This window comes from Mastigoproctus giganteus, chromosome 5 (assembly GCF_048544385.1).
Source record: "Mastigoproctus giganteus isolate SK-2022 chromosome 5, ASM4854438v1, whole genome shotgun sequence".
NCBI classification, from domain to species: domain Eukaryota; kingdom Metazoa; phylum Arthropoda; class Arachnida; order Uropygi; family Thelyphonidae; genus Mastigoproctus; species Mastigoproctus giganteus.
Genome location: NC_143579.1, coordinates 234,301,980 through 234,374,068, shown reverse-complemented (window position 1 = coordinate 234,374,068; position 72,089 = coordinate 234,301,980). Strand labels below are relative to the sequence as shown.

Sequence of the window (72,089 nt, the reverse complement as noted above, 5' to 3'; positions counted from 1 at the left end):
CTTAATTGCTCTCTGGAAGCCTGAATCTGAACCCATTAGATTATAAATTACTTCACCAGTTAAATTCCACCCACAGTTTATCAGAACCCATTAGATAAAAAACCGTGGGTGGAATATATAACCTTCCACCGCTAGCAAAGAGCATTTGAAAAGTTTGTGGCTTAAGTGTGTAGAGTTTATTTGAAGATCTGGTAACGTTATTTTTCAGCACAGTCCCCTTTAAAGTCAACACACTTGCCACTGATGCTATATGTTGATTCCAGTTGCAAAGAACGTTTTCTCTTGGGTCCCCAAGAATGCATCCACTACAGCAACATCATCACTGTCAGTGTGAAAATGGATGCCAACCAGATTTTTTTCAAATTAGGAAATAGGTGAAAGTCCAATATTTCACAGCCTTGACAGACTTGAACAGGCACATTGTCCTGGTGGAACAAGATTGCATTGTTCTTTGTAGTTTTCATGCAAATGCCTTGCAAGGTCTGCATAATATGCCCCTGTGACTGCCATCCTTTCTGCAAATAATCCACTGGCAACACTCTAGCTTTCTTGCATCACATGCCACTACTACTACTACTCAATCAGCATCCCAAAAAACTGTTGCCATTACCTTACTATCAGAAGCAATCAACTTGGCTTTCTTTGAGGGAAAGAAGAGTCATGTTTTGATGGTATGGACTGCTTCTTTGTCTCTGGCTGAAAGTGGCAAAGGTTTCCTTGCAAGGTTTGTAGACATGCATGGACCCATGTCTCTTCTGTGGTCACAAACATTGCAAGGAAATTTGCTGGATATGCTTGAAAACGATGCAATTGTTCACTTGACAACTCTTGTGCTTATCTGATCTGCTATCAACAACATTGGGACTTATCATGCTAATAACCTTTTTCATAGCAAGAACTTCTGTGGGTTCAAATGAGATGCCCAAGGCACTGGCAGCATACTGAACTGTCATTTGTTGGTCACTTATTACCAAATCACACACACTGTCAACAACTTCTACAGTTGACTTTGCAGGTCTGCCACAGCATGGTTCACCTTCTAAACTCTCCCTCCCTCATTTAAATTCTGCTGCCTATATCTTAATCATGGAATAGGAAGGAGCATCCTCCCCCAATGTTGTAACTATATCCTCACGAAATGCCCTTTTTTCCCAAATAATGGATGACTGCACAGTGACTAATTTTGTCCATCTTTCCTTATTCACACAACTTTGTTGACTTCAGGACTAGTAATTAAAAAAATACATTACTGAAATTGCATGAAACTTGGTGGTTTACTATTTGAAGTATTATATACGAGACATTAAATTTTTGTTTGGTGTTCAAGAGATGTCAGAGGCAGGGGCGGATCCAGGTTTTGTGGGGCCTAAAGCTTATACAATTTTTGGGTCCCTCTTTAAGAAAAATACAAAATTTCTTTGTATTCTTTTTTTTAAAGTTGGTGGCCACTCCAACACCAACCGGCACAAGGGGGAAGTCAGAGTGGAAAGAGACAGTGGTCTTAACCAATTTTAGTTAAATATCTTACTTTTGAAAATTTTACAAAAACATGTGACCATATTGCTACTGCCCCTCCCATGCAAATGAGGGAGCCTAAAGCTTAAGCTTCATGGTAAATCCATCTCTAGAGTTTTGGTTCCACTAACTAAACATGAACAGCTGACAAAAATAGAGATGGTCATGTTGCATCTCCTAGATGTCATGAACATTTATGATTTGATCTGAGAGATGAGTAACTTTGAAAATTCTAAAAAAACATGATAAAATTTTTTATTATTTTACTGGTTTCTCTTTATTTTCATTCAGTGTTTTTTTAATCAAGTTTTAGCAGATTGTAATTAATAGATCACCACTTTTCAATTCAATAAAAAAAGCTAAAAATTAAGATTTTATAATTAAAACAAAATGGAGTGTCTCACAGACACCTTGCTAGCATCTTGATTAAATTGAGAGCACGAGTGAAGAAAGGTTGATAAAGGCTTTTTTAAGGCTGATGTCAAATAAGTCAGGCTTATTTAGTGCTAGCTTTAAAAAAAAAATCTTTCTGTCACCTACTTTAAGCCATCTACTTTAAGGGCTGCCATTTTTTCAAAATTCCTGATCCAAAGATTATTTGTTGGTAGAAAGGGGAGAAATCCTAAAATTTTTTTTATAAAATGGGAATTTTTTAAAGGTTACTTTTGTATCTAAAAATCAATTTGTTAAATGTTATTTATTAGAAAAATACATATCATAATATTGTAAAATATATATTTTTTGAGATTACTTTCTAAAACAAAAATTTATTTATTAAGAAAAAAATTACTACAAGAGTTTCTGTATTTACTTGCACAGATTTATAATTCCCATTTAGAATCTTTTCAGAGTCACTGTTTAAAACAATGTGGTACATGATACAAATATTAAATAATTGTCTAAATTACATTCTAACAAAAGCAGATAATAAACAGTAATGTCATTTGTCTTAAAATGGAAATTCTATTTTTTCTCCACCATTTTGTAATCCAGAGAAATGATGACAAATCTGAACATGTTATGCTTAAATCCGAACACTGGGAGAAGTGGCAACTCTAATTTGGCTTCCCTTAAATATTTACATAAATTCTTTAGTTCTACAACAATTAATTTTTTTGACTAAAAGAAAATTTGATTGTATACACAGGGTAGTCCAAAAGTCTTGTTACTCACAATTTTCTTTCAAAAGGGTACATTTAAGCATCTTTAATCAGAAGTGTGGACAATAAAAAAATTCTCTTTTGCTTCAGATGGCAGGCATAAGCTCTTGTGATGGAGGAATGGATCATTTTGAATGGATGGACACATGAACATCTGCAGACTGGGAAAACCATGAAAGATGTGCAATGCGATTTTTCTGAAATATTTAAGAAAGGAAGCTTCTCCTAAAATGACAATGCTACAATGAAGAATATAATGGATAAATTCTTGATAAAAAAAAAAAAAAAAATACTAAAGCCGCACAACATGCAACAGTGGTAGTATGTGCTCAAATTTCCCAAAGTTCATTAAAACTTGGTTTCCAAAAACCACAGTGCTAATAATATATTTTATTATTATTGTTAGTATTGTGACAATAACAGCTGAAGATTAGGAGAAACACGACATGTTCTTCAATTGGAATCCTTCAGGCCAGCATTTGTCAATGAGTTAAATACATGCATCACGTTACAAAATCTCTTCAGGATTTTGCGATGCTCCCATGACACAAGGTTTTTCTCCTCAGATGAATATGCAGTTTATTGAAGCACTTCTAGCAGGAACATTTTACTTCTAGAACAGAAGAGGAGTCAGAGCACAATCCACCACATTTCACAACCTAGGCCACAGTACCCAGTATAAGTATTTGATGTCCCTATTTAGATGGTCCCATCAATTAATATTTAAACCTAGCCATGTTGAGGAACTGATTGTTCTAAGCTCCAAAGAGAATCTTCTAGTAGATTGCTGATTCCAAGAGGATGGAATGTTCCTGCCCATCAGGGAATTCTTATGTGACTTGTTTAGGGATAGGTGAAGGGTCAGCACATTTGGAAATATTAAGGACCGAGTATCCAGGGAAACATACCAGACAGCAGAACAGTTGAAGGAGGTTGTGAGTATTATATATGATACAAACTGATAATGCTATGCAGCATAAAATATCTTGTAGGACAGTATCATCTTATGTCACAAAAATGATGGTTGTTATATTAACAGAGTTTCTCTTCCTCTTTAAGTTCTCTTCAGAGTTCCTCTTTAAGGTTTTCTTCCTTAGAGGCTGCATCCCTGACTGATATATAATAAAGCACATGTATATATGATTTGTACATCCTTCCTGAAATGAAGTCTCTAAACATATACAGTGCTCAAGATAGCTTAACCAATGCTTTACATAATGGAACAATTACCTTCATCTTTACTAGCAAAATTCCTGAAAAATCAACGAGCTTTGATAGATTTTGGCTCTTCCATACTTTTAATAAAAGTCAGACATCTCTCCTGTTTGACATTTCTTAGGATAATAATTACTTGGCCGATGCCATGCAGCAGCATGGGAAAACTGGGCACTTGCCCCAACATGTTACTGCTAGGGGCATGGGTGAGTCAGGCACTATTCCTGTGCACATTAATCTACAGATGCAAAACAAAATAAATGAAGTAAATTTTAAGTTGTAGGAAGCACAGTATGAACTGTTTTCCTTCTGCTAGATGTTAAAAATTTAAATAAAAAGCTGTACAGGGCACATTATGAACTGTTTACCCCAGGCACTTAATTAGCTAGGCAGCTGAAAGTTTACTATTGTATTAATGTGCACTTACTGCAGTAGCTTGTAATAGATGCTCTGTTCACTTTGTTGTGTATGTAGCATGTTAAGTTGATATGCAATTATGTGCCTCTATTTTTCTGATTGCTTATATTATAATATTACTTAGCTCTGAGTCGAGCATTTGGAGGTTAGTGAGACCCTCCAGACAATATTTTAGACTGTTGAAAGGTTACGGCTGGCTCATATCTACTGGTTTATTTATCTTGCCAGGCATTTTGGCTTTTGTGTCATTGGAATATACTGCATTTCCATACATCACAATTAAATGTAATAAATTTACATTTAAGTACATCTGTTTGTTACCCAGAATTGTTTGTATTTGAAGTAATTCAATGGCACCTCACTTTTTTTTTCACGCAAAATAACAATTTGTAAGGCATTACCCAACAAAGAACATGTTGAATGAAAAATAACTTTTTCAACAAATGAAAATAATTTTTTATTGCTGAATGGATGTCTGACACTTAGTACATCTGGAGAAAACACTACTCACAGAAAATAATTGAATCCTTAAATAAGCCAGACATTCCCAATATTTGTTTTCAAGAGCAATTACTGCATATTACAGAGCACATGATCCTAATAGAGTACACATTTGTTTTGTTTTTATTCCAAATCAAGTAATGCTCTGAGGCAACTGAACACGTGCCATTGTTAATACAAAATACGAACAGAACTGCAGCCACTTAACAGTAGATTTGAGTCTATACCAATAGTAATCTGTATATACACTATAATGGATATTGCTCTAAATAACTATTACGTAACTGTTGACAGCAATGCTTTAGAGTATTTTTTTTGTCTGAGTAGCTCAAGGTGGCGAAGGAGCTTGGGGATGATTGCTAAATTGTGAAAATTTAATGCCCAGTTGGGTAGTAGTTCTTGTAAGTGTATTCTTGCTACCTATTAATGGTTGAGTGTTTTCTCTTTTTGGTACATAATTAGAATTTCCTGCAGAGGATGGCTAGGTTTGCATTTGATTTTGGCTGCACAGTTTAAAAGTAATGTTTGTCTTCTGATGTGTAATGGCTGTTTGTATATTTCTGCATATAGACTTTGTACTGGTGACATGAGGTATGCTCCGAGAGCTATGTGGAGTACACTACACTGTACTGGATATAGCCATCTTAGAGTGCTTGGTTTGCAGAGTATATACAGGTGCTCTATAATCAAGATCTCATTTAAGTTCTGTACAAATGCAAGAGGGCATATCTCTATGCTAAGCAGTAACAGATATAACCCTCATGGCATTCAGTTTTTTTCAGTCAGTCTGTTCTTAGTTGTTTCATCCTAAGATTAATCAATGAATCTTTTGCTTGCCATTATTGGGATTATCTGTTCTGGATTTGGGTGTAATTCACATTTTATACAGAAATGAATCCCTACCAATTTTTGTGAGATTTGAAAACTAATATTGTGCCCATATGGCTACTTTATTTACTCTTCCTTGTAACTCTACCGTGTGCATATTCTGGGAATGACAGGAAATGCTGAAGTCATCTGCATACAGTGCGCCATATCTACTGTTTTGGGTATTTCTGTTTTACTATTAGATTGATTTTTATTGCAAATAAGGTGGTAGTGAGTACCAGTTCTTGTGGTATTCCTTCCCCTCCTGAGGGGAAATGCTTGATTGCTATTTGGTGTGGATCTTGGAAAATTCTGTCTTGTAAAAAAAAACTAGATAAAAAATTGGTGGCTGTCCTCTTATTTAAACATAGATGTTTCTGAGGACACAACAGTGCCAAAATGTTTTTTTTTTTTTTTTTTTGATTTGGTAGTTGTTGGCGCATCGGCTTCTGTGGCCATATTGCACCTCCCAAGGTTTTTGCAGTACTTTGATCCAAGCCCGAGGCGGGAATCAAACCCGCGACCTTTGGGTTGCCGGGCAGGTACTTTACCCGCTCGGCTAGCCCGGTCGGCGTGCCAAAATGTATCATATGACTTTTTTACATCAAAGCAGATTATTATTTATTAGTTCTTACCAAATATAGTAACATTTTCTGGTTTGATCATAATTTCCAGGGTGGATCTTTTCTTAAACTGCACTGATCTTGGATAAGCCGGTTGTTTGTTTCTGAAAACCACATCAAAAGTGTGCTTTATCATTTACTGTAAAACTTTTCTCATATAGCTGGTTAGTGTTCTCGGGAAGTAATGGTTTGGGTTATTCTTTTTTTTTTTCTTTTTTTAACGAAACCCTCAAACACAAAAGGTATTAGAACCTACCTATAGTACTTAGTACTGCACATAGGTTGATGGTTTGGAAGATGAGATAAAGTACTTAAGAGAAGATAAAAAAAAAAAAAATTACAGATAAAAAATTAGTGGCTGTCCTCTTATTTACTGTTAGGTTAATTTTTATTGCAAATAAGGTGGCAGTGAGTACTAGTCCTTGTTGACATTAGATTTGAATTTCTGAAGATTATAATTTTGAGGAAATATGTGTGAAGGGAGGTTGTTCCAGAAAACTGAAGTTGAAGAAATAAATGATGAAAAAAAGTTGGTTCTCTGAGTTAAAAGTTGGACAGAAAAATGGATGCTGACTGATTGAGGCAAGTTTCAGGCTGGTATAGAGAAAAAAATAAAACAACCAAAACATACAAATACTTATGCTCAAGTCATACACAACAAGAAAACAATAGAAACTCAAACAGATTTCAGAAATGCACCACAAAGAATCCATTTCAAATTGGACACACTTGCTGCTCATGGCCCAAAAACAGGAAAACCCAGAAGAGACAATAAACATGCCTTTATCAATTCCACCAGATTCAGGTTTCAGCAAACAAAGTATAATGCAAGACAGACAAGCAAAAAACACCATCACATATCAGAAAACACTGAAGAAAAGAACCAAACAGATGACCCCATTTTAGAAATCATGGAAGACCACATTTTCCTAGAAAGGAGAAGCAGAAAACAAAAGATGGCAAACCAGAAAAACAGAGTAAAACAAACCCAAAATAGTCGCCAACTTTTAAAAGTGGAACCGTTAAAAGGTGGCAACTATGTTAGAGGCTTCTGAAGAAACTTAAAAACAATATAAGAGACCTTTTACCTCAACATAGTCTGATATGTTCTATAAGTGTTTTATATTTATATAATATCGGTGTAGATACACCATAGATAACTCTTAAGAAACTACGATGGTAGTTAGTGTGGGAGGCATCATTTGCTCTATCTCATATTGTGCTCTTCCTTCACAAAGTTGCCATGGTATTGCACTACCTCAAATAAGTAACGCTTCACTAATAGAGAAGACTATTGTTACATTATCTTCACAACTGTGTTGTCATATCTGCAATACCAGGGTACCTGCCCACCCACCGATGATAGGCCAATAGCTTTGAAACGGTGCCGTCTGGGTGGTGGTACTCAGTGAGAATAAGTAACAATACCATGGCAACTCGTTGTGAAGGAAGAGCACAATATGAGATTGAGCAAATGATGCCTCCCACACTAACTACCATTGTAGTTTCTTAAGAGTTATCTATGGTGTATCTACATCGATATTATATAGATATTAAACTCTTACTCTTAATGTATTATGTCTTGTGCATTTAGTTACCTTTAAAAGTTCTATAAGCTGTACTAAAATTCACAGAGGAGTAACAATTCTAATAAACTCACATATACAGACAAAGCAGAACCCACTGCAAACTAACTTAGAAACAGGAAACCAAAACCAAGAAAAGATCACACAATTGAACAAACTGATCGATGATCACCGATGTGGATTGTGTCAATGTTTTGGTGAAATTCAAGCATTTACTCTTGACATTTCAAAGGCTTTTGAAATGTGTTTTAGCTAAATAAGCTTGCATCTTATGGTTTTACACCAGTTAAATGCTTATTTACAGGTAATTCTCTAGAGGAGCAAAGATAACTTGGTTAATTTCAATCTTTCTAAAACTCAGTCCTGTCTCATATCTTGTACTGAAATTCTTAAGAGCAGAAGAATGGATCCTTCTGCTCTTAAGCTTATCTTTGATGACACTCAAATTTCTAGACAAGGTCACATCTTTACTAGGGGTTTACACTGACTTTGAATCTCTCTTGGCACAAGCACATCACAAATATTGCTTCCTATGCATCTAAAAAATAGGTTTTTTTCTATTTTTTACAATACTATTTTTGTTTCTGTTTTCCACTGCTTGAAAAAATGGTGTTTCTCTTTGCATTTGGATATACTCCAGCTATTTTGGAGTTTAGATACCCAGCTTTTTACAGCTGTTGGAGGTTTTGGTGTTGAAAATCAGGATAATGTTTCTCAAGGTAATTACTCCATCCCTTCTGACTGTGACTGTTTTCACTTGAATAACACTTAGTTTTCCATTTCTTGTTGAATTTCTTCAGGGAAGTCAAGGAATCCCACTCTATAATAACCCCTTTTCAGGTGTTTAAACTAAAATGGCATGTAACAGTCCTTAGTGTTTCTCCAAATAGTTTTGTTCTTTGTAGTTTTTCTGATTTTATTTGTTTCATTTTAGACAGCACAATGCTTTATATCGGGGTTCAGAGATAAAAAGAAATACCACCTTGGTTTGAAAAACTGGTTTAGGTAGCAGGCTTAAGAATGGAAAGCTCCTGTTTAGGACCTTATGCTTTCTGAGACATTGTATTGTGTAAAAATGTATACCATACAAAGGTGAAACAACTAATTTTATATTTACAATACAATTTTCTAAAAAAAAAAAAAAAAAAGCACAAGTTTAAAATATCATATACATATGATACAATAATACTGTACATGACATACACAAATAACAGGACTTTCTGTTAGTGTTTCAGAAATCCATGGGGATGTTTTCAAACATTAAACCTACCTCTGTTTTAGCTGATATGCAATCATCATATGGAAAGTTCCAGTCTAACTTAACCTATGGAGGTTGAGTTAGACTGGTTGGAGCTTTCTGTATGATGCAACTCAAAAAATGTAATACAACATAAATCCATACTAAGAATCGATATCATTTTCCAGAAAACGATTGATTTGATTTTTTATGGCAGAGTGGCAACTTTGGCCATGATGCACCAAACTGCTTATGGCAGTTCTATTCAAACTACAAGCTTCCCACTGGCTCACGACCAGCCCAGGAAGCAAAGCTTATACAGAATCAGCCAAAAAAAAAAAAAAAAAAAACCCTGCGTGTACCCTGTACGCATGAAAGATATTTTATGTGAAAACACCTTTGATGAAAATGCGAAATGACGTCAATGCTGTCACTAACATTGATTCAGTAGAAGGTGTGGCTCGCCCACTACTTACCGGTGGAAGGTCAAAGATGTCACCAGTCCCGGCCTGTTTGAACTTGTTCCTCATCATCCTTTTAGGAAGGCATCATTTCCATATCTTATTATGAACTTACGCTACCGAATCAACTACTTACTCTACCGAATCAATGTCAGTGATTGAGTTAGCATCGTTAGCACCATTTAGGAAGTGATGTCAATTGAGTAATTTCTGTAAAAAATTTTGTTACCAATCAATTGCATCATTTCTGTAAAAAATTTTGTTACCAATCAATTTCTGTAAAAAAGTTCATTACCAATTGGTTTTGGTGAAATTCAAGCATTTACTCTTGACATTTCAAAGGCCATAGATGTTTTCACATAAAATCACTACTACCAACCTCATCTGTCCATCTCATTTAACAGTATGTCTAATTCTTCCTTAGACTTATTCAAACTACCATGACACCAGATGGTAGTTTTTTTCCAACTCTCTGGCTGAAAGCAAATTTCTGCACATCTATCCTGTAGCAGTTCTTTTTTCAATTTTGGTTGTCTACTTGTGTGCATTATTTGTGAGAGAGAGTTAGAATACCATCATCAAATTTACTCAATCCATTTAATGCCTTAAACACTTCAATCACACTCCTTGCAAGTGCTGCAATTTGCAGAACTGGTGTTTTTGACTAATCTGGTTGCTGTTCTCTGCATCTATTCCAAGAGATCCACATCTTTCTTAAAACGAGCTAGACTTCCAAACCTGAATTCAGTACTCAAGATGTAGCTTAAGCACCTCTTTTTATAATGGGATAATGGGCAAAGTTCCTTAAAACCATCGACAAAACCCCACAAGCCGTTCTAGAAGCCTATCTACACCGATCAAAGAACTTTATGTCAGACTACAAATACCCATATGTCTCTTTAGTTTTCCATCATCTTGAGTGTGGTACAACCTAATTGGTATGTTCTTCTGGGATTACTGCTGCCCATATGCAATGCCTTGCATTTACCAATATTAACCCTCAATTACCATTTCTGAGCCCCTATGCCTAATTTATCTATGCCATGCTACAGTACTATGCCTTGCTTCCAGTCATTAACCACCTTACCAATCTTTGTATCATCTCCAAACTTAGACAATAAGCTTGATGTGCCTTCATCAATGTTGTTTAATATACAGTATATCGTAAACAGTAAGGAGCTCAGCAGTCAACCCTAAGAGACTCCACTAGTAACATTAGTCCAAGAAGAGCAGTGTCCATTTATATAAACACCCTCTGTCTTCTGCCACTCGACCATCCCTTTATCTATAGCAGTAATTTTCCATTAATGCCACATTGTTCCAATTTGTACAGCAGTCTTTCATGTGGAACAGTGTCAAAAGCTTTACTCAAATCTAAATATATGATATCAAAGTTATTATTTGCATCCGGTTACTTTGTTACTGCAGCTTAGTAGCTAATCAGTTTGGTTAGACCCAATTCCCCCTCACTTAACATACTTGTGTTGTGATTTCTGTATAATTCCATTACTGTTAAGATGATTCTGCAATACTTATTTAACCACTGATTCCATTATTTTCCCTGGAACAGAAGTCAAACTCACAGGTCTACAATTGTTTACTTCACCTCTGATTCCCCTTTGTGAATTAGGAGACACATTTGCACGTTTTCAATCTGCAAGGACAAGGATGATTTCATATGGCCAAGGATTTGCTTACCTCTTTATGAATAGTTCCTATCAGCCCCAAGTGCCTCATTTACTTCCAGCTTTGGCAATTTCTCTTCCACTTTCTTTTCAGTTATAACAAAATCATTTAACTCCCAGTTATAGCCCAGCATTCTTCAAATTGCAGCCAAAAACATGCTTTCCACTGGCCCATGACCACCAAAGAAAGTTTTAATGTGGACAAAAAAATAAAATAAAATAATATATAAATAATAATAATTTCAATTCTATATTAATAAATCATGTTCTCATCATTTTTATGTACTTGCATTTTTAAATATAACTGAATTTATTCTTCCATTGTTCAGTTTCTTTTTCTAACCCCATTCTAATGAAACTAGCCTTACACATTTAATACCTTTTAATATTTAAATTAAAAGATATATATTTGTAGTGGCCCACCAGATCTTTGAACCTCTCCAAAGTAGCTCATTCAATGTACAAACTGAAAAGACCCATTCAATTACAGTCACATTCACAATGGCTCATAATCACAGGAGAGTACTTATCAACAATGACTGAACCACTATGAATATGAGTGATCATAATTACTTCTGTACATCAGTTTTTATTTTTCATAAAAACCAGAGGCAACTTGCCAAAAAGGTGAAGTTTGTTTTACTGTGAGATATGATACGTGTGTTTGGTTTTACTTCAAGGTTGCATTAACCCCCCCCCAATCAAGACACCAATGCACAGCTTCTGTGGATGGACTTCTGAAGGAACTGCCTGGGGGACAAAAGTAAAGGACTTTCAAATAGGAGAGACACTGCTAAGAAATTTTTTTTTTGTATGGTACTTTTTATATATGGTTTGCATTTTAGCATTGCTTGCACACAATTATAAATTCCATATTAAAGATGATGCAACAAAGCTAACAGCATTATTATACCACATATAAGAATTGCTGCTAATTGCAGCAATGTGGTATAATAATACATTGACAGGTACTACCTTGGGTGCATCCATCCTCCTTTTTTTGGCTAAGGTCCAACTGGTGAAGGTAACGCACCATATAGGTTCTTGTGAACAGCAGAACAGTTCCTTACCACTAATTACACATTGTTCGAAATGAAATTTAATTTTTGTTATCAACATTTATATTAACAATTTAATATTTCTAAACTGTTAGATTTTCATATTTTTAAATACAAAAATCCAACAATTATTATATGATATCACAACACTGTTCTTATTATATAGTTATATATTGTTCAATACTGAGAAAGATACAGCAATATAGAAACACTGAATTTTACTAAAAATAGATATTTTCAAAAGTCAACATGTGAAACTATATACTTTTGAAATGCTAATTTTAAACTGGGGGGGGAGGGCTTAATAGGACTGCCTACATGGCCACTTAATGTGAAGGAAAGGGTGATCCATGGGTTGGATACCCTGTAATACCTGCAACATGCAAGCAAAAAAAAAAAAAAAAAATACATAACAAAAGAATAAAAGAAAAATACAAATGAAGAAATGAGTGGCCACCAAACACTTTACACATCACAAGTAACTATTGTAGTGCAATAAATTACCCACAACCATTCATCTTTTAAGGGATATCGTCTATAAAGAAAATGTCTCATTTAAGGATATGATAAAAGGAAAATACCAAATTTAACAAGCAGGAGCCTGCCCACTTCTACCCAGGGAGGTAGAGCAGCACTGAATTTTGCAACTGCCAGCTGAAATAATGCAAGGACCGTTCCCCTGAAGTCTACACTATTGTTTCACAGAAACAATAGTGTAGACTTCTGAACAGGGTAATCTGATGGTATAAGGTCCAGTGAACAAGTTTTTTCTCATTCAAGCGCCTTTATTTTGTCACATATGATCCAAGGCATGAAGATGCTTGTTATTGTTTGTTTGTTATTTGATTTTTAGGAGCATTAGCAACTAAGGCCATATTGCTCCGGGATATGCGGTGGTCATCCCCGACCTTTCCGCATCCTCCGTATTTGGTGGTGACGGGCTCGAGCCCCGGTTTAATCAAGAAGCGTGTGCTACGCACTGCTGCTCCTTCCCACCTGGCTACAGAGGCACCCATGAAGATGCACACCCTTGAAACTGGTCACAGAAGAATCTTTCTTTGTAATTCGGCATTCAAACTGGAGCCGCTGGCAGCAGACTTCAGCTGGATGGGTTTTTTAATTGGGCTACAACTGTTTAAAACAACCACACCATGAATCCCAACGATGCATGGTGAAAGGAGTGAAGTCCACTTTTTTGGCTGTTGTATAGATTCTGTGGAACTAATTTGCTGTTGATGTGCTTATCACCAACAGCAAATTTTATGACTCACCCTGCAAGGTTGAGTCTGCTCGTATATGCTTCATGAATGAGTTACATAATAAAAAGATGCAAACATACCTGTTGCACTAATTCTGAGACATAATTAATTAGACTGTTTCATCTAGCATTTCTGGAAGTCAAGATATAACCGGTTATACACTGGGCAGACTGCATACAGACAGATAAGCTATAAGATAAGACAGATAAAAATTCCTCCTATTATCAATGGGATTTGAACTGAGGTCTTTTCCACCCAGTGTGGGGAGTATGGCAATCCTACCAACTGTACTACTCACAAGGGCACAACAGGCCCAGCACCAAACCCTGGGGGACTCCATTAATAACATTAGTCCACAAAGTAAGCTTTCCTGAAATCCAAGTATAAGATATCAAAATTATTTTTTGCATCCAGATCCTTTGTTACTGCATCATAGTACCAATCAGATTTTAGTCAAACAAGATCGTCACTTAACAAATCCATGTATACTTGCTTTCCTGTCCAGATGGTCCTGCATTACTTCTTTAACCAGTGAATTCATTACTTTCCCTGGAACAGAAGTTAAACTAACAGGTCTGCAAATATTCGTGTCACTTTCTAATCCCCTTTTGTGAATTGTGGATGTATTTGCACATCTCCATTTCATAGGGATCTCCCCTGAGTCAAAAGATGCTTTATTTAGTAATATTATTATAACCATATAATAGTAATGGTGCAATAATTATTAGTATTATGTAATAACTGGTGGATTTTTGTATTTAATTATTAAATGTAAAAAAAAAAAAAAAAAATCAGAAATAGAAACATAGACAACAAAAATTAAATTCTGTTTTGAAAAATGCATAATTAGTAGTAAGGAACTGGTCTTGCAGCCTGCAGCTCATGCAGAAAAATTCAGAATTTTATCTGTTTTGGCTCCTAGCCAAAAAAGGTTGGTCTTCCCTGTTCTAGTTAATTATGAGGTTAATAAAATTTAATATATGTTCAAAACTATAACAGTTATGAATTGAAAGAATCATTCAAATTTAAAATTATCATTATCACATAAAGATGTTATTGCTAAACTTACAGCCTGGAAATGTTACTGATTTCAAAATAATTATAAAGTAATTATTACACTTTATATTAACCAATATTGGATTAATCATGCTTTCCTATATTTTGCATTAATCAAACTAATTGATAAGTCAAAGATGCTCAATAACTTGGGGGTGTGTGGAATTGCAGTAATCAATAAAACAGACCAAGCAAATTATATATCACTACAACACTTTTAATGTATTTTTTGTTTTTTAATGTCAGTACATGACCTACTACAAAACACAACTAATCTATGTTCTAGTCACAGTCCAGGCCAGATGAAAGAGTTAGCATCCAGAAAAATGTCCTTGTGGGGCTTCGGCTCCACCAAAATAATTAACCAAAACTTCATCTGTAACATTCCTACAACTACAATATCAGAGAAAGGCATGAATCGTTATAGTACACTTTAGAAACATATACCACAGTACCACAGAATTAAATGTTGCCTATTAAAGGGAAATTTCTTTAGTACACTTGAAATGATACTCAAGTAGGCTATACTCTTCACCCAAAACTCACTGTGATTTTAAATTTTTAAAATGAACAATACTATAACAAGATGTTTAGATACCATTACCGACACCAAAACTTACTTACATTCAGCAATCTTTTTTTTTTTAGCAAATTATAAAAATGCACAGATAAGAAGTGATAAGAGAAAAAGACAGTGGGAAAACACTAACATCAAAACACTAGAAAAATTTGTTACAGTTGACACATTTAGTCATGATTAGTTATTAAATACAATTTCTAGGTCTATAAATATTTTCACCATGTGTTCTCTTTCACCTACTGAAGTTCAATAATTATAAATGCATATATATATATATATATGTGCAACCTTAACATAAACTGAAAACAAGAGGGCATTTTTCAAGATTTTTTTAAATTTTATATATCAATAGCAGTTGTTTATAAATGAATAAAATTTAGTTGTCACTACTCCTGCTTTGATATTTGTGAAATCGTGACACTTTCATATTCTTAATTTAAAGATAAAGGGGGGGGGGGTATGAGATTAAAATGTGGAACAGTGAAGACACAGAAAAATAAAATTTGCAGAATTTGAGGCAATCAAGATACAAAAAATTTTACAATGAGCATTTCTCTTTGTAATCCACTATAGATCTTACCCTACATGGGGAAAGAGGAAGGATGTTGGCTATAAATTCCTGCACTTGTTCAGATGGGTTGAAGATTGTATTGTGTCTGTACTACAGTATTAATTCATTCCCTCTACTCAAGATCAGTCATTTCAAATCCATAAGAGGAGACCTTTAGACATTCCCCCAGTCAACAACAGGAAATAAATGCAGACTTCTCCAAATGAGTGAGAAGTGGTGAAACCACTATACAGTCATAGAAAACACTATTAGTGTAGCCAAATATTAGCAAAAAAAAAAAAAAAAAAAAAAAAAAAAAATCGCTGGACTTTTTTTTGTCTATATTGCTGTCACCATCAGCAATCTCTGCAGATATCAGTGTTCAGATTGAACATTAATCATATTTTATGAAGAATCATTTCCAGTTCTGACTAATCTTAATGAAAATCAAGGAAGAAAGGTTTAGTGTTGCCACATAATATCCTAAAACAATGTGATATTTGCCAGTGTGATGCAAATCATATGAAACTGTTTCTTCATAGAAGTGAAAATAGCATTACAGAGCTGGGAATTCAGGGGGGGGAGAACCTGGGTGCAATAATTAATGCTGGAGGGATCTAGTCCTTGCTTGGGTTTGGCCCTTTTCAATCGGTGGAGAGCATTACCCCCACTGCACCTCTATCCACAGGGTCCAGCCACAGAATGCTACTACATATTTTGAATAAAATGAGAAACAGAATATTGTAAACCTTTACATGAAGCCAGTCAAAGCTCTATACAAAAGTCTACGTCATTTTTTTAAATATATTATATATACTTACATTTATTATGTAAGTACATAATTAATTTGTTATTAAGTATCAACATCAAAGACAAATTAATGGGAAAATATTAAATTCCCAAAAGGGATAAAGTGCAATATATGAATAACCATGCTAGAATGCATGGCAGATTTATTTCCCTCCCCCAACATTAAACTTGTTTAAATATCTTTCTATATGCCATATATATATGAAAAGAAGTACTAAGCAAATGTCTTTTCCTTTCTTAGGAATGTTTCTTTTCTTGAAACATTATCTACGCATGATTCATCTCTTTGCTAAAGTTGAGTATACGGGAATGAATTCTGAGCAGCAGTTTTCAACATGCAGCATTTATTAATATTCAAGCTGTTGTTACTAATAATGTTCCATTAAGAAAACAAAATCATTTACCACATTATTTTACTATTTGTATTATCTGAAATGATTTTGCATGATTTGAGCCTTATCATCATTATTTCTCAATGACAGAAAACAAGTAATGAAACTTACTGTTATATACTAATGTCAACTGCTGTTGAGTTTACAGTACATTAGTATCATAGGCCATACGTGCCAGTGTATTGTGCCTATACAAGTGTATTCATGGGCAGATGATTTTAAAATGTTGTGCATGCTAAAAAACACAGAAAAATCTCATGGCAGTAACTCCTACTCCCTCCACCCAAAAACTGGCTAACTATGGCTCAGATTGAAGAGGCTTTTAAGAATTCCTCCAGCCTCTGACACAATTCACACCCAGACCTCTCCAAAGGAGTAACAATTCTAATGTAAAGAATTAATCACTGCAAAATATTTAGATATAACTGCAGTAAGATTTGATTGTACTGATTTGCATGGGAAAACATTAAATTCCTGAAAGGGATAAAGTGTAATATATGAATAACCATGGTCAAAATGCAAGATTTAATTCCCCACCTTGGCTCCAAAAATATCCATCAAACTTTTGTTTAAATATCCTTTTATACACCATGTAAACAAAGAGATCCTTCCAGCAAAAACAATCCAAATCCTGCTCACCCACTAAGGCTGCAGCAATTGATTATGTTTTATTTAGTGTATAATTAATTTTGATCATACTGGTTGAGCTGCATTTTATTTAATGCCATAAAATCACAATTACTGATATTAAAGAGATTAAAAAATAAGATGGTGTGAAGTGGCAGTTTTTGACTATAGAGAAAAACAGCTTAATTATAAGCTTGCATCTATTTGATCCAACTATTTAATTATAATATTAAAAAGCTGCTTATTCTCTCTTTTTCATCTGAAGACAATCATATTTAGTGTTTTGAACTGACTTGATAATAGAATCCAAAAGTTGTTTAAGGAACATAATCTGTAAATAAGTAATAGTTTTAGTGTACTAAATGTTCAAAATGTAGGGTTTTTCTTAATTACAGGTCCAATAAACTGCTGTTTTCAAAATGTGGAGCAAGTGCTATTTTATTTGACCTAACACTATTTTGAGATTTATCTCTAAAAAGTTATATTTAAAAAGTTTCAGGGATCGAAATTAGTCATAAACCTGTTTGCAATTAAACAACTTTAATCTGTTGGAACTATCTGTATATTTCATGATTATTATGTATTTCAAATTTTTAATTCTTTAAAGCCATATTTCTTTGAAATGGACTATGTAAGTCTGTTTTAGTACTTTTACGTGTGTTTATAGTTTACAACTATTGATTATGATGTTTAGTATATTTATAATAGTAAATTATGATTTATAATACTGTTATAATAGTCTGCAAATAGGTCCAAGTTTATATAAACTTAGCACGAATTTATATTTAAAATGCACAAATCATTTTTCCATTAAGATATGCTTATATATTCATGAAGAAACATATTTTAGAAAACTTTCTCTTTATTATAGATTTTGCTGAAATGATAACAAGCATCGAAGGGGAAATTAAAACTGGGGCTTCACTGCAATTAGCTGAAATCAGTTTATTTCTATCACTCAAATATCTCAGTGTGTCATGTAATTTTTAAAACCAGGATTTGTTATATTATGCTCAAATTTTTGGCTAATCAATGATTTTAGCCAAGTCAGTGAAAGCATGTGAACCTAAGGTGATGCAAGGCAGTGCAAATTATTACTGCTTTTTCATGTTTACCAACATCAACGTATAATTAGATATTCCAGACAGTATAACTCATGTTTCAGAATAAATAGTCCTTCACCTTTTGATACTGTGATTTTAATACTGTAATATCTTTTTTTGGGGGGGGGGGGGGGGAAGTTAAGTTTCAACCAGTACTAAAGAATATAGCATATTTAAAAAAAAAATTGCCTGAAGCCATTCTTACTACTTTATTACTTTTTGTCAGAATTAAAAAAAAAGCAGTGATTCTCTGTAATTATATTTTCTACATAATTACAGAGAATTACTGCTATATTTCCTGTTGCTATAATAGTTCTATAACAGGTAAAGAAACATGTTCCATTATTATCTCACCATGGAATAATGAGATAATAATGGTCAAAACTTGATTATTGTTGCTTTATTACTTACTTACCAGTGAAATACAAAATCTTGATTCATTTATGGATCTAATTGAAAGCTAGTTCAAGTATCCCATCTACAAAATGGAGCCAGCCCAAGCTTATCATATCAGACATTACACATGTGTGTGGTCTGCATATATAATGTCCTCATCTGCACTATTCAGGTAGAGTAAGCTGAATTCTGCATTCTGTTCAGCTTTTAGGCCTTCTTGTTTCTGCTTCAATAGAATGCTTTGTAGTTACAAAGCATTCTAATTTTGTAAATGATCACATTTACAAAATTTTCATTACATTTACTATTTCTTGAATTACATCTCATTTCATTAGGTTTTAGCCTGTATTCCTCTTTATATAGAAAGATTTTTTGCTGCTTTCCTTTTCTTCTGTTATGTATGTCTCAGAATAACCAAAAAGATGGTTGCTAAACTTGATAAAACAAAATACCTCATTCCTTTCGTCAAACCGAAATGCTCAGATATTTCTGTTTTAGTCTCTCAGTTTTATGCAAATAAAGATTGAAGTGCACAAGGTATCTGAATTAACAGCCTGAATTTCCATAAAGTACTGGGCAGTTGGACAAAGACAAAAAAGTAGTAATGAATGCACGCTAAATATGTAAATTTATGTATGCATCAATCCCACTGTTAATTAAGGCCTAGTTAAGAAATATGAAATTAATAATCTTTTTGCTCAAGCAGTGGCAGAAATTTCACTGCATGCATTCTCACAAATAAGTGGCATTTACTGTAACTTGTACCAGAATGCAAAGATATGCCACAATTATTCTTTTATTAAACCACAGTGCTCCATAAACAGTGGTGCACAATCAATTTTTTTTTGATAAGTGGTCCCTAATGGAAATGATGCTTGTTGCAATCCCCTCTTGAAACTTACTTTTGTTGCAAGATAGAAGCAAAAAATCTGGTAGTCTGATCAAAAGAATCAAACTAACCTTTATAACACTGGTATACTTTTTGACCTTTTATTCTCCTTGATGTATTAAAATTCTATAAAGCCATTTTAATTACTCTGAATTAGCTGTTTACCTGGGAAATAATAAGTTACTTGTGTTAGATATCTATTGATAAGTCAGTTTTGTATTTCTTTATGATTTGTACAATTATCACTCGTCTGACAAGAAATTAAACAATTCTTTTATAAAAATTATTATATAAAAGCATAGCTGTGGGTTTTGCCGAGGGAAATTACAGTGATCGCTTACATCATGAATTATAATTTCCCCAACAGAAGTAGTTTTTGCTAACGTAAGATACCAATGTTTCACTAACTTAGCTGTTAGGATAAGAATGCTTCATCCATCCATCAAAACTAGTCTTAGCCCCATAAGAACTCCTTCACCCATTCCCAACATTATCTACATTCATTTTGCCACACCTGGCTAATTGGTGATAAAACTGAGTTATCCATAAGGTGCCTGAACTGAATAATAGAAAGTGGGCAAACTGCCAAGGTTGGTAGCAGCTGTAAGACTACTGGTGTTGTTAACGGCAACTGTAAAGATAAGAAACGAGGCAGCATTATAACAAAATTATAATGCATGCTAGTTAGAAAAAAAGGATTAAAAAAATAAAATAAAAATGGCAAAATGCTTCTTTTCTATTTATTTATTTTCTTTTGTTTCAGAATAAAGGAATAAACAAAAGATATATGTGAAATATTAAAATCTAAGAAATAAGACTCAAAGTGTTTCTGATGCAATATGATTTCAGAAATCATAATTAAAAACTAACTTTTATATCATTAAATAATTTACATGCCCCTCCCTATCTTTAATTCCTATTCACCTATATCTCTTCAGATCCATCGGAAATAATGTGCAGTGATAGTTTCAAATCTTTTAATCCATGCACCCTCCATCCAGGCAGATATAATGCCAATTTATGGATGAAAACATATACTTTTATATTGTTCTGTGATATTTACCCTTCTTCTTAATTGATTATGTGCAAATTTAAAGCTATTTCTGAAACTGTGATGGAAAAAATCTTGTGAAAAAAATAAGACAATACATATTGAGAATTTCTGTTTAATAAACTGAATCACACATTTTCTATTAAATGCCACTCTGTCCTAAAACCTTTAATTCTATTATAATTTTTAAGATCTGATCTAATTTTTGCATCTAAGTGTTCACTTTCACATCTTTTTTTTTTTTTTTTTTGAAAGCTGCTTAGCGAGTATAGGCCAGGACAGAATAGCAAAGAGGCAACTCAGACTTTACAAGTCACATATCTGGTTATCACATGCATATTGATGGCCCAGTCCATTTGCAGGGTGAAAATTGAAGTTTTCTGGTGGAGTAACCTACAACCTCTGCCTCAAACCAAAACAGTTGAGCACCACTAAGTGTTGCAGTGTCTTTTATTAAATTATGAGTGAATATCGGTATTTTTTTGAAGGGAGTTATTGTAGATTATGAAATAAATTGTGGCATTATTGCATAATCTATCTTTCCTGCCAGACTGCAATATAAATTATATTTATTTTTATTTCTGTGATTATTGAAAGACATCTTTATCTGTAGGTATGAAATGGTGATGAGTATATACACTTCACTGTGTTTTTTTTTTTTTTTTTTTTGGTAGTTGTTGGCGCATCGGCTTCTGTGGCCATAATGCACCTCCCAAGGTTTTTGCAGTACTTTGATCCAAGCCCGAGGCAGGATTCAAACCCGCGACCTTTGGGTTGCCAGGCAGGCACTTTACCTACCCGGCTAGCCCGGTCGGCACTTTACTGTGTGGTTGGTTTTAAGATTCATTCAATGGCTGACTGGTTGTGCCGAATGTAACCCATCTTTACATACATGTAAATTTTAAGTTATTCTGTTTAATTACTATTGAGGAAGATCCCAGAGAGGGGTCATAATGTAAAATTCTATCCTAAATTTATTTTGAATTTATTTGTTATACAGTCAGCCATCAAATGCATCCTAAAACCAACTGCACAGTGCAGTGTTTGTACGTAATAATTGTTTATTGAATATTTTACTATAGAAAAATGATGCATAAAGTAAAAAATGCAGCAACATCTAGTTCTTATCTTTATACTCCAACTATTTCTTAATGATGACCGTATTATAATTTCTGTGCAATGGGCTCTGCCAATTTAGCAAATATGAGCTGATGTTTTAATGCTGGCAATTAATACAAAGAAAGCATTCAGTGCACTAATGCAAACTGCTAGTTCATAAATTTAAAACTGTACACAATTTGCATTTAATTGTTACAAACAGTTTGTGTTTATTTGGTTTTTAGGAGCATTAGCAACTAAGGCTATATTGCTCGGGGATATGCGGTGGTCATTCCCTGACCTTTCCGCATCCTCCGTATTTGGTGGTTACGGGCTCGAACCCCGGTCTAATCAAGAAGCATGTGCTATGCACTGCTGCTCCTGCCCACCTGGCTATGGAGGCACCACAGTTTCTGTAAGAATGAAAATACAGTAACACCAGTATTATTTACTTCAACAAGATGCTGCAATGATATTTCTTACAACATGCATGCCATTATAGAATAAAAAAGTAATGAAGCATATAATTCCACACAATCCAAATCTAAATTGGAATTTCACACCAGCAGCACATTTCCAACCATGCACATACCACCATTTTAGAAATGTCATCAGCAGGATGGCTCAGTTCTTCAGACTTGCAGAGAAGAAGCAAACAGAGCTTGTAGTGGATAACCTGTATTACATGAAATGACTGACCAAAATACAGATCTGTCCCCATCCAATCTTTATTGACATATCAGCTTAGTAGTTGGCATAATAATTTTCATCTGCCACTTGTTTGGTTTTGATGACTGGAGGAGTTTCTAAAAGTCCTCTTCGATCAAGGCTGCAGTTAGTCAATCTCAGGTGGAAGGAGTAGGGTCCCCCACCCATGAGTTATTCTAAATTTTTCAGCCCACACAATATGCAAATCAGCTCGTGAACACACACACTTCTAGAGACAAAATACATTATATGGATATAACAAACTCCAGTGGCATTAAAATAATTTGAATTTGGCTTTGTTGCACTAGTTCTAGATTTGTCTATGATAACATATTTTGCCACTATAATATTCATATATGTTATTATCGTAATATTAAATTCCAAATTAACAGTAGTTTTTCCAATATATATTTAAAAATGAAACTGAACATTTCAATGTTGAGTATTGAATAATATAAATGTGAAAGTTTCATATTTTCATTTGGTTGGCCAGAAAAGTAAAACAGTAAAGGGTACACAATACACAAAAAGAGTAGCATGCTGACTAAACATTTATTACAGTATAGAACCATGTTTTTTGTAATGAATGGCAAATGAAGGATTGTATATTTTTATTTGGTGAATCAAGAATAAAGGCAGTTGTAAAAGAATTGCAAGCTATGTTTAAGGAAACATTTGCATTTTAGAACACAGTACAAAACAGTGTCATCTGTGACAGTATGCGGTTTTTCTGTTCATCCGAAGCTGTGTTCAAATCCTGTCACTGACTGGAGGAATTTCTAAGCCATTTCAAACAGGGCAGAATTAGCCAGAGTAAGACAGTAGGGCTCCCTCCCCATGAGATATTCTGCTTGCACAACACGCAAATTGGCCCTGAACAAATACATACACAACAGATGTATATGTGTAGAGAATGCACAGTCCCAGATCTGATTGATCAGTGTTCACTGTGAGACTTATGACTAATATCTTCCATCACATTATGCATAGGAGGATGATAGTCCTGCAGTGGACCAGAAAAATAATGGCAACAGAACAGCTTTTCTTGACTTTTTCAAATCATGCACCCTAAGCTTTCAGCACGACACATAGAATATGAAAGTTATATCAATTATAGAGTACGAAGAACCTACATCATTTAAGTAAAGATTCAATTAATATTTGCATCTTTTAAAACAAATTTCATAAATTATTAAACAAATATTTTTTTTTATATATATTTTTTTTATATATAAAAGTGTTTTTACTTTCTCGGTGTTGAATACAAAATACATATTTGAAGAACTCTCAATTCAATGCTGTAGTATAGTGGGCAGGCAGGGATGAAGAGAGCTTTTCATATGAAAATATTTTAAGTCACTAAATGGGCTATGTGATGATGTTGGTATTAAGAGATCAGAACTACTGGAAATGCTTCTAAAATGTTAAATTTACTTTTAAAATTTTTACATTTATTATCACCATTCTTAATTGTAAGGTGCGGTTCAAATGAGCAAATTAAACAATCCTGAATTACTTAGCTGTGTATTCGAATTTATTATTAAGTATGAAGAGGAAAAAAAAAAAAAAAAAAAAAAGAGTAAAGCATTGAAACAGAAATCCCTTATAACAAAGATCACTAAGGATGTTTCCAAACATCAACATGGAAACTTGAAACTATTAGGCAGCTGACAGTGGTTAATCAAGTTTCCCCCATTATATCTGTTAGTTAACACAACTTTGCTGAGTTTGTTGCTTGTGCAATCAGTTTTCAATGAATGCTTTTTAAATTGAGCATTAACTAATTTTTAAATGAGCATACTCATTTTACTCCAGCAGAAGGCAGATCATGTAAAGTGCGCTTATGTGAGGATTACCACAAATGAAAAGGGAATGTGTTATAATGAGAGCAAATTTTAAATGCCTGCTAATTTACATCCAGTATACAAATACCTGAATGTAAATGTTATTGCACTGTTTTTCATTTTCATATTTTTCAAAGACAGTCGTTCTAAAAATTTTATTACTATTAAAATTTCTTTTTTAAAAACTGAATTAAACAAATTAGAAATGGATAAACGTGCATCAACTTGGAATAACAGTAATTTAGCAAATGATCCAAATAAAAGCAATGGAGCCAAAAAAAGCAACACTACATCTCTGAACAAAATGTAGGCAGAATATTACATTTAATTAAAACAAAGATGGCCAAAGAGATCCACACCAACATACATTTAGGCTCACAATTTAAATGTCTTTTTTTCTATTTGTCTTAATTCCAAAATTATTCACCTCTCTGACTGCAACATGATACTAATCAATCTCAAAGACCTAGTCAGAAACAAAATAAATCCTCCATTATATTTTGCTTAACCTGAAATAAATGCTTCCACCTCACATTAACAAAAACAATGCTTCCTTCAGTAGCCAAAATTACTTAAACAGGTTCATTCTGCAATGAACTCAATTAAGAGTGATATTTTATTCTATTTACACAATAAAATATTACTGATTCCGGTGCAAGTGTTTATTTCAATTTTATGCAAAACTGCCCATAACCCAAGAGCTGATATTTAAACGCAGAGGTTATGAACAACACAGCTAATTTTTCTGCTCTTACACAAACATGAAATTTAGAGAATATTTAAGTAAGAAAAGTAATTCATAGGTCAGACCAGGTTGCAAATCAAGGCACAGAAATCAGGAATGAATATACTAGAATTCAGTATACACATAAATTTTTGTTTGTGATAAATTGTTTATTGCCCAGTTTATCTGTTACTGGAAAATGTTAAATTCACCACCATCAGAGAAAGAAGGAAAAGAGAGAGAGAAAAAAAAAAAAAAAAAAAAAAAGAGTAGGTATACTATGGACTAAAACACTTTCAAAATTCTCTAAAGTATGATTAAAAAATAGGTCCAAAACCTTACAAACAAGCAATTTATCTGGAAGTTCAGTATTATCAAACAATAAAAATCCATAAAATAAAATTATCAGCAGAAAGCAAAGAAAAATTTATTTGCTTTGACACTTTTTGTTCAAAATAAAACTCATCGTTCTTTTCTAAAGTTATTAGTTTGCAATTTTACTGAAATAAAAGCAGATACACCATGGACTAAAGCACATTCAAAATTCTCCAAAATATGATTAAAAGAGGAACAAAATCTTATAAACAGTTTAGAAGTTCAGCAGCATTATTAATACAGGAAAAAAAAAAAAAAAAAAAAACCCATCAAAATAAAATCATCACCAGAAAACAAAGAAAAACTTACTTGCTTTGCCAATTTTTGTTCAAAATAAAATAGATTTTTTTCTATATGTTATTATTTTCCACATTCACTGAACTGTATCCCACACAACCAACTATATTTTGACCACATGACACAAACATGAACCTATATAAATAGCCCTCAATTAAAATAGCAAAAAGAAATTAAGAAAATATTTCAGGAAGTAGTGTGTAACATGCCACATTAAACCAGCTTATCAGGATACATTCTACGATAATGCAAGTGCTCAAATCATGATATAAATAGTCATTACACAAAAATTCTGTGTAATATAATGACAAATAAATGGATGACAAACAAGCATGAATGTTAGAAGTGCCACAGGGAGAAATAACATTAATGCACTATTTATCAATGTCCATCACTCAAGTATTACATGGATACCATGTTATTATTTTAAGAAAGTAGGAAACAAAGTTGCTCGTGGTCCTTTTAGAATAAATTTAAACACACAATATGTTAAAATGCTATGAACATTATATGGATTAAAAAAAAAAAAAAATTATTTCCAGACTTCTAAAATTCATATGAAGAAAATTATTATAAATTTTATTTTTCAGTGATTTAGAGATATCATTATTCATCTATTTTTATGCTAAAATATATGTTACTGATACCAAAGGATAACTAAATCTAATGATACTGATTAACTTTATCCATTATCAATCTTCATTATCAATTTCCACCAGATCCCTAAATATAAATGGATATTTCATTAAACTTCTTAAAAATACCTACATTTAAAAATGCCTATATTCAAATACAGCTAAAATGTCAAATATATAAGGTGATAAAGCAGAACAAATTCTAAATACCATAAAACATATTCAAATGATAAAAGTAAATGAAATTTTAGAGTAATTACTTTAATTAAATAAGGTCGAATCCATTGAACAAGATGAAGTGAAATAGGAATATGTACTTTCTTAACTTTCTGCCTATATTAAAATGGAGAAACATTTTTATTTTTATGAGAGAGAGAGAGAGAGAGAGAGAAAAATCAATACCTGTTAAGTGATCCACAGCCATTTTCGTACTTCAAATTTCAAATACACACATAAGCTAAAAAAATTCTTTTCCAATAAAAGCAATATGGGAATTAAATTTGATATAGTTCAGCAGAGAGAAAGAAAAAAGTGGAGTAACGGTGGAGAATGGAAAGAAAAAAACCTAGGTGCAGCCACTTTTCCTCAACTTTAGCAATAAGAAGATAAAAAAAAAAAGAAGTTTCTGTAATATTAATCCAAATATGTTAATCAGGTGACAACTTTCATCACAGCAAAACTTGAAAGTCAAATATTCCTACAATCACAATTTCTAAATTCCAACTGCTGCATTACTAATTCAGAACTAAATTACTAGTAGGTTTGGTCAAATTAAATTTTTTTGCAAATTCATGTAAAAATATCTCCAAAGAGAAAATTAACATATATGGGGGCACAGTAGGTATATAATTACTTATTTTTTATTGGTTTAGGCAAGCATGCTTGTTTATCATCAAGCATTCTTCCAGTAACATTATTATTATAAAAATATCATAGTGATTACTGCAAGAATGCTTGATTATAACATGCATTCTAGCATAAACCTATATATATATAAAAAAAGCAACCATATACTTTTGTCCCACCCTGTATAATTTCATGCTACAAATCTTGTATCGATCATTATGCCTGTATATTGCTTATTCCTGGGTATGCATCATACATCTAACGAAGACTACTTAGCGAAAGGCATTGTAATTTTGTTCAATTTATATAAAACAACCAGCGTGTGTTGATTTTTAAATATTCCCATTTATTATATAACTATTAACAACCTGGTTTGTTCGAAAAAGTGAGTCAAATAAATGATTGTAAAACTGAATTTGAATATGTACTTTCAAAATACTCTCCAAAATTATTTACTTAAGTTATTAGCTTTTATTTTTTTATCCAAGCCAAAATTTATCTGAACTTCAAATTTTGCCAAATTGTAGCAGGATGTTAATGTTCCTATTTTGTTGCTGTTGGAAATGCAGAAAAAAATAGGTTATAAATGGATATTTCATTATCTTTGGTGGAATGTGATCTCTAAATTGCAGGTTCTAAGAGAAATATACACTGTCTGTTCTCACTAAATGTTGCCAAGTAAGGCATTTTAATACTAAAGGAAATTTCAGGATCACTACCAAAAAAAAAAAAAAATCCGGCTGATAAAAAAAAAGAAAAACAAGGCTTTGGACACTCCAGTCAGCCAAATGGTACAAATTGCAGTATAAACCGGAGGTCTAAATAAGTGCAAAGTAAGGAGCAGAAAGACATCGTACTTCAACATTCCAAGGAAATCCCAAATATCTCACATTTTCATTATTTCGCCGTGGATACAAATGGCAAAACCACAAACTGATAACCGTACCTTGTCGTTTCTCCAAAAATGTTTATTATCTACACAATAGATGATAATCATGTGCAATTGTGGTAACAGGTAATAAACATGCATAAAATAAAACAAAGCAAATGATATTATTATAATCCTTAAGCTAGACATCCTCTTATAGCTAATATCCCTTGGAAAGGAGGGGGGGGGGTGTCACGAGCACATTACTATAAAGTAAGCCCATTTTCACTAGTTCATCGATTTTTTAACTTCTTTCCAAACAAATGTTTTGAGATTTTTTAAAAAAAAATTTTAACAGTAATTCTTATAAATATAAACTTGATTCCAATGATTCTTATTTTTTTGTGGCTTTAATCTACTTCTTTGATGCCTATCAATTTCAAACCACATGAAAATCAATGCCACCAATAAATAAAAGTTCTCTTTTGGGGAAGAGAGAAAAGCAGGACATACCAATTTAAAAAGAATGGGGCCTTAAAAAAAACACTTAATCTACTTTTATTTAAAATTTCAGTGGCCATTGACAGCTATTAATTTTCTTAATTGTTATGGAAATTTGCAATGATAAAAACATACTAAAGTAAACGAACTTCAACTCTAAAGAGCAGACAGATCTGTCAGCCGTACAATTTGCAATTATTTCTCTCGGTCCTGGTCACAATTATTTAAAATCAAATCCAGGAGAAAAATTAACCTACTGAAAGGATTTAATGGGGTAGGCTAAATGTTTCTATGTTATTTTTGCACGATACTTGCAAAATGCCAATGAGAAATTTAACAGTACCATTAACCTTTTATTTTTTTAAAAGGCCTGATAATACAAACCGGATAATATGCCTTCAGGTTTGAATGTCTACATGTCTACATTCTTTTTTAACATAATGAAAATGAGCCATTTAAAACATTAAGGACTTTTTCCAAGTGTAATATTTCATTTTTACTATAATGAAATATATATACTACTGCAAATTTCTTTATCAAATCAAAAACAAGGAATTAACTGAAGTCAACTTAAAAGAAAAACCCACCACCAGTACTTTTGATGAAAATGTACGCAAAAGAAGAAATGAAAAATATATATATAAATAAAATAACCGTACCTCTTTCCAATTACTTTTTTGTACTTTAAACATGTCACTGTACAGAAACAAGTAGTACAAAACACAGTAAAAATAAATAAATTTTAATTAGATTCATTTCTTTTATAATAAATTATCTGTACAAAATGCCCTGTTGTTTACAGTATATACAAAAAAAAAGGTGTGTATATATATATATATATATATATATATATATAAAAACTATATACATTTTTTACAATTTCAGAAAGCTATTATACTACAGCCAAAAATATGAAATCATATTTGAAGACGTTAACATGTTATTACAAACATTTCAGGTGACACTCCGCACTTTTGCTCACCATTACATACTTTTCAAGATGGCAGTTTACGAATAACAAGATCACAGTCTTGTTCTTGATTGTGCCCTGCATGTACAAATGGCTTATAATTAGGTAAATATTTTCACAAATATAGTAAAAAAAAGGGGGGGGGGAATAAATTTCCTTCATTTTACACTTGAAATATAAAAACAGCTGCATGTATTACTAAAGGGATGGGGGTGGTGAAACAAAGGTAACATTATCATAAAATTCTACTTTTATATTAACGCAGCTTTCATCCCATAACAGTGGCATTAAATATAACACTTGTCTCATGTTTTAAAATTGAAATTCCTGTATAAAAAAAAAGTTATTCTAAAAAATGTCATCTTCAAACTCAATAAAATCTTTAAATTTCCATATAAATTTCCTTAACAAAATCTATTTTTCCCTTGTAAACATTTACGAGTTTGTCTTCATAATTATTTATATTAGATGCTTCAAATTTGTGGAATGTATTACACAAAAATGAGAAAAGGGTGAAGAGTATCAAACCAGCAAATAAAAATGTTACAGTTCTGTGCCCAAGTAAAAGGTGTACGTCACATACAAGAAAAATTGATGACAGAATTATTCAGACTACCAAAATTAGAAAAACACTAGGGGGAGGAAAAAATTGTGCTTTTTTTTTTTTTTTTTTTGTTCAAGCAGGTTTATAGTGTGATTTTTCACCAATTAGAAATGGTAAATGTGTGGTGTGTGTGTGCATTTATATATATGTATATTTTAAAAAATTTATTTATACATATATTTATACCCACACATACACACACAGGCACACAAAGATTACGATTTAAGAATAAGGGAAAGTGAATTCTGCAAAAAAGTAATGTTCAAAACATGACATGTAGCCAGACATGCAACACGATGAGAATTCTAAGCACTAGGGTTCTTTAATGAAAGTAGCCCAACATGTGATTTTCTAAACAATTCTTTACAAAGCACGCACGTAATCAAGTATGTGTGGCATGGCATTTATCGTGCTCTGATCTAACTCTTTCTCTGCATTTACACCTGCCTGCAACACTTATAAAACTTATGAACCTTTTACAACCACCACTACTAAATGATCATCTTTAGACGATTCTCCAGTTAAATTTGGTGCAATGCGTCTCAGTAATTCTAGAGCAAACGAACAAGGAGGGAAAGCATACAGAACGCCTCCTTCCTTTCCGTCTTTTTTTGTGACACCAGGAGGCAATGACACAACACCTGCTGCCTCTTTCTGCTTGAGGTAAGAGACCAAGTTTCTTAGGGGCCGCTGTTGAACAGAGTTACACTGGTCATCTGATGGCTGAGCAGAACCAGGAAAGGTTAATAACATACAATAGCCATGAGTACCAATTGCAGTAATTTTGCGAGAAACATCTTCAAGTTTTGATGGGTCAAGGCGTAAACGCTGTGTTATACGTAACATTGGAACTTCATTACCAATCTCTTTCATTAAATTATCAACTAATGAAGGGTCACCACTACACACATGCATCCGTGTATGAAAAGCACTATTTTTCAGTATTAAACCACCGTGCCATGCCACAGGACAACATTTTGCTAGATCTTGAAGATTTGTCACACTTTCTGCCACAGTAACACCACTTTCTTGCAACATATTTTTCTTCTTGTCTTCGCTTAATGCACCGTCTGATTTTCTCGTCCTGCCAGAAATACCACTTTCATCATCTTTCACATCATCGTGATCAACATTTTTACTAGAATTCCTTGCATCATTTCTCAGTGAAGATTCACTATTTAGAGCACCACTATCTTTGGATGATTTTCTGTTGGCACTATCTTCACCACGACTTCTTCGAGGAGAGGATGCTTCTTTGCCACTTGACGTCCTATCTAGATCACTTCTATCAGGGGTGCGTGAGTGACGTGCATGTTTGTAAGACACACCACCATCATCACCACCACCACCACGTCCTGTCCTAACATCAGGACCATCATCATCTGGAGTTCTTGGCCTTTTGCGTCGTTCACTACCACTATCATTTCTGTTTCCACGAGTATGCTCATCCCACCAAGGCTGATGGTTATGACTCCATCCACGATAATCACCAACACGATCATCATGTTCCAAGGATGGCCACTGATCACGGTTTTGATTCCTTGGTGGGCGGTCATAATGTGAGTCATATGGCTGATTGTTGTGGAAGCTGTTTCTTGGCCACTGGTTGTCAAGACCATAATAGTCTGCTTGTGCTGCAAGATCATTATGAGCAACACTTCTCCTTGAAGGACCATATGGGTCCTCTTCTTGATATCCCAAACCTCTTGATGGGGACTGATAATAACTATAAGGTCCTGGATCAGCAAAATCCACCCTTAATCTTTTATCTTGTCCACCCAGAGGAAAACCCCTCATCTCCTGGCATGCAGCTTGTGCTGCATCAATGCTATCATATTGAATGTAAGCATGGTTTTCGCCTTTTACAAAGTCAATTTTACGGATGGCTCCAAAGCGGTCAAATTCTCTTTCCAGATGAGAAAGGGAAGTCCAAGGACCTAATCCTCCCACCCATATACGCGTAGTAGGAGTGGCTTTACCATAGCCAATTTTGCACTGAAATTTTCCAATATACTGTCCTGACATTTCTACCTTTGCTCTGTGAGCCATATCAAGGTTCAAAAATTTAATAAAGGCATATGCATTACCCTGACCAGGAGGAGGGCGTTTCACATCAATATCCTCCACAACACCATATCTTTCAAAGATTCTACGGAGTTCTGCTTCTGAAATTGTAACCTCTAAATTTCCCACAAAGAGGGTTCGTGTTGCTTTTTCATCTTCTTCAGGAGGCACATGGTGCAAATAATTGGGAAATTTTTCCTTCTTTGATTCCTCCCGACGATGTGGGTGATGATGAAAGTCACAATGCAGATCTCTACGCAATGGTTCACGATGAGGAGGAAATGGAGTAAGATTATTTCTTTCAAGACTATTCTGACGTCCACCCACTGGGCGTCTGCCCATACTACTTGTGCTTGCTGATGAATGAGCAGGTGACACACCTCTAACACCAGCATGTGGAATATAATCGGGGCTCATACTTTTATTTCGACGGCCAGATACACCCCTTTCAAACACAGGTTCAACTTGAGCTGGTTTATCAAATAAAACAAGTCGTGGTTTTGCACGACGAGCATCGCGAGCATCGTCAAAGTTTCGAAAGTAAACATATGCAAGTCGTTCATTTGAATCATGGCACACTTTCACACTCACATCACCAAACCTGCTAAATTCCCTTAACAGAGCATCACGAATTGCTGCATCTGACACTTTATGGTTAAAATTTGTAACACATAAAATCTTGTACGAGTAAGGAGTACCACGATCACATTTCACATTTCTAGAAAAATTATCGTACACATCACGACCCATAACACTGCCACTTCGGCCAACTGTCATACCTCTTTCTGATGAGGGATCTCTTGTGCGCCCACGTCGTTGTTCGCTGGGAGATTTGTTTGACCCTCGCCTGTCCCTTCTATCTGGAGTACCTCTTTCGCGGGGACTGTCATCATAACGAGACACAGAAGAATGAGAGCGTTTACCTTTCACCGGCGAATCTCTATCTTGCTGTCTTTTCATTCTTCAACGATGCTTAATTATAAAAACGGACACTTAAACAACATTCGCAACTACCAGATTACTAGTAAATTAGTAAATATCTTAAATATACAGCACTCGAAAGAAACAAAAATTACCACTGCATTGTACTTCGGCTTCTCCCAGAGTGGGGACGTTTAACCGCATTACATTTATAGAGATGTATTCGCGTGCCTAGCTATAAGGTTAAAATAAAACCAGATGAAAATATAGATATATCGAAGAAAGAGGGATATAAGTATATGTTATTCCTTATTCAGTGATAAGAGAAGTTTTATTATAGTTATTTGCAAAAATATATTTGAACTACTTTTTTCATCGCAAGCGAAAACTTCCCAAACAGTATGGCGTACTAAAGCACACGATAAAGTAGGCATGGCCGCCGCTGCTGGCTGATGTATTTTCAGGTTTTTCGTAGTTGCTCTGAGATTGCTTGAGGTTTCAAATACATAGCTGCATAGCTTGAAAAATTGCCATGTACGATCTTATAACAATTCTTTATAACAGTTATGCATTATTTTTTGCACAAATCCATATGCAACGAGCCTAAAAATTGTTTATTAAGCTGTAAAAAATTTGTTATTCTGAGAAGAATGAAAACACCATCTTTGTCTTGCGCAATTATAAATCTATCTTCGTGTTTATAAACAAATACAGAGCACATTCAAATTTAAAATCACTGTAATCATCTGATAATGTATCATCCTTATTTTATCTTATTAAATTGTAAATTGTATGATTTACGATTAATTTATTATCAAATCATATACTATTAGCGCTGCTATATATAACATTCATAAAGGTTTTTTCATGTTTAGTTTTATTTATTACGAATTTTTATTAAATTCTTAATTCATTTATAATAAGAAATAATAAATTTCTATATTCAAGTATAAATTAAAATAAGTTCCTGTATTCAAACGTTTTTCCATTGTTTTGATAAAAAAAAAAAACTTGTTAAATATGTAATGATCTTCCTGTTCTATGTTTAAAATAATAATAATAAATAATAATAATAAAACAAATATATAAATAAATAAATAAACTCCCACAACAATATTGTCAGTCAAAAAAAAATTTTTAAAAAATAAATAATAAGAAGAAAAATAAAGAAAATTAATAAATAATAATGAATAAATAATACATTATTATTATTATTAGCGATATGGTGTAAGGAAGCCTGAGACTTATGCTGCACCAGCCAAAAAAATTCCCGAGTTACCCTGAGAGAGAGAGAGAGAGAGAAGGGAATCACCACGAAAGAGAAGAATGATGATATCCAGCTCAGGACCCTGGGTGTGCCAAGCCCATACTCACCAGATGTGAGCCCCTGGGGGTACGTAGGGTTAAACAATACAATGCTTTAATTTTATCTAAAATTTATTACATTTCCAAGGATTAGCATATCCTTAAGCCGGCTTCACATGCACAATTTTTTTTTTACACCATTTTGTCTGCACAGTTTAGACGTTGCAAACTGACGTGTCCACGCGGCTCCGTTTTTGTGCAGTCTTTTCACTCATTTTTAACTTGAACTGTGCAAAAGATGGATGAAGTGTTGCCTTTAGCAACTTTTTGATTGTGCCTGGCCAATTATTAGAATTTGAATTTGTGCCTGGCCAGAAGAAACACAATCATGGTATATGCAAAAGGTGGTGTAGGGATTGGTTACTCCAGAGGGTACAACATAATTCCTCCAGACTGGAGGAATTATTTATGTATGGATATAGAAACCTATATGCATTTGTTGTCACTAGTCACTCCAATAATCAAGTAACAAGACACTTGTATGAGGGAAGCAATCACGTCTCATCAGCGATTATGTGTTACTTTGAGATTTCTAGCAACAGGCAGAACTTATAAGGACTTAGAATTCACAACCGCTATCTTAAAACAATCATGTAAGACTATATACACCGTTCTCAAAAAGTAATATTTTAAGGTAAGTAAAAGAAGTGTGCATTTTCGAAAAAAAAAGTTTATTATTTATTTATTATAAGAATACAAAAAACAAACAAGTCTTATGCCTGGTAATTTGGATTTATTACTTGCTGTGGCACTTGTTCCTGCACATGATGATGCCACCCACTATTAGTTCCAAGTTGAAGTAGGGATGTGATTTCCTTGCAGTTGACAATTTTAAAATCCCTTATAAGAGACTCCAGTTCCGCCTAAAATAACACATCGTTAATAAGTTTTGAGCGAAAACAGTTTGTCTAGCCTTAAGAATTCTCAGCTTGTTGGCAACGTATTTACCATAAGTATCAAACGAATCTTCCGGCTTCAGAGATTGTAGTTTTCCCCAACTAGAGTCATCTCTTCTGTTGTTTTGTCATCGTCAAAACGTTGCTTCCTCTTTCGTCTGACAGATTGTGTATTAGAAAAAGATGAAGCTCTGCTAACTGACCTCGAAGTGTCCAGAGATGTTGTAGGAGGCGAGAAAGGAGAGGTCTCTTCTGGATGATATTCATGTTCACATAAGACGTCATCCGAAATGTTCTGTTAAAAGCAAACAAAGAAAAATTGGGATAAGACTTTGTTTGAAAAATATACGCATATTCAAAAATGATTTTTTTTTCCAGTTTCCAAAAAGTGAAGATGACTGGATAGAAATTGCAAAGGAATTCGAAAATAAATGGCAATTGCCTCGGTGCCATAGATGGCAAGCATGTGCGGATCGTACGACCTGCAGGAAGTGGATCACGTTTTTACAACTATAAGAATACTCACAGTATTGAGTACTGCGTATAGGTCTGGAGGCCTCATTTTTCGAAGGATGTAGATTTGCTTGAGCGTGTACACAGAAAGGGCAACAAGATTGGTGAGGGGAATGAAGGGATTCTCTTACCAAGAGAGGCTTAAGTTCTGCAAACTGCAGTGGCTGGAAATTAGGCACCTGCGAGGTGATCTGATTGAGGTGTATAGCTGCTTAACCCTTGAATGGGTTGAGCACGCTGAATTCTGATGTGATTCTTCCACTTGCTCAGATTACGAACATAAGGGGGCATAAATTCAAATTCAGGAAAGGCAGTTGTAGGATAGATGTGCGAAAATTTGCCTTTAGCCAGCGGGGGGGTTAATAGCTGGAACAAACTTTTATATGCCATTGTGGAAGTTGATAGCTTAAATAAATTCAAGGAGGAACTGGACAAACATTTAGAGTGAATGGTTGTGTGATTTTTTTTTTTTTGTCTAATGCTACATATGCTCATACGCTTGCTTTCTTGCATAACATGCCTCTATTACTATTGTACTTATGGTTATTGCAAATGCCAATCGCGAATTTATATATTGCGATTTAGGAACAAATGGCCGAATCTCTGATGGAGACGATAATTTTTAATTATTGCTTATGCAGAGCTAGATGGGTACTTGAAAATACATTCGGGATAATGGTATCTCGGTTTCGTATATTTCAAACCGCTATTAATTTGGATTTGGCTAATATTGATACGGTGGTTTTGACTTGTTGTGTACTACACAACTTTTTACGTAGAAGGTGTCCTCAGAAACTACACACCTCGGGAAGCTATGGGCCGGGAAAATCTTGACGAAGGTTCTGTTCAACTAGGAGAAAGGTATGGTCCTAAATTAATGCATAAACTTCAACGTGGAAAACGCAACGTTGTTCGAGATACGTTCAAAGTATATTTCGATAATGAGGAGTCCGTACCGTGGCAGGATAAGGTCATTCTACAAGAAGACTAATCCTACGTAGTTTCATGAAAATAAAATTTTAAAAATATATTTTATTTATTTATTTAACTAACCCCTTGTGATTCCTCGTCCATGTAGTTTATAGACTCCCTGGTCACTCAAGAAGGTAAAGAGATGGAAATACCACAGTGAAGATATGTAGACCTCATAAGTGCCAGTACCAGAACGTTGAGATATTTTTACTTTCAGGAACTATTTTCTGTACACTAATCTAAGAAAATAAATTTTTTTAGTAACTGTTTCTCGTGTAACAGTGGGCTCCACTTTATATTTTTCAACGAGGACTTCGTAGGCCTAGCTTTCCTTGTCTCAGTCGCTATATTCTTTGGACTTCACCTTCCATAACATGGGAACGTTTTATAAGTTCAATATTTCATTTATGAACTGTCGACTGCACTGTCGTTGGTCAGTCGTGATGAAACTGGGTCAGTCACGATGAAACTGGCAAATAATAAGTAGAAGGCGACTGACTAGTGTACGTCTCGACGGATTAAACTGAACTGACAGACGGAATCATAACTGTGCAATCGTCCACATGCAACGACAAGTATGAATATGTCGTCAAGACGATGCTTTCTTGTACAGACTTACGACTCCGTCTTCTCGTTCAGTTTTGATAACACCATGGTTTTATCAAAACCATGTATCTACACGTAATGTTTTGTGTGCAACGTCTAGGACTATGCAGGTAAAACTTTGTGGAAAAACTATGCGTCTGGACCCGGCTTTTTGAACAGCTTGCTGAATTTCAGTTCAAGCATATTACAGAAAATAAAAGTGTGGGAGGGGGGAATAGAAGCAATCATCGACAAATTATTGTTACATAAATAAAAAAGTATACTAAATCCAAAACATAATAATAAGTTAATAACACACTACACCAGGGAAAATTAGTGGGCCGAAACTACCAGCTGCTGGCTGGTAAAGAGATCGAAGCTATGACAGAAGGAGAGACCGACAAATACCTCGGGATGATGCAGGCTCAGCAGTTAGCGCAAAAGGAAATCAAGAAGTGCCTGAGCAAAAAATATCATCAGAAACCCAGAAGCCAGCTGAAAGCAAAATTTAACGGAGGGAACACGTGCTCACATCTGGTGAGTATGGGCTTGGCACACACAGGGTCCTGAGCCGGATATTATCATTCTTCTCTTTCTTGGTGATTCCCTTCTACTTCTGATTCTCTCTCTCTCTCTCTCTCTCAGGGTAACTCAGAAATTTTTTTTGGCTGGCGCAGCATAAGCCTCAGGCTTCCTTGTACCATATAGCTAATAATAATAATAATAATAAAGCCATAAACACCTATGCAGCTCCAGTACTACCAAACTATTATTTTTAGGCCACCCGAATATGAAATTCACCTGCTGTGCTGTGTGTCATATATCTGTAAATTGCGTGTGTTCTATTGTCGATTTGCCTGTTTGCTGGACGAAAAACCCCAGATTCTGGGAAAAAACCTTGCTATCTACGCCTAAGACCGACTAACTCAGCCACGGAGTGAAAAAATGTTCCTTGCGTCGTCGACAGGATTCGAACCCGGGCCTTTTCCACATGGTGTGGGGAGGACGGTGATGATACCACTGTGCTACCGCGGAGACATCTCAAACCCCAGTTTGTGGTAGAAAAAAACTTGATATCTACACCTGAGACCGATTAACTCAGCCACAGAGTCAAAAAAACCCATTAAAGTTCCTCGTCGTCGACGGGATTCGAACCCGGCCCTCTTCCACGGATTGTGGGGAGGACGGTGAAGATACCACTGGGCTACAGGTGCAGATTATAACAACAATAATAATAAGCCATCGCGAAAGTCGCTTCAGCGGACCTACCTCCCCATAGCCGAAGTAACGGCTGAGAGAGAGAGAAAGTGTCGCCATCTGGTGTTGCCTGCAAGAACAAACACTACTACTGGATTTAGCACAGTGGTATCGTCACCGTCCTCCACACGCAGGGTGGAAAAGACCCGGGTTCGAATCCCGTCGATGACGCGAGGAAATTTAATGGGCTTTTTTCACTCTGTGGCTGAGTTAGTTGGTCTCAGGCGTATATAGCAAGGTTTTTTTCCTGAGAAACTGGGTTTTTTTCGTTCAGCGAAACAGGAAAATCGACTAGAGAACATATGCAGTTTACTGACACAAATACGGGTTTATGTAATCAATTATGGGTAACACTATTATAATAATAATACCGTGAATGAAATCAGATAAATACCTGATGTAAATGTGTATTTTCCAAGTCTCCAAATTGGTTCTCTCCTGGTATTTATCTCACCTACCTCATTATCGGACACAGGTCAATAAACCACAAACATACATAGGAATCATAGACGACCCCTATTATGAATGTGAAATAAGACTGGAACTATCTAGTATATATCTGTCAACATTATTAGGACCCGTGCTCCATCCTAATTATGCATATATAGGCCATCCTTCAAGGAAATGAATCTTTATACATCACAGAAGAAACTAGTTTACTAAGTTTGTCCAAGCACTCTTCACCAGACGGAAAACCTTATTGACAACGCAGAATAGGAACACTCCAAAAATCTGATCCAAGACGAAGACCTCATCTTTTCTAACCTAACTGGCCAACTGCACTTAACCTGGATATGATTAAATGGCCCTCGAGACACCTGAATCGCCAATGGCGAGTTACATGCAGTTCTCTTGCTGTGTGTCGTCTCTATCCTCCATTACGGGGTACTTTCGGGATTACCTGGAGGATGCTACATCCTGCATATTTCTTGCTATACCCTCCCCTCTTCCATATATTCTGTACTCTCCCGATTGTACCTTTTTTTTTTTTTTTTTGGTCTCCATCCAGGAAGCTCAGGTGACCCTGGCGGAGATAAGTTAGAGATTAATGGGCAGCCTGCTACCTCGTAGCAGTGTGTGTGCGGGCAACGTGAGGTCCCTGTGGCCAAATGTCAGAACCCAACTTATTACCACAAATTCAACATAGAACACTTTTCTGGCATTTACAGTAGTACTGTATTTCCACACAGAGTACATATGTCAAGTGCCACATATGGGAAGCCATTTGTGGCACTTGAACCTAAAAATATGCACGCTATGGACGTAAGCCGAAGCTAAAATGGTCCACCTCCACACATGAATGAAGCTGTGAAGAGAAGTAATAATCACTCTGCATCGAGTTTGGGCAGAATAAAGTCACTCGCGTACAGGTCTTAGGCAAGGTGTCAGTTCTAAAAATTGGAGATAGTCTCCCAAGCAAGACAGTGTTGCATGTGGCGCCCTCCCCCATATGGCTACCACAAGGGAAGGGCAAGACCATCCAGCACAATCAACTCGAAGTGCTGCCTATCAACTGTGTTAGTAGCCACCCAGGAAGGAAGAAAACGCCAATGCATGAAATGGAACATCGAAATGAATATGTTCATCATATGACCATACTAAGAAATAATCAAGCTAGAGACCGGCAGATAAATGTACAGGCCGAGACTACATACCAAGTGGTTGGAACAATTCCTGGATATTCAGGTCACCAAACAGCGAATAAGGTACCAGAGAAGGACAATTGTCACTAAGAACCTGATAGCTCTTGTAATCTTGGAAAAAAACAAGCAGAACGCCAGCGACCAACTAGAGGTCCAACTGGAGGTCATCCATTAGCATTAGCATTAGCATTAGTATAGGCATATGATGCAAGAAAGCATGCTTATTCAGCATCAGCCAAAAAAAAAAAAAAACAACCACTACTCCCATTTCACCCCTCCGTTCGTTCGAAATACCTGTCCAGCTGAGCCTTAAATTTATTTAGGCTATCAACTTCAACAACAAGCGATGGGAGTCTATTCCACAAACCAACTGCCCGCTGGCTAAAGGCAAATTTCCGCACATCTATCCGACATCCGTCCTTCCTCAATTTGAATTTATGCCCTCTCAGGTGATTATTCTGAGCAAGAGGAAGAATCCCATCGGCATTGAGCATTCTCAAACCATTCAAGGCTTTATACACATTAATCAGATCACCTCACCGGTGCCTAGTCTCCACACACTGTAATTTGTAACACTTAAGCCTTTCTTCGTAAGAGCAATCCTTTGTTCCATTCACTAATCTTGTTGCCCTTCTTGAAATGAGGTTATCAGACTCAAGGTGTGGCCTCACCATTGCCTTATACAAGGGAATAATCACCTCCTATCCCTGCTAGAAAAATTCCTGTATATCATTGACAAGACACCATGAGCTAATCTTGCAGCCTGTCTGCACTCTCAGGAAACTTCATATCTGCCTGCACAATTACCCCCAGGTGCTTTTTACTCTCTACCACTGTCAGTGTAGTACCACAGAGTTGATACGTTATTAGTATTAGAAATGGTCGCATGGCCTTATACACCTCTATCAGATCACCTCGCCGATGCCTAGTCTCCAGGCTCTGTAATTTGCAAAGCTTAAGCCTTTCTTCGTAAGAGCAACCCTTTGTTCCATTCACTAATCTTGTTGCCCTTCTCTGTAGTACCACAGAGTTGATACGTTATTAGTATTAGAAATGGTCGCATGGCCTTATACACCTCTATCAGATCACCTCGCCGATGCCTAGTCTCCAGGCTCTGTAATTTGCAAAGCTTAAGCCTTTCTTCGTAAGAGCAACCCTTTGTTCCATTCACTAATCTTGTTGCCCTTCTCTGTACTCGTTCGAGCAGCTCTACATCCTTCTTGAATGAGGCCTCCAGACCTGTATACAGTACTCAAGGTGTGGCCTGACCAATGCCTTATACAAGGGAATAATCACATCCTTATCCCTGCTAGAAAAATTCCTGTATATCATTGACAAGACACCATGAGCTACTCTTGCAGCTCGTCTGCACTGCTCAGAGAACTTCATATCTGCCGGCACAATTACCCCCAGGTCCTTTTCATTCTCTACCACTGTCAGTGTAGTACCACAGAGCTGATACGTTGCTCTGGGGTTGCTGTTTCCCATATGTAGTACTTTACATTTGTCAATGTTAAACTTCATTTGCCACCTCTCAGCCCATCTGCTCAACCTTTCCAGATCCTGTTGCAGCAGCATAGTATCAGTAGTGTCCTTAACAACCCTGCCAACCTTGGTATCGTCTGCAAACTTGGACATTAAGCCTGATACACCATCATCAATATCATTTATAAATACAGAAAACAACAATGGACCCAACACTGAACCCTGAGGAACTGCACTAATAACATTAGTCCACGTTGAGCAGTGTCCATTGATTACCACTCTCTGTCTTCTGCCACTCAACCATCCCTTTATCCATAGCAGCAATTTGCCTCCAATGCCACACTTCTCCAATTTGTGCAGCAGTCTTCCATGCGCAACAGTATCAAAAGCCTTTCTAAGATCCAAATATATAATATCAAAGTTATTCCCTGCATCCAGTTCTTTTGTGACTACATCATAGTATCCAATCAAATTGGTCAGACAAGACCTGCCCTTAACAAAACCATGCTGTGTCTGAGCTATAACTGAATTCTTGTCCAGATGATCCTGCAGTGCTTCTTTAACCAGTGCCTCCATTAATTTTCCTGGAACCGAAGTTAAACTAACAGGTCTATAATTACTTGTGTCAGCCTTTGATCCTCCTTTGTGAATTGGGGTTACATTTGCACATCTCCAGTCCATGGGTACCTCCCCTGTGTCCAAAGAAGCTCTCATAATTATGGCTAGGGGTTTGCTTACTTCCTTTGCTGCCTCCTTTAATATAACTGGATAGGTCCCATCCACCCCTGGTGCCTTTTTTATGTTTATCCTCAGCAATTTCTCCTGCACTTTCCTCTCAGTTATTAGAAAATAATCTAGCTCACTGCCAATGTTTACTTCACCTACGACATTCCCCTTCCTGAATAACTCCTCATGTGTGAATGTAGATGCAAAATACTCATTTAGATTGTTAGCCACCTGAGCAGGATCCTCAACTGTTGAACCATCAACATCCAGTGGACCAATCTGATTCATCCCTTTCCTTCTTGAGTTTAAATAGGTAAAGAACTCTTTTCTGTTTTTCTTTGCGTCCTTTGCCAAGGATTTCTCGTAATCTGGCCCATCCTTTGTGACTTGGTTACAGACCAACTTATATCTATCATAGGCTTCCATGTCACCCATTAATTTATATGTATCCCATGCATTTTTCTGCTCTGCCATATGTCTCATTAGTTCATCTGACAACCATTTAGGCCTGAACCTTGAACAATATTTCTTGGTTGGTATGTAAAGCCTGGTAGCTTCCAAGATTAGTTCCTTGAATGCTTCCCATTTTGAATTTGCTGTTGGTAACATCATCAGTTGGTCCCACTGTATAGAATTTAAATACTGTCTCAGACCATCATAGTCGCCTTTACGAAAGGAAAAACCCTTCCCTTTGCCTCTGATGGTAGTTACCTCCTTGAGTAAATCCCACTTCAGCACACTGTGATCACTGCCACCCAGTGGTTCCTTTATCTGCAGATTCCTAATGCATGAAGAATCACTACTGATAATCAGATCAAGAGTATTACTCCCTCTAGTTGCCTCCCGAACATGCTGGTGTAGAAAACAATCATCCAATAAATCCACAAAAGCCCTGCTAGTGTGTGAGTGACCAACCCACAAATTCCAGTCAATATCTGGGAAATTAAAATCCCCCATTATAAGATTCTCTGATTTACTGGCCCATTCTATTTTCCTGTACAGTATCTTATTATACTCATCAGAGTCATTAGGCCTATAGCACACTCCTACTCTCAATTTTGATTTACCTATGCTTATGTCACACCAAACTGACTCGACACTGCCCTGTCCATCAATGTCGACTGGCTTCACTTCCTTGGATTTTATGTGTTTTTTAACTAATAGCATAACCCCTCCTCCCCTCCTGTCCTGTCTATCCTTTCTATACACATTGTACTCCCCAAATTCCAGTTCTGCATTCCTTATATCTGTGTGACACCACGTCTCTGATATCCCAACAATATCTGCCTTTGATGTTTTGAGCAATACCTCAAATTCATCAAATTTATTTACTAAACTCCTAGCATTGGTGTACACGCAAGTATACCTGCACTTGTTTCTATTCTTAGCTACCCTAACACAGCCCATGTGTTTACTTGTATCACAATGACTTCCAGCAGTCTCTGAAATATCCTGCATCTTGTTTTTCAGGCTTCTGCTCATTCCAATAGAAGCAGTGCAAGAATCTCTTTCACCTCTGCCAGTGGCTACTGTTAATCCATTAGTCTTTGTCTTCCCCCAAGCTAGCAGTTTTCCGACCCACCTAACACTGCCTCGATAGCATCAGCAAATATTCTTGCACCCTTTCTATTTAAGTGTATCCCATCCCTGTAGAAGCAATCTCTCCTGTTAACAAGTACATTCCAGGCTGAAAAAAATTCTACCCCTTGAGCCTTGCACAATCTTTCCAGGGCCGAATTGATCGACAAGGCTCTCATCATAAACTCCCTCCTATCGTGTCTGGGCAGAATTGCAGACACTTTCAAATTTAACCCTACTTCACTGCTTTTTTTCAACAGTGACCTGTACTTGTTAAGTAATTCCGCTGGTCTCCTACTCTTAATGTCATTAGTGCCAACGTGTACAACTATATCACCTTTTGTGCCCTTAAAAGATGATATCCGCTCTACAACGTCATCAACCTTATCCCTGGCAGACATACCCTGGTCCTATTCCACCTATCCTTTTTACAAAGCATGTTCCCCGTTTCCCTGACAATAGAGTCACCAACAACTACTAGTTCCTGTGGGACCAGCGCATTCTGCCTAGGGGGCTGCTTCTGTGTTGCCTGATGACCAAGTGCAAGCTCTGGCGTAGATGTGGGCAGCTGAGAGCTTGATGGGCCCCTCAATTTATTTCCTTCGAGGGCATCCACCCTGTCCTTCAAGGTCTCATATAGGCCCATAACAATGCCGAGTTGTCGCCTAATTTCCTTGCACTCCTTGCATCGTGCACACACAAAGACATCCCCCATGGCAGTATCATGTCCCGTACCCGATTGCTCCGCAAACATCAAGCAAACAGTGCATCTTAAAAGGCTGTGATTCAGAGGGCAACTGGCCCCCTCAGTTCTCCCCTGAGTCACAGCACTCCCATTAGCTTGAGCCTTTTGCTTTGCTGCTCTGGTCAGAGTCATGATTTCGATTTAAATGTCAGTAAAATTACAATTTCAGAACAAAATTAGAACCTTAAACTTGTATCTTAACACAGTTATAACGCTATATTTATTTTTCAGTATCGAGTGTTATCTACGAGTTCCCTTTATATAACTTCCGTATCAAGTATGTATTAATTATTTGTTACGTTTGTACTCTAAGTCGTTATATATATATAGTTAAAAGAACAATTTAATTGACAATGAAGTTTAACAAGATTAATAGATTTACTGATTAATTGACAATATTATATTATGCACTATACTATATAAAGCTAATGCTATCGAATTCCGGATATGCTGTATCGCGTTTCAGTAACGAGTGTTATCTACGAAGTCCCTTTATATAACTTCCGTATCAAGTTATGTAGTAATTATTTATTTTTACTAATTATTTATGTTCCGTAACCTAAGTGGTTATATGTATAGTTAAAAGTACAATTTAATTGCCAATGAAGTTCGACAAGATTAATAGATTTACTGATTAATTTTCACGTAACAATGGCGGCTTCTTATGAACGGTAAACACGTGTATTTGATACCCTTTCCGATACTAAGTAATACCTACAAATCTCTATCTAAGTTACTTTAACTTTAAGTACCGTAAATAGGAATATAAAGCTACTCTAGAAATAAGTTAATATGTCAATTTAAACTAATAAAGCAGAAAATAAATCAGAAAAAACTTCTCTGTTCCAGTAGCGGCAGAAAGGCACGTCCGCACAGGAAAATCTCGTCCCCAAACTCCAAACCCCAAAATCCATAAAGCTGTATAAGTAGCAGGACGCACACATTTTAGCTTCAGGAAACATACAAGTGATGCGAGGAACTTTAATGGGTTTTTCCACTCCGTGGCTGAGTTAGTCGGTCTCAGACATAGATAGCAAGGTTTTTTTCCCCAGAAACTGGGATTTTTCGTCCAGCAAAACAGGCAAATTGATCACAGAACACATGCAATTTACAGACGTATTACATAAACGGGTATATGTAAGAAATTAAGGGTAGCCCTAATATAATGATTTTAAATTTTTTTGGAATAGACCATAATCTAGCCAAGGAGGATGTCTTTATGTGTGCTAGGTGCAGAGTGTCAAGAAATTAGGTGCCAACTCAGTGTTCTGATGGACGTTTATGAGAGTTTCAAGAGTAGGATAGATGCCCTCGAATGCCTTTGAGAGCATCTACCCAACACTAAGTTGGTGACTCTTTTGTCAGGGAAACGGGAAATATGTTGTGCAATAAAGACACTGCGCGAGTAGTAGTAGTAGTAGTAGTAGTAGTGGCATGTGATGCAAGAAAGCAAATGTATGAGCTTATGCAGCATCAGCCAAAAAAAAAAAAAAAAATCACACCATTCCCTCAAAATGCCTGTCCAGTTCCTCCTTAAATTTATTCAACCTATCAACTTCCACAACGACAGATGGAAGTTTGTTCCAGCAATTAACCACCCGCTAGCTAAAGGAAAATTTCCGCACATCTATTCTACATCTGTCTTTTTCTTAATTTGAATTTATGCCCCCTTAGATTCATAATCTGAACAAGTGGAAGGATCCCATCAGAATTCAGCGTGCTCAACCCATTCAAGGCCTTATACACCTCAATCAGATCACCGCGCAGGTGCCTAGTCTCCAGCCACTGAAATTTGCAGAACTTAAGCCTCTCTTGGTAAGAGGAACCCTTCATTCCCCTCACCAATCTTGTTGCCCTTCTCTGTACACGCTCAAGTAAATCTACATCCTTCCTGAAATGAGGCCTCCAGACCTGTACGCAGTACTCAAGCCGTGGCCTGACCATTGCCTTATACAGAGGGATAATCATCTCCTTTTCCCTGCTAGCAAAATTCCCATATATCATTGACAAAACCCCATGACCTGCCCTGGCAGCCTGTCTGCATTGCTCAGAAAATTTCATATCTGCCTGCACAATTACTCCCAGGTCTTTTTCATTTTCTACCACCTTAAGTGTAGTACCACACAGTTGGTACGTTTCTCTGGGGTTACTTCTACCCATATGTAGTACTTTGCATTTTTCAAGGTTAAACTTCAGTTGCCACTTCTTAGCCCATTTGCCCAAATTATCTAGATCCTGTTGCAGTAGCACACTGCCATTACTGTCATTAACAACCCTGCCAACCTTTGTATCATCTGCAAACTTCGACATTAAGCCTGATATACCTTCATCAATATCATTGATAAATATACAAAACAACAGTGGACCTAACACCGAACCCTGTGGGACTCCACTAATAACATTAGTCCAAGAAGAGCAGCACCCATTGATTACCACCTTCTGTCTTCTAGCACTTAACCATCCTTTTATCCATTGTAGCAACTTACCCTTAATACCATTCTGCTCCAATTTGTACAATAGTCTTCCATGCGCAACAGTGTCAAAAGCTTTCCTGAAATCCAAATATATGATATCAAAATTATTTTTCGCATCCAGTTCCTTTGTAACCACATCATAATATCCTATCAAATTTGTCAGACAAGACTTTCCCTTAACAAACCCATGCTGTGTCTGAATTATTGCTGCAGTCTTGTCTAGATGATCCTGTAATGCATCCTTAACCAGCGACTCCATTATTTTACCCGGAACAGAAGTTAAACTAACTGGTCTGTAATTACTCGTGTCACCCTTCGATCCCCCTTTGTGAATTGGGGATATATTTGCACATCTCCAGTCCATGGGAACCTCCCCTGAGTCCAAGGATGCTCTCATAATTATGGCTAAGGGTTTGCTTAGTTGCTTTGCCGTCTCCTTTAATATAACTGGATAGATCCCATCCACCCCAGGTGCTTTTCTTATGTTTAACTTCAACAATTTCTCTTCCACTTTGCTCTCGGTTATTACAAAATCATTATCTTGCTACAATTTGATAACCTTCTGCCATTTTTAAACCTTAATAATTCCTCACGTGTGAATGTAGATGCAAAATACTTATTCAGTTTGTTTGCTATCTGAGCAGGATCATCAACAGTCGAATCATCGATGTCAAGTGGACCGATCAGATTCATCCCCTTCCTTTTAGAGTTAAGTAAAGAAATTCTTGCTGTTTTTGTTAGCATCTTTTGCCAAAGATTTCTCATAATTTCCCTTCGCCTGCCTAACCTCCTTTGTGACCTGATTACAGACTAGCTTATATCTGCCATAGGCTTCTGAGTCGCTTGATAATTTATATGCATCCCATGCATTTTTCTTCTCTGTCACGAGTCTCATTAGTTCATTTGATAACCATTTAGGCCTAAACCTTGACCAATATTTCTTAATAGGTATTAAACTTTTAGCAGCTTCCACGATTAATTCCCTGAATTCTTCCCACTTAGAATTTACTGTTGGTAACATCATCAGTTGATCCCACTGTACAGAATTTAAAAACTATCGGAGACCACTGTACTCGCCTTTCCGGAAGCAAAAACCCTTTCCTTTACTCCTGATAGTAGTTAAATCTTTACGTAAATCGCACGTCAGTACACTGTGATCACTGCCACCTAGTGGTTCTTTTATCTGCAAATTCCTAATACTTGAATGATCACTGCTGATAACCAGATCAAGAGTATTACTTTCTCTGGTTGCCTCTCGAACATGCTGCTGCAGAAAACAATCATCCAATAAATCCACAAAAGGCTGACTAGTGTGTGAGTGCCGAACCCACAAGTTCCAGTCAATATCTGGGAAGGTAAAATCCCCCATTATAAGACAATTCGATTTACTAGCCCACTCTATTTCTCTGTACAATTGTTCATTGTACTCATTCAAGTCATTAGGCCTATAACACACTCCTACTCTTATTTTTGCTTTTGCAGTGCTTATGTCACACCAAACTGACTCAACAGTGCACTTTTCATCTATATCAACTGGATGCACTTCTTTTGATTTTATGTTTTTCTTTATTAACAGCATAACACCTTCTCCCTTCCTATCCTGTCTATCCTTTCTGTACACATTGTACTCCCCAAATTCCAATTCGGCATTCCTTATATCCGTGTGACACCACGTCTCTGATATCCCAACAATGAACGCCTTTGATGTCTTGACCAACACTTCAAATTCATCAAATTTATTTACTATACTTCTAGCATTGGTATACATGCAAGCATACATGCTCCTACTCCTATTCTTAGTTACCCTAACACATCCCATATACCCACCTGTTTCACGATGACTGCCATCCGTCCCTGAAACCCCCAACACCCCTCGCTCCAGGTCGCTACTTATTCTAATAGAAGTTGTGCAAGAATCACCTTCACCTCTGATAGCTTTGTCGATATGTCGATAGCTTTGTCAATCAATTCAACCCTGGAGAGAATGTGAAAGGATCATGCGGGTAGAAATTTTACCGGTCACCGTCCCTCCAAATAGGATACACTGTATAAAAGGGGTGCAAGAATGTTTACTGATGCTATAGAAGCAGTGATACATGGGTCGGAAAACTGCTAGCTAAGGGGATAGACACTAATAGTTTAATGAGAGCCACAGGCAGAGGTGAAACTGATTCCTGCATTCCTACTATTGGTATGTGCATTAGCCTAGAAAGCAAGGTATATGGGATTTTAGGCTCTGCTCCGTGTTATTAGGGAAAAAATGAATACAATGACTATGTTAAGGTAACTAAGAGTAAGAACACATGCATGTATACTGGCATGAACACTCAAGCTAGGAGCATTGTAAATAAATATGATGAATTTTAAAAACTTCTTAAGTCATCAAATGCAGACATTGTACGAACAGTGGAGACATGGTGCTACTCAGACATAAGTGAATTTGAATATGGGAAGTACAATACACACAGGGCGGACAGACAAGGCAGGAGAGGTGGAGGGGTAATACCTTAAAAACTGGATGCCTTAAACCTAAAGCATCCAGTTTAATTAGATGATTAGTACAATGTTGAGTCAGTTTGGTGCGATATAAGCATTGGGAAAACACCATTGCGAGTAGGAGTTTGTTATAGGTGTAATAGCAGTAATGACTACAACAGCTATAAAGGGAGATGCAGTAGGCCTGCAAATCAGAACGATTCATAATGGGGAATTTAACTTTGAGACGTTGACTAGAATTTCTCGGTTGATAACTTAAACACAAGCAAGAATTTTAGGGATTTTTTGGATGCTGTTTTCTACAGGAACATGTTAGAGAGGCAACAAGAGGAAGCAATGCCCCTGAAATGGTCATCAGCAGTGGTCCTCCACGCAATAAGAATCTGCAAGTATAATGCCCACGGTGTACAATTGTTGAATTTAATTAGAGACATAATTACTATCAAGGGTAAAAGGAAAGGGCTTTGCTTTCGTAAGAGTGACTACAGAGATATCAGGCAGTTTTTAAATTGTGTGCTGCGGGACCAACAGGTAATGTTACCAACGACAAATTAGCATTGGCATTAGGAGAGGCATACGATGCAAGGAAGGAAGCAAGATTATACAGCATTCGCAAATCGACCAGAGAACACACGCAATTTACAGACATAAGATATAAATGGGCATATGTAAGAAATTACGGGTGGACCTAATATAATAATTTGTATTATACGAAATTAGCCAAAAAAAAAAAAAAAATTCCTTTTCATCCAGCCATTCGCTCAAAAAGGTTGGCCAGTTCTTCCTTGAATTTATTTAAGCTATCAACGTCCAGAACGACAGATGGAAATTTGATATAACAATCAACCAACCGCTGGCTAAAGAACAAATTTCCGAACATCTACAACTGTCGTTCCTCAATTTAAATTTATTCCCCCTCAGGTTCGTAATCTAAGCAAGATGAAGAATCCCATCAGCATTGAGCCTGCTCAAACCATTCAGTCTTATACATCTCAATCACACATCTGTTTTGTATATTTATCAATGATATTGATGAAGGTATATCAGGCTTAATGTCGAAGTTTGCAGATGACACGAAGGTTGGCAGGGTTGTTAATGACAGTAATGACAGTAATGGCAGTGTGCTACTGCAACAGGATCTAGATAATTTGGGCAGATGGGCTAAGAAGTGGCAACTGAAGTTTAACCTTGACAAATGCAAAGTACTGCATATGGGTAGAAGTAACCCCATATGCAGAAACGTACCAACTGTGTGGTACTACACTTAAGGTGGTAGAAAATGAAAAAGACCTGGGAGTAATTGTGCAGTCAGATATGAAGTTTTCTGAGCAATGTAGACAGGCTGCTAGGGCAGGTCATGGGGTTTTGTCAATGATATATAGGAATTTTGCTAGCAGGGAAAAGGAGGTGATTGTCCCTCTTTATAAGGCAATGGTCAGGCCACGCCTTGAGTACTGCGTAAAGGTCTGGAGGCCTCATTTTAGGAAGGATGTAGATTTGCTTGAGCGTGTACAGAGAAGAGCAACACGATTGGTGAGGGGAATGAAGGGATCCTCTTACCAAGAGAGGCTTAAGTTCTGCAAATTGCAGTGGCTGGAGACTAGGCACCTGCGCGGTGATCTGATTGAGGTCTATAAGGCCTTGAATGGGTTGAGCACGCTGAATTCTGATGGGATCCTCCCACTTGTTCAGAATACGAACCTACGGGGACATAAGTTCAAATTAAGAAAGGATAGATGTAGAATAGATGTGCGGAAATTTGCCTTTAGCCAGCGGGTGGTTAATTGCTGGAACAAACTTCCATCTGTCGTTGTGGAAGTTGATAGGTTAAATAAATTTAAGGAGGAACTGGACAGGCAATTGGAGGGTATGGTGTGATTTTTTTTTTTTTTTTTTGGCTGATGCTGCATAAGCTCCTACACTTGCTTTCTTGCATCAAGTGCCACTACTACTACTACTACTACTACTACTATCTCGCAGGTGTCTGGTTCTACATTCTTCCTAAATTGAGTCCTACAGACCTGTGTGCAACACTCAAAGTGTGGCCTGACTATTGCTTTATACGAAAGGATAATCATCTCCTTATCCCTGCAAGCAAAACTTCCTGTATACCATTGACAAAAAAAAAAAAAAAAAAAAAAAAAAATCACCATTCTTTGCTTTTTTGGTGATTCTCTTCTAGTTCTCTCTCAGGGAAATTCAGAATTTTTTTTTTTTGGCTGGTGCAGCATAAGCCTTAGGCTTCCTTGCACCACATGGCTGCTAATAATAATAATAATAATAATAATAATAATAATAATAATAACCTCATGAGTTGTTTTGGCAATACTGCTCTGGAAACTTCATATATGACTGAACAATTACCTGCAGTTCTTTTTCATTCTCCACTACCCTTGTGTTGGACTGCACAGCTGCTATATTACTCTGGGGTTACTGTTACCATATGGAGTAGTAGAAAAAAACCCCATAAATGGAGTGCTTTGCATTTGTAAATGTTAAATTTCAGTTGCATTCCTCAGCACATCTGCCCAAATTTTTTAATTCCTGTTGGAGCAGTGTACTGTCATTAACAAGCCTGCCAACCCTTGCATCATAATCAAATTTGGGCATTAAGTCTGACACCCTCATGAATATTAGAATTAGCATTATTTGAGGCATATGATGCAAGAAAGCAAGCTTGTACAGCATCAGTCAAAAAAACTCATTATTATATTAGGGCCAGCCATTATTACTTCCGTATACCTGATTATATATTATGTCTGTAAATTGCGTGTGTTCTCTGGTCGATTTGCCTGTTTTTCTGGAAGGAAAAACACCAGTTTCTGGCTGAAAAACCTTGCTATCTATTACTGAGATCGACTAACTCAGCCACGGAGTGAAACCCCCCCCCCCCCCATTAAAGTTCCTACCGGATTCGAACCCAACCTTTTCCACCCGGTGTGGGAGGACGGTGACGATACCACTGTGCTACCTGCGCAGACCTTCCACAACAACAGATGGAAGTCTCTTTGAGTAATTAACTATCCGCTGGCTAAAGGCAAACTCCATTGAATATGCAGAAAACTGTGTATCATTTGGCCGAATACAGAACTGTGCGGGACTACACTAATAATATTAGTCCACGAAGAGCGGTGTCTATTGATTAGTACTCTCTGTCTTTTCCCTCTCACCCTTTATTCATACCAGCAACATGCGCTTAATGCTATTCTGCCCCATTTTGTACAGCAGTCTTTCATGTACAATAGTATCAAAAGCTTTCCGAATATTCAAGAACTTGAAATCAAAACTGCAATCTTGTCTAGATGACCTACATTGCTTTTTAATCAAGTACTCCATCATTTCCTCCCACTGAACAGAAGTTCAACTGAGGGGTCTGTAATTACTCTTGTCACCTGTTGATCCTCCTTTGGATTTGGGGATATATTTCCACATCTGCAGTCCGTGGAGACCTCCCCTCAATATAAGGATGCTCTCATAATTATGGGTAAGCATTTGCTTACTTCCATTGCTGCTTCCCTTAATATTACTCTTTAGGTGGCATCCACCCAGGGTGCCTTTCTCATGTTTAATTTCAACAATTTTTCCGCCAATTTGCTGTTATTACAAAATCATTAGTTCTTTGTTAGTTTGATAAACTTCTAGTCTCCGCTTTCTTATAGAATTCCTCATGTGTGAATATCGATTCAAAATACTCAATCAGTTTTTCAGCTACCTGACGATACGAACAGTGGAATTGTCGATACCAAGGGGACCAACGTGAATCACCCGCTTCCTTCTAGAGTTTATTAGTAAAGTATTAAGAGGAGTTTACCTCAATATAGTGCGTAGAACACTTAAGTGTTCTACGCATTATATTGAGGTAAATTCCTCTTAATATTCTACTAATATTATTATCAACGTAGAACATATTGAGTAGTACAGCTCTGATTCATACTATCTAATTAATTTCTAGAGTTTATATAAATTAGCTTTGCTGTTTTTCATTGTATCCTCAGTGAAGGATTTATCATAATCTACTATCGCCTGCTAACCTCCTTTGTGATTTGATTTCAGAACAATTTTTATGAATCATAGGCTTCTGTGTCACCCGATAATTTATAAGCATCCCATGCATTTTTTTTCTCTGCCAGTAGTCCGATTAGTCAATCAGATAAGCATTTAGGCCTAAACCTTGAACAGTGTTTCTTAATTGGTATGAAAAGGCTACTAGCTTTCAAGATGGTTTCCGATTTAGAATTTGCTGTTGGTAATATCTTCAGTTGGTCTCACTGTACAGAATTTAAAAACTGTCTGAAACCACCATATTCTTATATATCTTTATTGCAATCAGTGAAAAAAAATTACATGTATGCCTGATGCAATGTATATAACAGCAACAATGCTGGGGGTTTAATGTAGAAAGGAACTAAAACAGGAAAAAACAAGTTATAAACACATGAAAACTGTTTTTTTTCTCACAACGGCAACACACTGATCAAGGAAAAACGAGTCACTCGGCTGAAGACAAGAGCTGCTGTAGGCTTTGTCCTCAATGAATTTCTTGTAGTCAGCATCCATCCCTTATACGTTTTGGAGCATCTCCATTGGCAGGAATCTGTCGTCCTTCCTGAGCTTCCACGCCACGGACTGTAAAGGATTCACTTTTACCAAAGCAAAAACCCTTCGTTTTACTCCTAATAATAGACATATCTTTAACTAAATCCCATATCAGTACACTTTGATCACTACCATGTAGTGGTTTTTTTATCTGCAGATTCTCGATGCATGCATGACTACTAATTATTATTATTATTAGCCATATGATGCAAGGAAGCCAGAGGCCTATGCTGCACCAGCCAAAAAAAATTCCGAGTTACTCTGAGAGAGAGAGAGAGGAATGATGATATCCAGCTCAGGAACCTGAGTCCTGAGCTGGATACTCTGGTGAGTATGCCAAGCCCATACTCTCCAGATGTGAGCCCCTGGGGTTATAATCAGCTGAAGAGTATTAGTCCCTCTGATTGCCTCTTGAACATGCTTCCGTAGAAAATATGCGATTAACCAACCCACTAGTTGCAGTCAACATCTGGGAATTTAAAATCTCCCATTATGAGATATTCTGATTTACTGGTCCACTCTATTTCTCTGTACAAATTCAAATTGAAATTATTTATTTTATTAGTTACCCAGAATTTCTTCTATATACCCATTTATGTAACGTGTATGTAAATTGTGTGTATTCTCTGGTCGATTTGCCTGTTTAGCTGGACGAAAAACCAGTCTCTGGGGGCAGCGGTACCCTTGCTATCTACGCCTGAGAATCACTAACTCAGCCACGAAGTGGAAAAAGTCCATTAAAGTTCCTAGCGTCATCGATGGGATTCGAACCCGGCCGTTTTCCTCCCGGTGTGGGAAGGACTCTGACGATACCAATATGTTACCCCGACAGACTATTTCTCTGGAGAGATTTTCGTTCTACTCATCAATACGGTTTGTAATGCTTCGCTCACGAACGGAATGCTCTTCTCCAAGACCGAAGATCTATGCTCGCCATCCAAAACCAGGTAATGAACATTAGGAACTAGAAATAAACTAAACAAAAAAAAATATTAGGGTCACCTAGTAATTTCTTACATATACCCGCCTTTGTGCCTGTAATTTGCTTGCGTTCTCTGTCGATTTGTCTGTTTTGCTGGACGAAACAACCCGTTTCTGGCGAGGGGGGAACCTTGTTATCTAGGACTGAGATCAACTGACTCAGCCACGGAAAGAAACAAGCTCATTAAAGTTTCTTGCATCATGGAAGCGATTGGAATCTGGGTCTTAGCATTAGCATATGATGCAAGAAAGCAGCGTTTTTTGCAGCTTTAGCAAAAAAAAAAAAAAAAAAAACTTCCACTTCACCCCTCCGTTCGTTCGAAATACCTGTCCAGCTGAGCCTTAAATTTATTTAGACTATCAACTTCCAAAACAAGGGATGGAAGTCTGTTCCACCAACCAATTACCCGCTGGCTAAAGGCAAATTTCCGCACATATATCCTACATCTGTCTTTCCTCAATTTGAATTTATGCCCTCTCAGGCGATTATTCTGAGCAAGAGGAAGAATCCGATCAGCATCGAGCATGCTCAAACCCTTCAAAGTTTATACACCTCCATCAGATCACCTCGCCAGTACCTAGTCTCCAGACACTGTAATTTGCAAAACTTAAGCCTTTCTTTGTAAGAGCAACACTTTGTTCCATTCACTAATCTTGTTGCCCTTCTCTGTACTCGTTCCAACAGCTCAACATCCATCTTAAAATGAGGCCTCCAGACCTGTATACAGTACTCAAGGTGTGGTCTGAACATTGCCTTATACAAGGGGATAATCACCTCCTTATACCTGCTAGAAAAATTCCTGTATATCATTGACAAGACACCATGAGCTACTCTTGTAGATTGTCTGCACTGCTCAGAAAACTTCATATCTGCCTGCACAATTACCCCCAGGTCTTTTTCTTTATCTACCATTGTCAGTGTGGTACCACAGAGTTGATACATTACTCTGGGATTATTGCTTCCCATATGTAGTACTTTACATTTCTCAATTTTAAACTTCATTTACCACCTCTCAGCCCATCTGCTCAATTTTTCTAGATCCTGTTGCAGCAGTGTACTGGCATTAGTGTCATTAACAACCCTGCCAACCTTCGTATCGTCTGCAAACTTGGACATTTAGCTTGATATACCACCATCAATATTATTTATAAATACAGAAAACAATAATGGACTGAACACTGAGGGACTCCAATAATAACATTAGTCCACGAAGAGCAGCGTCCATTGATTACCATTGTCTTCTCCCACTCAACTATCCCTTTATCCATAGCAGCAATTTGCCTCCAATGCCACACTGCTACAATTTGTGCAGCAGTCGTACATGTGCAACAGTATCAAAAGCCTTTCTAAGATCCAAGTATATACCGTAATATCAAAGTTATTCCCTGCATCCAGTTCCTTTGTGACTGCATCATAGTATCCAATCAAATTGGTGAGGCAAGACTTTCCCTTAACAAAACCATGCTGGGTCCGAGCTATAACTGAAGTCTTGTCCAGATGATCCAGCAGTGCTTCTTTAACCAGTGCTGCATTGATTTCCATGGAACAGAAATTAAACTCACAGGTCAAAACCATGCTGTGTGCGAGCTATAACTGAAGTCTTGTCCAGATGATCCAGCAGTGCTTCTTTAACCAGTGCCTGCATTGATTTCCATGGAACAGAAATTAAACTCACAGGTCTATAATTACTTGTGTCAGCCTTTGTGAACTGGGGTCACATTTGCATGTCTCCAGTCTATGGGTATCTCCCCTGAGTCCAAGGAAGCTCTCATAATTATGGCTAAGGGTTTGCTTACTTCCTCTGCTGCCTCCTTTAATATAACTAGATAGATCCATCTACCCCAGGTGCCTTTCTTGTTTATTTTCAACAGTTTCTCCTCCACTTTGCTCTCGGTTATTACATCATCTAGCTCACTGCCAAAGTTTAATTCACCTTGGCCTTCCCCTACCTAAATAACTCCTCGTGTGAATGTAGATGCAAAATACTCATTTAGTTTGTTAGCTACCTGAGCAGAATCATCAACAGTTGAACCATCGATATCAAGTGGACCAATCTGATTCATCCCTTTCCTTCTAGAGTTTACATAAGTAAAGAACTCTTTGCTGTTTTTCTTTGCATCCTTTGCCAAAGATTTCTCGTAATCTGCCTTCGCCTGCCTAACCTCCTTTGTAATTTGGTTACCGATCAACTTGTATCTATCATAGGTTTCTGTGGCACGTGTTAATTTGTATGTATCCCATGCATTTTTCTTCTCTGCCATATGTCTCATTAGTTCATCTGATATCCATTTAGGCCTAAACCTTGAACAATATTTCTTAGTTGGTATGTAAAGACTAGTAGTTTCCAAGATAAATCAATTTTGATCTCCCAATGCTTATGTCACACCAAACTGACTCGACACTGCACTGTCCAGCAATGTCGACTGGCTTCATTCGATTGGATTTTGTGTTTCTTAACTAATAGCATAATCCCTCCTCCATTCGTATACTTTCTGTAGACGTTCCCAAATTTTCCACGCGGAGATGATACCACTGTGCTACACTCACAGACACTAGGAACTAAAGAAAATTAGCTTTAGTAGAGGCATACGATGCAAAAAAGCAAGCTTATACAGCATCAGCCAAAAAAAAAAAAAAAAAAAAACTGTTCAGCTCAGTGTTAAATTTATTTAGGCTATCAACTTCCACAACAAAAGATGGAAGTCTATTCCACCAATCAACCACCCGCTGACTAAAGGCAAACTTCAGCACACCTATCCTACAACTATCTTTCCTCAATTCGAATTTGCCTTCTCAGGTGATTATTCTGAGCAAGAGGAAGAATTCCATCAGCATTGAGCATGCTCAAACCATTCAAGGCTTTTATACACCTCAATTAGATCACCTCGTAGGTGCTGGTCTCCAGACACTGTAATTTGCAAAACTTAAGCTTTCTTCGTAAGAGCAATCCTTTGTTTCATTCACTAATCTTGTTGCCCTTCTCTTTACTCGATGCAGCAGCTCTACATCCTTCTTAAAACGAGGCCTCCAGACCTGTATACAATACTCGTGTGGCCTGACCAGCACCTTATACAAGGGGATAATCACCTCCTTATCCCTTCTAGAAAAATTCCTGGATATCATTGACATGACACCACGAGCTACTCTTGCAGACCATCTGCACTGCTCAGAAAACTTCATATCTGCCTGTACAGTTACCCTCATGTCCTTCTCATTCTTTACCACTCTCAGAGTAGTACCAGAGTTGATACGTTACTCTGTGGTTACTGTTTCCCATATGTAGTACTTTACATTTGTCAATGTTAAACTTCATTTGCTACCTCTCAGACCATCTGCTCAACTTTTTTAGATCCTATTGCAGCAGCGTACTGTCATTAACAACCCTGCCAACCTTCGTATTGTCTGCAAACTTGGACATTAAGCCTGATATACCATCATCAATATCATTTATAAATACAGAAAATAACAATGGATCAAACACTGAACCCTGAGAAACTACTAATAACATTAGTCCACAAAGAGTAGTGTCCATTGATTACCATTCTCTGTCTTCTCCCACTCAACCATTCCTCTATCCATAGGAGCAATTTGCCTCTAATGCCACACTGCTCCAATTTGTACAGCAGTCTTCCATATGCAACAGTATCAAAAGCCCTTCTAAGATCCAAATATACAATATCAAAGTTATTCCCTGCATCCAGTTGCTTTATGACCACATCATAATATCCAATGAAATTGGTCAGACAAGACTTCCCCTTAATAAACCCATGGTGTGTCCGAGCTATAACTGATATCTTGTCTAGATGATCCAGCAGTGCTTATTTAACCAGTGCCTGCATTGATTTCCATGGAACAGAAGTTAAACTAACAGGTCGGTAATTACCTGTGTCCTCCTTTGTGAATTGTGGTCACATTTGCACAACTCCCGTCCATGGGTAGCTCCCCTGAGTCCAAGGAAACTCTCATGATTATGGCTAAGGGTTTTCTTACTTTCTTCGCTGCCTTTTTTAATATAACTGGATAGATCCCGTCCGCCCCATCATGTGCCTGTGCTATGTTTATCTTCAACAATTTCTCCTCCAGTTTACTGTTATTACAAAACCATCTAGCTCACTGCCAGAGTTTAGTTCACCTCTGGCATTCCCCTCGCTCAATAACTCCTCATCTGTGAATGTAGATGTAAAATACTCATTTTACATCAACAGTTGAACCATCTATATCCAATGGACCAATCCAATTTAATCCATTCCCTTGCTTCTAGAGTTTGCATACATAAAGAACTCTTTGCCATTTTTCTTTGCATCCTTTGCCAAAGATTTCTCATAATGTGCCTTTGCCTGCCTAACCTTCTTTGTGACTTGGTTACAGACCAGCTTATATCTATCGCAGGCTTGCATGTCACCCATTAATTTATATGTATCCGATGCATTTTTCTTCTCTGCCATGTCTCATTAGTTCATCTGACAACCATTTAGGCCTGAACCTTGAACAATCTTTTTTAGTTGGTATGAAAAGTCTAGTAGCTAGAAGCAGTGAAAGAATCACTTTCTCCTCTGCCAGTGGCTACTGTTAATCTACTAGTCCTTGTATGCCCCCAATCTAGCAGTTTTTCGACCCACCTAACACTGCCTCGATAGCATCAGCAAACATTCTTGCACCCTTTCTATTTAAGTGTATGCCATCCCTGTAGAAGCAGTCTCTCCTGTTAACAAGTACAGACCAGGCTGAAAAAAATTCTACCCCTTGAGCCTTGCACAATCTTTCCAGGGCCGAATTGATCGACAATGTTCTCATCATATACTCCCTCCTATCGTGTCTGGGCAGAATTGCAGATACTTTCAAATTCAACCCTAATTCACGGCTTTTTTTCAACAGTGACCTGTACTTGTTAAGTAATTCTGCCGGTCTCCTACTCTTAATATCATTAGTGCCAACGTGTACAACTATATCACCTTTTGTGCCCTTAAAAGATAAGAGAATCCCTTCATTCCCCTCACCAATCTTGTTGCTCTTTTCTGTACATGCTCAAGCAAATCTACATCCTTCCTAGAATGAGGCCTCCAGACCTGTATGCAGTACTCAAGGTGTGGCCTGACCATTGCCTTATACAAAAAGGACCACCAAATACGGAGGTTGCGGAAAGGTCAGGGAATGACCACCGCATATCCCTGGAGCAATATGGCCTTAGTTGCTAATGTTCCTAAAAAATAACAACAATCAATGTTAAACTTCAGTTGCTACTTCTCAGCCCATCTGCCCAAATTATGCTAACAAGTTCATGTTATATACTGAATATAACATGAACCAAAATCTAAAATATTCGCATATTTTAGATTTTGGCTATTTATGTGTGTGGTATGGGGTGTTTAACGGCACACAAGCTGCTGTGGCTATAGTGCGCCTTGGCTATTTATTGCACCTTTTTTGTCATATTTGGTCTAAAATTTTTAAATTTTATGTTAAAAATGGACATAAGCCTACAGCCATTTTGTGTGGTATAACAGCATCTCTCTGGTGGTATATCTAGTATTTACTGCAGCACAGGAGATACCAGATATGCACGTCTTTCATGGTAGAGTTATAAATTTATCTTAAATCAAAAATGCAGGCCTGAAAACATATTTTCAACATAGAAATCTGAATCCATGGCAAACTGGAGTTCTTTTATTTACCTGATTGCATGAGTTAGTAAAATTATAATTTGTAAATCCAATCAAGGTTATTGGGATTGTTTAGATCTATTGTCTAAATCTAATGTCTCATTAAACTAAATATTTCATGTGGTGAAGTCTTTATTAAATCTACTTAGCAGTAATTTCCATGTAATGCCCTTTTCAAGTTTAATTTGGCCTGCAATTTTTTCCCAGCAAAAATTTATTAAAATTTAAAATTGGTGCAAGTGTTTTTACATTTTTGTTTACACACACAAACTTTTTTTTCTATAGATTTCCACCAGATGCAGAAAGGAGTTATTAATTTGTTAGAAGAATTCTCTTCAACCTCTGTTGACCATGGAATTCTTTTAATTACCTGATTTGATGCACTCAGTCTTGACCCATCATCTATGAACAGTGTCATCCTTACACATATTTGTTTTAGACATCACCACCATTTATTTCTCTATAAAAAAAGCTGTTGCAGCTCCTTGTTTACATGAAATTTTTCTGATTCCATTTTGAAAAAACTGCATGCACCATGTACTGGAATGTTTTTGTATTTTATACTTTAACTGAGCAATTCATTTAGTATTCAACCTCATCATAGAACTTCAACAACTCTTCTCTTTGCAAATATATGCGCTTTAAGATTGACTTTCTGTTCCAGGGAAAATAATGGAGTCACTGGTCAAAGAAGTAGTGCAGGACTATCTGGACAGGAATGCAGTTATATGGCTGTCACTATATGGACTTAAAGGACAATCTTGTGATGGAGGAATGGTGAAAATCTGGAGTTGTGGAATTGGGTAATTTGAAGAAAAAAAAAAAAAATTAAGACAAATTATTAGAAGTTATAGCCAGGTGATGTGGGAAGTTTTTTTTTTTTTTTTTGAAGGAAGGCTTTCCTGCATCATTTCTAACTACTAACATTAACTTAACAACCCATGGATGAAGCAGATGAAATATTTTCACAATATTTGATTAACTACTTTGGCATCTATTATATAATAGATGCCAAAGTAGTTAATCAAATCTCAAGTAAACTTAAAACAAAGGTTTTGCTTAAGTTAGTAAAATCCTAATTTGTGAACCCAAATTAGACAGCTAATACTGAACTACTTTTTTAAAAAAAAAAACACTCAATCAATCTTAAAAAATCAATCTTATATTATAAATAAGTTTGTCAGTAAAAATAGCTGTCTGAGTTAAAGTCCGTGTGACACAAACGCTCCTAACCAGGCAGAAATTCACCCAGGATTAACCTTCTGAAACACTTTGTTCTAGAATAAAATATGAAAAAACTTCAACACCTTTTAATTTGTTGAATAAATTTGCCCCTCTTCCATCAGGTCAAAGTAGCTTTTATGTAATTAGTACACAATCGAGCCATTTATTCTGATGTACTATGCACAGGGCATATAATTACAAATTACAGAACGACCTTTGTAATTCAATAACTTATGTATCTGATTTAAAAAAAAACAAAAAAACTTACATTTAACCATTTCTTTTATGTATTTTGTGAGCTGATTCCAATCTCCAACTGTTCATTAGTTTTTCGCATGGCAGCTAAAGATTTTTACATCATTTATGTGTTGCCTAAGTGTGCACCAATGCTGCGATATATAATAACCCACAATATTAGTCTAATATATTTTTGTTTTTGCAGTTTGTTGTGGCTAACAAAGGTGTAAGTTATCTCTGGCCTTGCTCTGCTGTTTGTCGTTATTATGTAGGCTTATCAGTTGAAGCATTACATCATTGGCGGTGCCAAATTTTGCAGGGCATATCAAGTCTATTTCGGTATATAGGAATGCTATAGGTGATCAAGACAAGCTATGTGTTAAGTGAAGATCAACGTTAAAGGGACAGTTTCAGCAATTGTAAGTGCAGGCTTGTAGTACTGCCTTTAGCATATATCATTCTCCACTGCCACAACAAAAATCTGCCAGTTCCCAATTCACATTCAAGAGAAGCATCTACAAAATTGAATAAATCTGAAGAACAGAATAATTGGGATTACACCTCAGAAGAGCTCCTGAAATCTCGTTTAAAAAGTGGTATTTACTGGCTTCCAGCTGCAAGCCTTCTGTGTACAGAAAAAGAGAAGTCATGTTTTTACACTGTTATAGAATCATTATGCTACTGCTTTGATTTGATTAGTCTTTATGAAGAAATGAGTATTAGTTGTGACTGAATTTCAGAGTGGCATCTTTTCACAGACAGTTCAAGCAAGAGTTTGAAAGCTATGTTGCTTCACAGTGAGATCACACACCAGTTGATTCTTTTTGTACATTGTTTGTATTAAAGAAGGCTAATGGAAATGTGAAGCAAACACGACAAATATAAATGGAATGTTTAGGGGGGACTTTAAGACATTGGGGATCCTTCTGGGTTTGTAAGGTGGCTTCACTAAGTTTCCTTGCTTTCTCTGCCTCTGGGACAGCAGGGCAGTAGATCAACACTACAGAGGACAATAGCCTGAGTTACAGCCTGGCAGACACAATGTAGTAAACAATCACTTGGTTCAAGAAACCAAGTATTGTTTCACCACTCCATATCAAGCTGAGACTGGTTGATCAATTCTTTAAAGCACTGAATCCTCAAGATGACACCTTCACGCACATACAATTTATATTTTGTCTGATGCAAAAGTGAAACGTGGCATATTTATGAGTATACCAGTAAAGCAGATATTGGCTCCACAAAAACTGGAAGACAAATTGCCTGATGATGAGTGAAATGCCTGGAAGTTGTTTCAACTTGTAGTGAACAGCTTTATTAGTAGTAACATTAACTCTGCATTGCTTCTGAGGTGCCTGACAGCTCTCTTTCAAAAAAAAAAAAAATTTTGTGATTAAAGGACTGAAATGTTTTCTGTCATCTTAACTATAGATGACATTTAGACATGTGGTACATGGTACTTGATAGGTGCTTCCCAAAAATAGTTTTAGTTACTGTGTATATATGTGTGTTTTATTATTTTAATAAATAATAAATTAACAGAAATATGAAAATGTGCACATTTAATGGCATGAGAAATTTGAAATAAAGTTAAATATGGAAGTGACTAATAGCACCAGTTATATATACATTAAATATAGCATCAATGTAGAAATAAGTAAGTAGAAAAATTGGGAAGTAGTCCAGTGCAGTGCAAGGCAGCAAATGCTAAACCTAGGCAGAGCAGGGACAATAACGTGATGAGGAGGGAAAAAGGAATAAAAGAACATAAAAAAAAAAAAAAAAAAAATATATATATATATATATATATATATATATAGTTAAAGAGAGAGAGAGAGAGAGGGGGGGGGGAGAGTGTGAAGATAACAGATAATAAAGAGTGCATAATAAAAAAAATTTCCATAAAAATTGATTGAATAAGGGTGTTATTGCAGCTTACAAAATCAACCTCTTGTCAGGTGCCAACAGCTGGAATTGCAATAAGCAGCAGCCTGGAGCAAGGGGTTTCAGGGACTGATGGCAGTCATCTTTAAACAGGTGGGTATATGGGATGTGTTAGGGTAACTAAGAAAAAGAATAGGTGCATGTATACTTGCATATATACCAATGCCAGAAGTATAGTAAATAAATTTGATGAATTTGAAGTGTTGGTCAAGACATCAAAGGCAGATTTTGTTGGGATATCAGAGACGTGGTGTCACACAGATATTAGGAATGCAGAATTGGAATTTGGGGAGTACAATGTGTACAGAAAGGATAGGCAGGATAGGAAGGGAGGGGGGTTATGCTGTTAAGAAAAACATAAAATCAAAAGAAGCACCTCCTAATTCATTTCACAAATATACGTGGTCTCAATTCTATTCTTAATGATGTCCATTTCCACTTGCAGTCTGCCAAACCCCATGTACTTTTTCTGACAGAATCTCAGTTATCAGTTGTTTCAAATACTGCTCATCTCAGATGCCCAAATTATTCGCTGTATGATTCCTTTCGCCTCAAAGGTGGTACTTGTGCATATGTCCGTTCTGATATTCCCTGTCAGAGACTCGGCAATTTGGAATCTCCTCTCTTTGATCTTCTCTGGCTTAAAATCTCTCTACCCCATTGTGTCAAATTCATCTGTTGTCTCTACCTTTCTCCCAACTCCACTAATCACTTGGAACTCTTTGACTTCCTCTCTTTGCAACTTGACTTTCTCCAGTCCAACTTTCCTAACAGTGAGGTAATTTTCCTTGTTGATTTTAATGTTCACAACTCCAGCTGGCTTCCGTTTTCTAGTCACATCGACCCAGCTGGCCGAGATGCTGAGGCCTTTGCAATTACTAATGACCTTACACAGATTGTTCATTTACCTACAAGAATACTGGAAAATCCTAATCATACAGCCAATAGGCTTGATCTTTTTCTCACAAACAACCCTTCTAAGTACACGGTTGAAGTGAGAGGTCCTTAAGGCACTTCCAATTACAACTTGGTGATTGCCTCTTCTCCAATGGGACCTTTATCTCATGGCTATTCCCAACCTTGTGTTGTTTGGCATTACAAGAATGCAAGATGGGATGACCTGCGAGACTTCTTTTCTTCTTTTCCTTGGTCGGATTACTGTTTCAAAACATCTGATATCGTTTGCTCAGATCGTGTCAGTGAAATTATTCTTGCCGGAATGGAATCCTTTATCCCACGCTTCACTTTAAAATCTCGTCCTTTATCTAAACCTTGGTTTTCCAATAAATGTGCTAAGGCTCTTTAAGAGAAGAATGTTGCATATTGTAATTGGCTTGTTTCTAATCCCCACAGTTCTTTCCCCCACTCTTTTCCTCTTGTATTTTAATGACCTTCTTCCGTTGACTGGAAATCCTATCCATAGTTTTGCCGATGATAGCACATTGCATTCCACTTTCCATTTTGAGAAACCTTGTCCTGCTCAATCAGCTTCAACTTCTCGAAAATCTGCTACCAATTCCTTAAATGCCAATCTTCAGGTAATTCTCCAGTGGGGCAAAGACAACTTAGTTGATTTCAACCCTTCTAAAACTCAGTCTTGTCTTATATCTCGCAAAAAGGATTCTTCTGCTCCTATGCTTATCTTTAGTGACACTCCAATTTCTAGGCAAAAGGATATATCTCTTTTGGGGATTACCCTGACTTCTAATCTCTCTTGGCACAAGCACATTACAAATATTGCTTCCTCTGCATCTAAAAAACTTGGTTTTCTCTTTTGCTCTCGGCGTTACTTTTCTTGCAAACAGCTGCTCACTCTGTATAAATCGCAAATCCGCCCTGCCATGGAATATTGTTCCCACATCTGGGGTGGTGCTCCCAAAACCTCTCTGAGGCTTCTTGATTCCATTCAGAAGAGGGCAGTTAGGTTAATTAACGATTCATCTCAAACAGTCTCTCCACTCGCTTTCCCATAGACGTACTGTTTCTGCTGCATGATTCTTCTACAGATACTTCCATGCGCACTGTTCTTCTGAATTGGCTTCTATAATTCCCGCTCTCTCTTTCAAAACAGTCCGAACACGTGCCGCCATCAGCCAACATCCATTTACTGTCCAACTTCAAACTCACAGAACGAACTTTTCATCTTCCTCGTTTATTCATTCAACTGCCGTTTTCTGGAACAACCTTCCTTCATATGTATTTCCTGAAAATTACAGTCTACAGAAGTTCAAGTCCAATGTCAACAAATATCTTTTTTCGTCTTCTAAGTGCATCCAGTTGATATAGATGGATAGTGCACTGTTGAGTCAGTTTGATGTGACATAAGCATTGTGAAAGCAAAAATAGGAGTAGGAGTGTGTTATAGGCCTATTGACTTGAATGAGTAAAATGAACAATTGTATAGAGAAATAGAGTGGGCTAGTAAATCAGAATGTCTTATAATGGGGGATTTTAACTTTCCAGATATTGACTGGAACTTGTAAGTTGGTCACGCGCACACTAGTAAGACTTTTGTGCATTTATTGGATGTTGGTTTTCAGCAGCAGCAGCAGCATGTTTGAGAGGCAACCAGAGAGGGTAATACTCTTGACCTGGTTATCAGCAGTGATCATTCTTGTATTAAGAATTTGCAGATAAAGGAACCACTAGGTGGCAGTGACCACATTGTACCGATGTGGGATTTACTTAAAGATATAATTACCATCAGGGGTAAAGGAAAGGGTTTTTGCTTCCATAAAGGTAACTACAGTGGTCTCAGAAAGTTTTTAAATTCTGTACAGTGGGATCAACTCCTGATGTTACCAACAGCAAATTCTAAGTGGGAAGCATTCAAGGAATTAATCATGGAAGCTACTAAACTTTTCATAATTATTAAGAAATATTGTTCAAGGTTTAGGCCTAAATGGTTGTCAAATGAACTAATGAGACTCATGGCAGAGAAGAAAAATGCATGGAATGCATATAAATTATCAGGCGACACAGAAGCCTATGGCAGATATAAAAAGTAAAGTAAAGTGCAGCCATTATCAACCCCCTGCAGGATGGAAGCCTCCTCAACAATTCATGTTGAGGGAAATGGACCATAATCTGCCACGCTGGTCCAGCGAGTTGGCAGATCGACCGTATTCAGCAGTCAGGGGCTTGAACCCCGGTCTACTCAAAGAGCGTGTGCTACTACACTCCCGCTCCTGCCCACTTGGCTACGGAGGCCGTTGGCAGATATAAACTAGTCTGCAATCAAGTCACAAAGGTTAGGCAGGTTACGAGAAATCTTTGGCAAAGGATGCTAAGAAAAACAGCAAGGATTTCTTTACTTATATAAACTCTAAAAGGAAGGGGATGAATCAGATTGGTCCACTTGATATCGATGGTTCAACTGTTGATGATTATTCTCAGATAGCAAACAAACTGAATGAGTATTTTGCATCTACATTCACATGAGGAGTTATTAAGGATAGAAAATGCCAGAAGGCTATCAAATTTTAGGAGGGTGCTTAAATGATTTTATAATAACTGAGAGAAGTGGAGGAGGAATTGTTGAAGTTAAACATAAGAAAGGCACCTGGGGTGGATGGGATCTATCCAGTTATCTTATAGAAGGCGGCAAAGCAACTAAGCAAACGCTTAGCCATAATTATGAGAGCATCCTTGGACTCAGGGGAGGTCCACATGGACTGGAGGTGTGAAAATATATCCCCAATTCACAAAGGGGGATCAAAGGGTGATACGAGTAATTACAGACCAGTTAGTTTAACTTCTGTTCCGTGTAAAATAATGGAGTCACTGGTAAAAGATGCATTGCAGGAACATCTAGACAAGACTGCAGCAATAATTCAGACACAGCATGGGTTTTTTAAGGGAAAGTCTTGTCTGACAAATTTGATAGGATATTATGATGTGGTTACAAAGGAACTGGATGCAAAAAATAATTTTGATGTCATATATTTGGATTTCAGGAAAGCTTTTGACACTGTTGCGCATGGAAGACTACTGTACAAATTGGAGCAGAATGGTATTAAGGGTAAGTTGCTATGATGGATAAAAGGATGGTTGAGTGGGAGAAGACAGAGGGTGGCAATCAATGGGTGGACTAATGTTATTAGTGGAGTCTCACAGGGTTCGGTGTTGGATCCTCTGTTGTTTTGTATATTTATCAATGATATTGATGAAGGTATATCAGGCTTATTGATGAAGTTTGTAATGATACAAAAGTTTGCAGGGTTGTTAATGACAGTAATGGCAGTGCTTCTGCAACAGGATCTTGAAAATTTGGGTAGATGGGCTGAGAAGTAGCAATTAAAGTTTGACGTTGACAAATGCAAAGTACTGCATATGGGTAGAAGTAACCCTAGAGGAACGTACCAACTGTATGGTACTACACTTAGGGTGGTAGAAATTGAAAAAGACCTGGGAGTAATTGTGCAGTCAGATATGAAGTTTTCTGAGCAATGCAGCCAGGCTGCCAGAGCAGGTCATGGGGTTTTGTCAATGATATACAGGAATTTTGCTAGCAGGTAAAAGGAGGTGATTGTCCCTCTGTATAAGGCAATGGTCAGGCCATGTCTTGAATACTGTGTACAGGTCTGAATGCTTCATTTTAGGAAGAGTGTAGATCTGCTTGAGCATGTACAGAGAAGGGCAACAAGATTGGTGAGGAGAATGAAGGGATCCTCTTAGAAAGAGAGGCTTAAGTTCTGCAAATTTCAGCTGCTGGAGACTAGGTACCTGTGAGGTGATCTGATTGAGGTGTATAAGACCTTGAATGGGTTGAGCACGCTGAATTCTGATGGGATTCTTCCACTTGGTCAGATTACAAATCTAAGGGGTTATAAATTCAAATTGAGGAAAGACAGCTGTAGAATAGATGTGTGGAAATTGGTCTTTAGCTAGCATGTGGTTAATTGCTGGAACCAACTTCCATTTGTCATTGTGAAAGTTGATAGGTTAAATAAATTTAAGGAGGAACTGGACATATTTAGAGGGAATGGTTGTATGAATTTTTTTTTTTTTTTTGGCTGATGCTCATATGCTTGCTTCTTTGCATCACATGCCACTATTGCTATTACTACAAATGAAAACGAAAATGAAATTTTTAGATACCAAATTAATGAAAGATACAAAGTTACTACAAAATTGCTGTTTTTTTTTCCCTTTTCCTCTCCTTATGACTTTATATATATAAAATTGTTTTTTTTTAAATATATATACATACGGTAGGACCACATTAATCTGGACTTGACTGGACCGCACTCCGTCCGGATTTTTATAATTTTTTTATTATTATTATTAGCCATATGGTACAAGGAAGCCTGAAGCTTATGATGCACCAGCCAAAAAAAAAATTCCCGAGTTACCCTGTGTGAGAGAGAGAGAGAGAGAGAGAGAGAAAAAGAAAGAAAGTCAGAAATAGAAGGGAATCATCAAGAAAGAGAAGAATGATGATATCCAGCTCAGGACCCTGGGTGTGCCAAGCTCATACTCACCAGATGTGAGCCCCTGGGGTTAACCGGAAGCTATTTTTAACGTACCAGTTTTTATTTAAAGTTACTAAATAACAAAATTAACTAAATTGGTTTTTATATTAAATTAATAAAATAATATTTTAAAGTAAAAATTATAAAGAGTAAAAGAATATGGTAAGTAAACAAAATACTGTACAAAGACATTCATTACAGTACAAAAATACTGTAATCACTGCATGATTCATCCCCCCCATCACTGATCACAAGCTACGGTGTACCATCACATTCACTCTTATCCAGTGCAATGGGCAGTATACGCTTAGTATACATTGACTAGTTGTAGTCTCTTTATCCCTGCTCTTTTTGTTTATGATGAAGTTGTTAATATAAACTTAGCTAGGCGAGCCAACGCTTGTAAATATATCATACAATTTGTAGAAACCTTTCAAAAGTCAGTTTTTTTATAATTCCTTCTATATATAATTTTTTTTGATACTTAGAATTTTTCTCCTGATGGAAAATCCAGTCCGGATTAACGGGGTTCTACTGTATATGTAATTAAAATTTAAATGCACAAGGTATAATATGATATGGGTTTAAATTAACTATATAGTATTAGTAATGGCCACACGGTGGAAGGAAGCCTATGTCTTATGCCGCACCAGCCAAAATAAAATAAAAAAAAATAATAAAATAAAATAATAAAAAAATTAATAATAGAAAAGGAAATGGACAACCTATGCATCTCCCTTTTCCCTTAGGTAATTATCCAGCTGACGTTTGAATTTACCCAGACTGTCAGCCTCTACCACTCACGTAGGTAACTTATTCCAGTAATATATAACTCACTGACGTCTCCTCTAAGGTGCCTAGTTTCGAAGCTTTGCAACCCACATATCCGAAGTCTTTTCTCATATGGATGCCCTTTTGTCGATCTCACCAGGTGAGTTATCCATCTTTGGACCCTTTCAAGAAGAACAATGTCTTTGTGTAGGTGTGGTCTCTCTATACTTGATTCCAAGTGTGGTCTAACAATAGACTTATATAATGGGATTATGATAGCCGAGTGGGCAGGAGCGGGAGTGCAGTAGCACACGCTCTTTGAGTAGACCGGGGTTCAAGCCCCTGACTGCTGAATACGGTCGATCTGCCAACCCGCACTGGACCAGCGTGGCAGATTATGGTCCATTTCCCTCAGCATGAATTGTTGAGGAGGCTTCCATCCTGCAGTGGGTTGATAATGGCTGCACTTTTACTTTTTATCTCTACTAGCGATTGTTCGATAAATCATCGATAGGACACTATGGTCCTCCTTGCAACCAATCTAAAATGCTAGGAGACCTTCATATCTGACCGTATCGTAATACCCAACTCCCTTTCCTCCACTACTGGCTTTAGTTAAACTCCACCAAGTGTAAAAGTTATTTTGGGGTTACTGTTCCCCAGGTGTAACACCTTACACTTTGCTGTAAGGTGTTACACCAGGTGGCAATCATTAACTACTCTATTAATCTGTACATCATTTGAAAATTTATACATCACACCCTCTATCCATTCATCGATGTCATTTATAAAAATCAAGAACAATGGTCCTAATACTGATCCTTGGAGAACTCCACTTCTTGCATCAACCCAATCTGAGGAATAACCATTTATCACAACCCTCTGCCCTGAAGCCACCTTAGGATTTTCTCTGTGACTCCAACCTGTTTCAGCTTATAAAGTAACCGCTCATGTGGGACTGAGTCAACTGCTT

General features: G+C 36.6%; 1 protein-coding gene and 1 pseudogene across 1 annotated transcript; one reads left to right on the top strand and one right to left on the bottom strand.

Annotated features, from left to right (window-relative positions):
- Window positions 1-30,798: 30,798 nt before the first annotated feature.
- Window positions 30,799-33,661, bottom strand: nito (RNA-binding protein spenito). The gene is made up of 2 exons (XM_090373810.1): window positions 31,129-33,661; window positions 30,799-31,098 (listed from the first exon to the last, which is right to left on the bottom strand). Exons 1-2 carry the CDS (start codon window positions 33,530-33,532, stop codon window positions 30,974-30,976), a joined length of 2,529 nt encoding a protein of 842 aa, XP_090229936.1. The 5' UTR covers window positions 33,533-33,661; the 3' UTR covers window positions 30,799-30,973.
- A 1,609-nt stretch (window positions 33,662-35,270) lies between these two features.
- On the top strand, window positions 35,271-37,101 carry LOC150086290 (uncharacterized; annotated as a pseudogene).
- Window positions 37,102-72,089: the final 34,988 nt, after the last annotated feature.

What these genes read in the sequence shown, in the direction of transcription:
- nito (XM_090373810.1), bottom strand. Translation starts at nt 33,532, where the DNA reads ATGAAAAGACAGCAAGATAGAGATTCGCCGGTGAAAGGTAAACGCTCT. An exon ending in TGTTGTGTCATTGCCTCCTG is followed by an intron (nt 31,099 to 31,128) that starts GTGTCACAAAAA and finishes GAAAGGAAGGAG; the next exon opens with GCGTTCTGTATGCTTTCCCT.